The sequence below is a fragment of the Phasianus colchicus genome, chromosome Z (assembly GCF_987193195.1).
Source record: "Phasianus colchicus chromosome Z, bPhaCol1.hap1.1, whole genome shotgun sequence".
Taxonomy (NCBI): Eukaryota; Metazoa; Chordata; class Aves; order Galliformes; family Phasianidae; genus Phasianus; species Phasianus colchicus.
In genome coordinates this window covers 14,307,258-14,376,097 of record NC_143476.1, presented here as the reverse complement: position 1 = coordinate 14,376,097, position 68,840 = coordinate 14,307,258, and the positions used below count along the sequence as shown (strand labels likewise).

Genomic DNA, 68,840 nt, shown 5'->3' with positions numbered 1-68,840 from the left:
TCAGTTAGTGCTGATGTCAGGAGGACTGTAAGGATGGAAAGGCTGGTGTTTGCCATGGGCAGGGAAACACATCTGGTTTCCATTTTCTCTTTCTCTTTGAGTGCCAGATAAAGAGCAGAGTGTGCCCTCACCTTGGACCCATCCTGCCCTCTTCTGCTGAGATGGAGAAATGTCCCAGCTTCTGGAAAGACATCAGGACAAAGATATTTAATGAAGATAAGTCCAGGCTGGCTCTCCTTGTGGTCATCAACTGCTGGCATCTGCATTGCTGCTGCCATGAGCATGGCAAAGCAGGTAAAAGATTGCTTTTCCTTGTGTGACACAGGAGCTCTTGACTTGAAAGCTAGAGGGATGCAATAGAAAGAGCTGCAACCTCTGCCAGACATGGCAAAGGTGAGTGGGATGTTGTTTCAATTATTGCTGAAGTCAGGAAGACTGTAAGGATGGAAAGGCTGGTGTTTGCCATGGGCAGGGAAACACATCTGGTTTTCATTTTCTCTTTCTCTTTGAGTGCCAGATAAACATGGGATAGTTTGCCATCAACTTGGAACTCTCTTGCCCTCTGCTGCTGAGAGGGAGAAATGTCCAAGCTTGTAGAAGGACATCAGGACAAAGATATGTAATGAAAATAAGTCCAGGCTGGCTGTCCTTGTGGGCATCTGCTGCTGGCATCTGCATTGCTGCTGCCATGAGCATGGCAAAGCAGGTAAAAGATTGCTTTTCCTTGTGTGACACAGGAGCTCTTGACTTGAAAGCTAGAGGGATGCAATAGAAAGAGCTGCAACCTCTGCCAGACATGGCAAAGGTGAGTGGGATGTTGTTTCAATTATTGCTGAAGTCAGGAAGACTGTAAGGATGGAAAGGCTGGTGTTCGCCATGGGCAGGGAAACACATCTGGTTTTCATTTTCTCTTTCTCTTTGAGTGCCAGATAAAGAGCAGAGTGTGCCCTCACCTTGGACCCCTCCTTCCCTCTTCTGTTGAGATGGAGAAATGTTCCAGCTTGTAGAAGGACATCAGGACAAATATATGTAATGAAAATAAGTCCAGGCTGGCTGTCCTTGTGGGCATCAGCTGCTGGCATCTGCATTGCTGCTGCCATGAGCATGGCAAAGCATGTAAAAGATTGCTTTTCCTTGTGTGACACAGGAGCTCTTGACTTGAAAGCTAGAGGGATGCAATAGAAAGAGCTGCAACCTCTGCCAGACATGGCAAAGGTGAGTGGGATGTTGTTTCAGTTAGTGCTGATGTCAGGAAGACTGTAAGGATGGAAAGGCTGGTGTTTGCCATGGGCAGGGAAACACATCTGGTTTCCATTTTCTCTTTCTCTTCGAGTGCCAGATAAAGAGCAGAGTGTGCCCTCACCTTGGACCCCTCCTGCCCACTTCTGCTGAGATGGAGAAATGTCCAAGCTTCTAGAAGGACATCAGGACAAAAATATGTAATGAAAATAAGTCCAGGCTGGCTGTCCTGGTGGGCATCAGCTGCTGGCATCTGCATTGCTGCTGCCATGAGCATGGCAAAGCAGGTAAAAGATTGCTTTTCCTTGTGTGACACAGGAGCTCTTGACTTGAAAGCTAGAGGGATGCAATAGAAAGAGCTGCAACCTCTACCAGACATGGCAAAGGTGAGTGGGATGTTGTTTCCATTGCTGCTGATGTCACGAAGGACTGTAAGGATGGAAAGGCTGGTGTTTGCCATGGGCAGGGAAACACATCTGGTTTTCATTTTCTCTTTCTCTTTGAGTGCCAGATAAACAGGGGATAGTTTGCCCTCAACTTGGAACTCTCTTGCCCTCTGCTGCTGAGAGGGAGAAATGTTCCAGCTTCTAGAAGGACATCAGGACAAAGATGTGTAATGAAAATAAGTCCAGGCTGGCTGTCCTTGTGGGCATCAGCTGCTGGCATCTGCATTGCTGCTGCCATGAGCATGGCAAAGCAGGTAAAAGATTGCTTTTCCTTGTGTGACACAGGAGCTCTTGACTTGAAAGCTAGAGGGATGCAATAGAAAGAGCTGCAACCTCTGCCAGACATGGCAAAGGTGAGTGGGATGTTGTTTCAATTAGTGCTGATGTCAGGAAGGACAGTAAGGATGGAAAGGCTGGTGTTTGCCATGGGCAGGGAAACACATCTGGTTTTCATTTTCTCTTTCTCTTTGAGTGCCAGATGAACAGGGGAGAGTGTGCCCTCACCTTGGACCCATCCTGCCCTCTGCTGCTGAGATGGAGAAATGTTCCATCTTCTGGAAGGACATCAGGACAAAGATATGTAATGAAAATAAGTCCAGGCTGGCAGTCCTTGTGGGCATCAGCTGCTGGCATCTGCATTGCTGCTGCCATGAGCATGGCAAAGCAGGTAAAAGATTGCTTTTCCTTGTGTGACACAGGAGCTCTTGACTTGAAAGCTAGAGGGATGCAATAGAAAGAGCTGCAACCTCTGCCAGACATGGCAAAGCTGAGTGGGATGTTGTTTCAATTACTGCTGAAGTCAGGAAGACTGTAAGGATGGAAAGGCTGGTGTTTGCCATGGGCAGGGAAACACATCTGGTTTTCATTTTCTCTTTCTCTTTGAGTGCCAGATAAAGAGCAGAGTGTGCCCTCACCTTGGACCCCTCCTTCCCTCTTCTGTTGAGATGGAGAAATGTTCCAGCTTGTAGAAGGACATCAGGACAAATATATGTAATGAAAATAAGTCCAGGCTGGCTGTCCTTGTGGGCATCAGCTGCTGGCATCTGCATTGCTGCTGCCATGAGCATGGCACAGCAGGTAAAAGATTGCTTTTCCTTGTGTGACACAGGAGCTCTTGACTTGAAAGCTAGAGGGATGCAATAGAAAGAGCTGCAACCTCTGGCAGACATGGCAAGGGTGAGTGGGATGTTGTTTCAATTAGTGCTGATGTCAGGAGGACTGTAAGGATGGAAAGGCTGGTGTTTGCCATGGGCAGGGAAACACATCTGGTTTTCATTTTCTCTTTCTCTTTGAGTGCCAGATAAACATGGGATAGTTTGCCCTCAACTTGGAACTCTCTTGCCCTCTGCTGCTGAGATGGAGAAATGTCCAAGCTTCTAGAAGGACATCAAGACAAAGATATGTAATGAAAATAAGTCCAGGCTGGCTGTCCTTGTGGGCATCAGCTGCTGGCATCTGCATTGCTGCTGCCATGAGCATGGCACAGCAGGTAAAAGATTGCTTTTCCTTGTGTGACACAGGAGCTCTTGACTTGAAAGCTAGAGGGATGCAATAGAAAGAGCTGCAACCTCTGCCAGACATGGCAAAGGTGAGTGGGATGTTGTTTCAGTTAGTGCTGATGTCAGGAGGACTGTAAGGATGGAAAGGCTGGTGTTTGCCATGGGCAGGGAAACACATCTGGTTTCCATTTTCTCTTTCTCTTCGAGTGCCAGATAAAGAGCAGAGTGTGCCCTAACCTTGGACCCCTCCTGCCCTCTCTTGCTGAGATGGAGAAATGTCCCAGCTTCTGGAAAGACTTCAGGACAAAGATATTTAATGAAGATAAGTCCAGGCTGGCTGTCCTTGTGGGCATCTGCTGCTGGCATCTGCATTGCTGCTGCCTTGAGCATGGCAAAGCAGGTAAAAGATTGCTTTTCCTTGTGTGACACAGGAGCTCTTGACTTGAAAGCTAGAGGGATGCAATAGAAAGAGCTGCAACCTCTGTCAGACATGGCAAAGGTGAGTGGGATGTTGTTTCAGTTAGTGCTGATGTCAGGAAGGATTGTAAGGATGGAAAGGCTGGTGTTTGCCATGGGCAGGGAAACACATCTGGTTTTCATTTTCTCTTTCTCTTTGTGTGCCAGATAAAGAGCAGAGTGTGCCCTCGCCTTGGACCCATCCTGCCCTCTGCTGCTCAGAGGGAGAAATATTCCAGCTTGTAGAAGGACATCAGGATAAGGATATGTAATGAAAATAAGTCCAGGCTGGCTGTCCTTGTGGGCATCAGCTGCTGGCATCTGCATTGCTGCTGCCATGAGCATGGCACAGCAGGTAAAAGATTGCTTTTCCTTGTGTGACATAGGAGCTCTTGACTTGACAGCTAGAGGGATGCAATAGAAAGAGCTGCAACCTCTGCCAGACATGGCAAAGGTGAGTGGGATGTTGTTTCAATTAGTGCTGATGTCAGGAAGGACTGTAAAGATGGAAAGTCTGGTGTTTGGCATGGGGAGGGAAACACATCTGGTTTTCATTTTCTCTTTCTCTTTGAGTGCCAGATAAAGAGCAGAGTGTGCCCTCACCTTGGACCCATCCTGCCCACTGCTGCTCAGAGTGAGAAATGTCCCAGCTTGTAGAAGGACATCAGGACAAGGATATGTAATGAAAACAAGTCCAGGCTGGCTGTCCTTGTGAGCATCAGCTGCTGGCATCTGCATTGCTGCTGCCATGAGCATGGCAAAGCAGGTAAAAGATTGCTTTTCCTTGTGTGACACAGGAGCTCTTGACTTGAAAGCTAGAGGGATGCAATAGAAAGAGCTGCAACCTCTGCCAGACATGGCAAAGGTGAGTGGGATGTTGTTTCAATTAGTGCTGATGTCAGGAAGGACTGTAAGGATGGAAAGGCTGGTGTTTGCCATGGGCAGGGAAAGACATCTGGTTTTCATTTACTCTTTGTGTGCCAGAAAAAGAGGAGAGTGTGCCCTCACCTTGGAACTCTCCTGCCCTCTTCTGCTGAGATGGAGAAATGTTCCAGCTTCTAGAAGGACATCAGGACAAAGATATGTAATAAAAATAAGTCCAGGCTGGCTGTTCTTGTGGGCATCAGCTGCTGGCATCTGGACGTCTGCAGCCATGAGCATGGCACAGCAGGTAAAAGATTGCGTTTCCTTGTGTGACACAGGAGCTCTTGACTTGAAAGCTAGAGGGATGCAATAGAAAGAGCTGCAACCTCTGCCAGACATGGCAAAGGTGAGTGGGATATTGTTTCAATTAGTGCTGATGTCAGGAAGGACTGGAAGGATGGAAAGGCTGGTGTTTGCCATGGGCAGGGAAACACAGCTGGTTTTCATTTTCTCTTTAACTTCGAGTGCCAGATAAAGAGCAGAGTGTGCCCTCACCTTGGACCCCTCCTGCCCTCTTCTGCTAAGATGGAGAAATGTTCCAGCTTCTAGAAGGACATCAGTACAAAGATGAGTAATGAAAATAAGTCCAGGCTGGCTGTCCTTGTGGGCATCAGCTGCTGGCATCTGCATTGCTGCTGCCATGAGCATGGCACAGCAGGTAAGGGATTTCTTTTCCTTGTGTGACACAGGAGCTCTTGACTTGACAGCTAGAGGGATGCAATAGAAAGAGCTGCAACCTCTGCCAGACATGGCAAAGCTGAGTGGGATGTTGTTTCAATTAGTGCTGATGTCAGGAAGGACTGTAAGGATGGAAAGGCTGGTGTTTGCCATGGGCAGGGAAACACATCAGGTTTTCATTTTCTCTTTCTCTTTGAGTGCCAGTTAAAGAGCAGAGTGTGCCCTCACCTTGGACCCATCCTGCCCTCTGCTGCTCAGAGTGAGAAATGTCCCAGCTTCTAGAAGGACATCAGGACAAAGATATGTAATGAAAATAAGTCCAGGCTGGCTGTCCTTGTGGGCATCAGCTGCTGGCATCTGCATTGCTGCTGCCATGAGCATGGCAAAGCTAGTAAAAGATTGCTTTTCCTTGTGTGACACAGGAGCTCTTGACTTGAAAGCTAGAGGGATGCAATAGAAAGAGCTGCAACCTCTGCCAGACATGGCAAAGGTGAGTGGGATGTTGTTTCAGTTGCTGCTGAAGTCAGGAAGGACTGTAAGGATGGAAAGGCTGGTGTTTGCCATGGGCTGGGAAACACATCTTGTTTTCATCTTCTCTTTGTCTTTGTGTGCCAGAAAAAGAGGAGAGTGTGCCCTCACCTTGGAACTCTCCTGCCCTCTTCTGCTGAGATGGAGAAATGTTCCAGCTTGTAGAAGGACATCAGGACAAGGATATGTAATGAAAATAAGTCCAGGCTGGCTGTCCTTGTGGGCATCAGCTGCTGGCATCTGCATTGCTGCTGCCATGAGCATGGCACAGCAGGTAAAAGATTGCTTTTCCTTGTGTGACACAGGAGCTCTTGACTTGAAAGCTAGAGGGATGCAATAGAAAGAGCTGCAACCTCTGCCAGACATGGCAAAGGTGAGTGGGATGTTGTTTCAATTAGTGCTGATGTCAGGAAGGACTGGATAGATGGAATGTCTGGTGTTTGCCATGGGCAGGGAAACACATCTGGTTTTCATTTTCTCTTTCTCTTTGAGTGCCAGATAAAGAGCAGAGTGTGCCCTAACCTTGGACCCCTCCTGCCCTCTTCTGCTGAGATGGAGAAATGTTCCAGCTTGTAGAAGGACATCAGGACAAGGATATGTAATGAAAATAAGTCCAGGCTGGCTGTCCTTGTGGGCATCAGCTGCTGGCATCTGCATTGCTGCTGCCATGAGCATGGCACAGCAGGTAAAAGATTGCTTTTCCTTGTGTGACACAGGAGCTCTTGACTTGAAAGCTAGAGGGATGCAATAGAAAGAGCTGCAACCTCTGCCAGAGATGGCAAAGGTGAGTGGGATGTTGTTTCAATTAGTGATGATGTCAGGAAGGACTGGAAGGATGGAAAGTCTGGTGTTTGCCATGGGCAGGGAAACACAGCTGGTTTTCATTTTCTTTCTCTTTGTGTGCCAGAAAAAGAGCAGAGTGTGCCCTCACCTTGGACCCATCCTGCCCTCTGCTGCTCAGAGGGTGAAATGTCCAATCTTCGAAAAGGACATCAGGACAAAGATATGTAATGAAAATAAGTCCAGGCTGGCTGTCCTTGTGGGCATCAGCTGCTGGCATCTGCATTGCTGCTGCCATGAGCATGGCACAGCAGGTAAAAGATTGCTTTTCCTTGTGTGACACAGGAGCTCTTGACTTGAAAGCTAGACGGATGCAATAGAAAGAGCTGCAACCTCTGCCAGACATGGCAAAGGTGAGTGGGATCTTTTTTCAATTAGTGCTGATGTCAGGAAGGACTGTAAGGATGGAAAGGCTGGTGTTTGCCATGGGCTGGGAAACACATATTGTTTTCATTGTCTATTTCTCTTTGAGTACCAGATAAAGAGCAGAGTGTGCCCTCATCTTGGACCCCTCCTGCCCTCCTCTGCTGCTGCTGAGAAATGTTAGAGCTTCTAGAAGGACATCAGGACAAAGATATGTAATGAAAATAAGTCCAGGCTGGCTGTCCTTGTGGGCATCAGCTGCTGGCATCTGCATTGCTGCTGCCATGAGCATGGCACAGCAGGTAAAAGATTGCTTTTCCTTGTGTGACACAGGAGCTCTTCACTTGAAAGCTAGAGGGATGCAATAGAAAGAGCTGCAACCTCTGCCAGACATGGCAAAGGTGAGTGGGATGTTGTTTCAATTAGTGCTGATGACAGGAAGGACTGTAAGGATGGAAAGGCTGGTATTTGCCATGGGCAGGGAAAAATATCTGGTTTTCATTTTCTCTTTCTCTTTGAGTGCCAGATAAAGAGCAGAGTGTGCCCTCACCTTGGACCCATCCTGCCCTCTGCTGCTCAGAGGGAGAAATGTCCAAGCTTCTAGAAGGAAATCAGGACAAAGTTATGTAATGAAAATAAGTCCAGGCTGGCTGTCCTTGTGGGCATCAGCTGCTGGCATCTGCATTGCTGCTGCCATGAGCATGGCACAGCAGGTAAAAGATTGCTTTTCCTTGTGTGACACAGGAGCTCTTGACTTGAAAGCTAGAGGGATGCAATAGAAAGAGCTGCAACCTCTGCCAGACATGGCAAAGGTGAGTGGGATGTTGTTTCAATTAGTGCTGATGACATGAAGGACTATAAGGATGGAAAGGCTGGTGTTTGCCATGGGCAGGGAAACACAGCTGATTTTCATTTTCTCTTTCTCTTTGAGTGCCAGAAAAATAGAGGAGAGTGTGCATGCTTTCTACCCCTCTTGCCCTCTTCTGCTGAGATGGAGAAATGTCCCAGGTTCTACAAGGACATCAGGGCAAAGATATGTAGTGAAAATAAGTCCAGGCTGGCTGTCCTTGTGGGCATCAGCTGCTAGCTTCTGCATTGGTGTTGCCATGAGCATGTCACAGCAGGTAAGGGATTGCTTTTCCTTGTGTGACAGCTGTTAAGCCATTCTGATTCACCCTTTGCATCCACAGCATACAGTTTTTTCCCACACTGCTGTTTCTATCCAGCAGTGTGCATATATGCAGTGCTACAGATGTTGGTGGTCCTGCCTGTGGCAGGGAGTTGGAGATTCCTGATCCTTGAGGTCCCTTCCAACCCGGGCCATTCTGTGTGTGTGTGTGTGTGTCTGGCTAAACACCAATTGTTGCTAGCTCAGCAGGTATACTGCTAATTATTGAACGTCTGACAGCTGCTTATCAACACTTGGCCACTATTTCTGGACACCTGCTCATCCCTGAAGAGAGAGAAGTTTGGAAGGAGGACAGAGGGGAGTCTCTTGATGCCTGCCTGTTGCATCCCAACCTGCCCACAGAGTGAGTCAGTTCGGCCTTGTGTGGAGGCACTGGCTTCTTTGGAGTCTGTTTTTCTTTTGCTGAGCTTCTCCTATCCAAACAGAATGGCCTTACAACATGCTTTCTGGTCCTTAATACTAAACCCATGCAATTTGTAACTATTACAGTTCTGTAAGTGAGAATTGATCACATGATTGAACAACTGTATTTCTAAAATATGTTATGAAATAACTTCTTTTTACTAATACTAATACTAATAAAGTCTTTCTACTTTTTCAAACTGTTTCTAAGGGCAAATTACAAAACACATCGTGCTGTACTGCTTCAGAGCAATCCCACATTTGATAGCCAGTGCAGAAACAACATTCCATCCTACAGCATTAGCTAGTTCAGAGGTACCAGGCGTGTATCTGGATGTGGCTGTTGTGCATAACTGGGGCTGAGGGATCAGAAGTGACAGCTCCACTCTTGGAGACCACAGAACTAAAATGGAAAGATAAAATAGTTGCAGGGCAATTGTTCTCTGTGCCTGAAGCAGGGACCGATTTATGGGGGAGAGATTTAACAGTTAAATGAGTATTACTGCTGTAAGTCTGTGAAACAGATATCAGGGGTCAATGAATGTGTTAACAGCTGTGATGAAGAAGAAATGAATCCAAAGGTGTGGGCAGGGGAAGGAAATCGGGGTGGACTCACAATTTTCCCTTACAAAGAACTGCCCAAGGAGGGAGTGGAGCTGTGAAACAGCAACAATATCCCATAGCCTTAGAAGGGAGAGTGGGTCTAAAAGCTGTAACACAGACAGTGCTTAAGGATGGTCTTCTGGAACCTTGTCTGTGGCCTTATAACACCCCAATCCTGTCGGCACGGAAGGCAGACGGCACGTATCGGCTGGTGCAAGATGTAAGGAAATGACTGAACCCGTTCTCAAAAGACAGCCTGTGGTTCCTAACCCCTATACCCTAATGAGTCAGATCCCACACGGACAGCAGTGGTTTGGTGTGAGAGACCTCACAGATGCTTTCCGGACAGCCTTTGGACTCAGAGAGAAATGGCTGCGTTTGTATGAGGACACATTGTAATCCTATCGTGATTCGTGATGATACTGTAGATACTGGAACTCGTGCTAATCCTTGTCTTTGCAGCATTTGAAGCAAGCAGATGGTGCTGCTGTCATGCAGAAAGCTCCCTTCCAACCACTCAGCAAGCATTTGGATGAGACAGCTTCCTGCTGGGGAGCCCTCCGACATCACTGCTGCCTCCTCCAGAACCATACCTGCAGATGCTTCAGAGCTCTTCAGCATGGACTTCCTTCCTCCCATCAGCAGCTGCTCCTGCACTGACCTTCATTCACACTGGGATACCATCTGCTTCCAGCAGGAGCTGACCTGCTTGAACCTCATGAGGTTCAGCACAGCCAAGTGCAAGGTTTGGCATTTGGGCCGGAGGAATCCCAGGCATTCTTTTGTCATCATGGTGGTTTCCAATAGACCCCAACAATGAGACATCAGGTCGCCGTGTGGGCTCCTGGGTGACACTGCCATTTCCCAGCCATTGCAGCCTAGGGGCAAATAAAGTAAAATACTTCAGAAAGATCTCACACTGATTGCATATTTTACTGTTCTTTTACACAAAACAGAAGGGGAGGGCAGCAGATGCATGCAGCTGCATCAACACCCAGGCTGCTAAAGGAATGGAAAGACAGAAACATCAAATATCAATGCCTTATTCTAATGCAAGGAGGGAAGCTTCTATCAATGTTACTTTTTATCATTTAAAATAAGCAGTTGGCACTCTTAAAGGAAAATCCTAGGCCCCAGGTTCTGGCAGTGTGGCAATCTGGACTCAGCTGTGACTGATCCAAACAGTCTGTTCCAGATTTTAACATCCCTTCTATGCATTCACAAGTTTTCTCTCTTGACTTCCCCTTACAGCCGTTAGATGCCAGCAAAACATCCCACAAACACTCCTTACCTCTGTGCACACAGGCACCCATCCAACCAGAGCCATCAGTCATTCCCAGCCATGCGCTCTTCCTCCAATCATGGTCAGCATCACACGGCCGTCACGCAGCTCACTTGACTCAGTTTTTCTCTTCTTTCTGGAGGTGTCCTTGCTTCTCAGCCTTACCTTCTCGTGATGTTTATCTCGCTCTGCAGCTCCTGCTCTGAATAGGCTTTCTTGTATTCCCGCATGACAGGCACAAAATGCAGCCACAGCCCCTGCCACCAAGGTCAGCTCTTCAGCACACGTTACCTGAGGAGCACTTGGCAACTCCTGCAACCTGAGCAGTGCCAGGAAGACTGTTTCACTTCTGCTTCTCCTGGCTCAGAAATTCATTTTCCTACCTAGAAAATGGAAAAAGAAAAGAAAGAAAAAAAAATCCTGACATAAAGCAGACACAGTTGATACTATGGAATTCTGGAAGGCAAGGGATTTGCCCTCTATGATGAGAAGTTGAGTGCAAAGAACTAAGAAGAGCCATGAGCAGGTTGTGAACTTGTGGGTAAAATTAGGAAGTGCAGCAGTGCAGGGCTTCTGGAGGTGAGGGTCTGCTACAGCCGCCTGGAAAGAGAGCCTGTTGGTGGGAGCTGCTTACTGCAGCCAGCAGAAGCATCGCACTCACTGACTCTCATCCTGATGGGGGATTCCAGTCAGTCTGGGAAATCAGCATGGCTGGCTGCAAGCAATCTGACAGACTCCTGGAGTGCAGTGAGAATCACTCTGTGGTGCAGGCATTGGGCACAACAAGCAGAAGGGAAGCATTGCTGGACATGGTGCACACCAGGGGTTACAACAGGAGGCGGTCAGGGCTGCAGTGACCATGCCCTCCTTGAGTTGGTGATCTCAAGGAATGCGGGCCTGGCAGGAAGCAAAGGCAGGAGCCTGAACTTCAGGAGAGCCAGCTGCAGGCTGTTCCAGGAATTCTTGGACGAGATCCTCTGGACAACTGTTTGCAGGGGCAAAGGGATGGCAAAGAGCTGGTCACTTTCTCAGAAAAAAACTTGCTCAGGTTGCAGGCTGAGCTGCAGGAGAGGAAGGGGAGGAGGTGCCAGCACGGCTCTGCACGATGCTATGCCACACTGGGCAGCTTGATCATGGCTCAGCAGTGGGATCAGACGAGGAGAAGGGGAGAAGGAAATCAAGGATGGGAGGGAGCCATCAGACACAGCCGGTGAGTGTCTGTGAAGTCTTGCAGACCCAGAGATTCCCAGGTTGTTTCTGCTTTTGCAGCATCTTTGTGCTGCAGGGTGAGCAAAAGGTTCTGCTGCTTGATTCTTCTGCAGGAGCCGCCTAAAAGGGAAATGGCCACTGAGCTGCAGACCAAGCAGTACTGCCTGACGTTGGCCAGGGGGAGCTTCTCCTGCCGCAGTGTGCTGATGACAGGTCTGGAGATGATCTGCAGGGCCAGTTCGTAGATGGGAGCCAGGAAAGGACATGATGGGAGGAGGGAGGTGTTAAGGAGCGGGCAAGGCATGAAAATGCATCAGAAAGCCCTGAAAATCATCACAAAGCCACAGCCAGGAAGCTTGGGAGTATCATGAGCAGCATCCAGGATGCGAGAGATTATTTGCTACCATGCCAAATGGTAGCAGAGCTCCCCCTGCAGACATCCCAAAGCCAGACAAAACAGGAACAAACCCGGAGCTGTGCTGCACGCACCCCACAGCCACAGCATTGCAAGCTGGGGTGCCTTGCTGTGTGCTGCATTCATCCCAGTCCGTGTGAATGAAGACTCTGGAGGCAGTCAAGGCGTTGATTGAGCACGAGTGTGCTTTTATTATTGTATAAAAGACAGGAGGGTGGGAGAGGTCCACGGTGACTTAGGGACTCATCCTGTCTTGTCATGGAGAGAGTGGCTCAGAGCTCTCAGTGCTGCTGTCTGGTGCCTGGGACTGGAGGCCTGATTGACAGTCCCCCTGCAAGAGGCTCTGCTCCTCCTCACTGACACTGACCTGCTCCTGCATGGAGGTGCTGCTGTCGGGGCACTCACACTGCTCTTGGGATGGGCTGCACTGCAGAGACACTGGGTGACAGACCACACTTGTGACTGTGGTGTCTGGCAGGCCCAGGTTAGCATTTTCAGCAGAGCCAGGTGTAATGATAGCATGAACTTCGATGAGCTCCTTCTCTCCATCACTGTTGTCGTGTGTAAGGCTGCTTTTGGAACTGCAGCGATTCGTGCTTCCTATGAGCTCTCCACTGATGGAAGCAGAGAGAGCATCATTGCTACTTGCCCTGGATCTTATGGCTTGGCAAGGGCTCGATTCACCTAGAAAGGATACACAGGGGTTAGTGTCAAACTTTCACAAGCTGAATTACGACAGTGGTTCTTGATCAGGGGTGAACTGAAGATGCTAGGCAGGGGCTGGAATGCCAGAAGGAGATAGAAGTGCAGAGCAAGCTTGAATTCTATGTTCCTGAATAGCAGGGATTTGGAAGCTGCATTTGCACCCTTACCTGCCAGGACTACCACTGCTGTTTCAGAGGGCTGCCTGGCATTGCGCTGCAGTTGGCGTTTGCTGCCAGAGGATGGCTTCCTGAGGCTGAAGCAGCAACACCAACTGCTAGCTGGTGATTCCTCATTCTTGCTGGGTGGATTTTGCCTGGAGAGAGAAAACAGCCAATGCTGTGAGTCGTGCGTGGTTCAGGGTGAGGGAAGAGCTGCACTGAGCTCTTGGCAGCAGTTGCTTGTTCCTAGCACTGCCTGGTTTCTGCAGGAAAACACAAAAACCCACCCAAACAATGATGCTAGGTGCTGGAAAAGAAAGTCCTCTTTACCTTTCAGATGGAAAGTCGATGACTGTGTGGAATTTGCCCTGCCCAGCTGCAGGGCTTTCTTCCACTTCAATGTCCTGGCAGCTCTCTGTCACAGGGGGAGAGCTGCTGTGGCCTCGCCTCTGTGCCTGTGCCTCCTCCAGGCTGAGCAGCTTTGTGGCAGCAGAAGAGACCCCCACAGACTTGGGCCCTGGGAGAGAATTGTGCCCTGTCAGGGAAAACCACAGGTAAGAGCGAGGATCAGAAAGCAGTAGCACAGCCACCACAGTTCTGGGGGAGGTGCTGTATTTTTCTCAGGCTTGCTTATCCGTGCCACTGGAAGAAGAGGAGCCCAACATAACCATGTGGGCAGAGGTGTGTTTATGGCAAAGGACACGGTCATCATTAAGAGCAGCTTACTGTATCAAAACAGGCAAGGAAAAACCCAAGGAAATGGGGGCAGGGAACTGAGAAAGCTTCGCTGCCACATTTGCATCAAGCTTTTCCTGCCTGCAAACATAATAATTACGGTTTCCTCCTTGTGAAGTTTGGGCTTGGACATTCTCAGCATCCAGCAACAGGATGCCATACCCTAATGGAAGCCCAGAGGTCTGCTGTCCCCTTGATGGTAAAAGAGTATCTCAAAGGTCCTGGAGAAGGCCTGCATTTGATCAAGGTGTCAGGTCAAGATCAAGCTAATGGAGGAAGACACTCACCTGCTGCATCTGCAATGTCTGCTCCGGATTTGGAGCAGAAGAGGACGTCTGTGTGGTTGATGAGAAATTCCACCACATCCGACTGCGTCTGCAGCTCCATGCAGGCAGCTCTTCCGCTGGCGCAGGCAGACTCGTTCTGCTGTGATCTGTAGAAAAGGCAGATTTTAGAAGTCATTTCTCCAAGACCGTTTCCCCGAGTCTGAATTGTTGCAGCCAAAAGCTGTCAGCTGAGGCTCTGGAGACTTCCGCAGTGGGCAATCAGTGATGCCACTGCAGAAATTCCCCTGGATGATCAAGGACACGTCAGTCCCATCTAAAGAACAGAGCACAACTGTCACCTAGACATTGTGCCTGTGGGGATGGAGAACAGCCCAGGCTCCTGCTCTTCTGTCAGCCACAGATTTTACAGGAGAAGAGCACATTTGATGGAGAAAAAGAGAGGACTGCTTTTCTTAACTGGAGAACAGAGGAAGTGTTGAAACAGAACCAGAAGTTTACCTTAAGAGGTTTGGAGCCCACACAATGGCTAGGTTCTTGGCATGCATGTTTGTTATACTGGAGCTCCCAGCCAGACACGCCAAGTGTCTCATCAGGAACTCCAGTGTCCTGGAAAACAAGAGAGGCAAACGTTCAGCACCAACGAGCATGCCGTGCTGCAATTCAGAAAGCAAACCTCCATTCATGCTACTTCTTGTGATTGCTACTGTCACCGAAGATGAAGTAGATCCAACCTGACTGAGTGCCACGCTGCAGCACCAAGCCCCAGCACAGCACAGCCGCAGCCATCAGCTGCACCAAGCGTGCCCCCGTGCCCAAGAACTGACCCCATAAAGTAAGCCCATGGAGCCTTCAACCCTTCAGCATACACAGGCATCGTGTTGCCGGCGTGAGACACAGCCTGGAACCGCATCGTTGCCCTCTGCAATGCAGCAGGGCTGAGCTCAGCAGGCTGAGGGCAGCACTGACCTGTAGTGAGGAGCGGGCAGCTGCTGGATGACGTCCTGCATTCTGAGCAGCCGCTCCTCCTCTGTAGCAGCACCAACAGCATCCTGGAGTAGTGCAGAAAGGGAGCGAGACACCAATCAGGCTAGTACACCACTGCGAGTAAACCTCGTGGGGCTGACAGCAAAAGGGCCTCCGAGCTGGGGCACTGCTGCAGCCATCTGCCAAGAGGCCCAGGAAGAGGGAAATGAAAGACGTGGCCTTGTGCTTACCGAGAACTTGCCGTACAGCTGGTGGGTGAGCAGAGGGTTCGGGAGCTCCCTGAAGTACATCTTGCAGAGGGAGCTCACGCTGTGAATGTCACGGACGGTGAGCTCAGGAATCTGCTCCGACTCAAATTCCTGCCTGGAGAGAGGGACGCAAACCCGGTTGAGCGAGAGGAAGGCAAGCCCAAAGCCACACCAGATGCACTCAGGCTGTGTCAGTCGCAGCACTCTTACCGCAGTCTCTGGATGTTGGACGCGACGCCGGACAGGCGGTATATCCCCTGCACCACGCCGTGCTGCTCAATGAACTCAGCGCAGCTCTGGAGGACCTGGGGGACTGAAGAACACGTGCCAGCCGTCAGTGGAGCTCCTGATTCAAGTCCTGCTGCAGGCTGTGCTTCACATCCGATCCACTAAGCCCAGCCAGGCTTGGCTGAAGCAAATACAGATGTGCTTGTCTCTTAGGAGCATCCGCCTCACTTTATCCTTCAGCCATCAACTCCCATTACACGCGCCTCCACTGCTATCAGTCTGCCCCCTGCTAGATATGAGCTCCCTTTCATCTTCTTTAGACGCCCAGCAGAGGAAGATCTCAGGAATGGGCAGCTCCTTACCATCACGACCGGAGTGGAGAAGATGCTCTCCCAGGTCACCGCCAAACACCCTTTCCTTCTCCACCTCCCGCTCGGTCGGTTTCTTTGGGCGGGCCTTCACCAAGGAACGAAGGAAGGTGAGGATCTTGCTGCGTTTCTTGGGCACTGCACAACAAAAGGAAGAAACCAGGTCATTTCAGGTCTGGCTCCGTTGGACGAGGCCGAGCACAGCACATTCTACAGAGCACGTCAGAACGGGAAGAACATTACCAACCAGTACATACAAAAAGGGATTTTCCCCATCTCTGGAGGAGCACAAGGCCAGGCTGGATGGGGCCCTGGGCAGCCTGATCTAGTCTCACATTAAATGTGGGGGCTGGGAGACCACCCTGAGGCGGGAGGGTTGGAGCATGATGATCCCTGAGGTCCCTTCCATCCCAAGCCATTCCATGAGTATTCTATAGTTTTGCCAAGTCCAATCATAAACACAGGAGGATTGGGCCAAATCTCTGCCCCATGGTGTGCATGAAGGATCATCAACCCAGAGGACAATGTGGCATGGATAAAGGAGGTACTAAACATGGAACACACCCCAAAAAAGACTTCATTTTGCTTCCCCACACCATCAAATGTAACATCCATACCTGGCTTTGGCACTGAGTTGATGAGTGCCTCAGGAATGTTCTTATTAATGAGTTCCACACACTCCCCTGGGAAAAATCCAACCTGTAACAAGAAGAAAAGAGAGGCCAACTATTGCATGCAGCACTTCTCAGATCTGAACTGTTAAACCAAAAGCCACATAACATTTCCCTCGGAACGTGCTTGCCTGACGTTCCATAAGACTATCCAGCAGAAAATGGCCATAGTTCACAGCATAAAGGTAATAATTTTTCAACATTTGCAGCCAAAGGCAAGGTCCTCTGATACCGACACAGGGAAACTGTTTATGTCCATTAGGCATCCTGAGCAGGCAGAGCAGCTCTAAGCTGATATTCCTGCCTTTACTGAAGTTGCACTCTCCAGTCTGAAGCTTGTGCCTACCTGGAAGCCGAGCTTGCCTCTCCACCAGGGGGTCAGCTCCTTTGGTGGCATGTCGATGACACACACGATGTCTCCCACCTGCAAGAGATTGCAGCGTCAATCCCAGCTTCAGCACAGCTGGGAGGAAAGCACAGCTCAAATGACTGCATTCTTCTGCACTGCCAAACATCGCCGAGCATGAGAGCACTTGCACCAGTGCAGCTCTGAAGGCATTTGCCACTGTAAAATTGAACAACAAGGAACGCCTTGAACTGCTTACCTCAAAGGAGAGTTCATCCGCTGCCTGGGCAACGTATCTCTTAATAGCATGGGCAGCAGCAATAGCTGGAACATTCACGGGTGCCACCTCATGGTCCAGCAGGGGCTTCCCCTTGTTCTCAGTCTGAAACAGAGAGCACAGGCCACGGTGAGGAGCTGGGAACCAACAAGGAGGACTTCAAGGTGAGGAGCACATGTGCAGAGAAAGCTGCAGGAAATGCACTCGGTCCTTATCGTGGGCACTTCAGAAGGAACTGCAAGTCTAATAACGGCTGTTTCTCTCCCTGGTGTGCAGCAGGCACACGCCAGGCAATGCAAAGATGCATCTCTCCCCACCCAGACTAATCAGCAATGGCACTGACGCAGACAGGTGGCCTTGTCCATTTTGCCCCCTCCTTTCCTGCGCTCTTTGTGCAGGAAGGCTGGCTGTTTAAGATGCTAGGAGACCGTGAAGAGGGAAACCAAAGCTACGGCTGCAGTTACAAGGTGCAAACAGTGCCATTGCCAGCACCAAGCAGCTCTCTTGAGCAGTCCAACCAACAGCGAGGCCAAACAGAGCAGAGAATGATTGTTGTTTCTGCAGCCATTTCAAGGGAAAAGTCAGTAGAGGACAAACACAACAGCCGAGATGGCTCTGGTAGTTTTATAAACTTGCCACACTTGCACTGCTGTCTTGCCACAGAGGAGCTCTCTTGGAAAGCAGGAGAGCACATCTACGGCTCACTCTGCTGGCTGCAGTCAGGGAACAAAGACCAATCAGAGCTTCATACTCTACCTCTGTCCATGCCAGGTCAGGCCCACAGCTGATCTCGCTGCACGCCACAGCCATCAGCGTAGGTGTGACAAGCTGGAACTGAAAAGAAACACACTTTTATGTTCTCTGTTCACACCTCTGCTGTGCTCCCTACAGCTGTCGGGCACACTCACACAGCCCAAGCACGCCTGCTGGTGTCCCTGGTGATGCTGTGCAGCTCTGCACAAGCTGGGGCTGGGACTCTTTGCCTAAGGGATTGCTTTCCATAAAACCAGCTGGTCACAGCACCACAGACAGCATCCTTCTGAGGGCTGAGCTGCAGAGCACGTGGAGAAAACCCACACGTGACCAGCGTCCCATCAAAGCTGGATGAGGCTGTGTTACTAAACACGGGGCGTCACGGGCTGCTAAAGCATGTGGGGGGACAAAGCATGGCAGGTACCTGGCAAGAGATCAGAACGAGGGAGAGAAATCTCTCGAATCCGCAGCCGTTCCTTGTCACTTTGCTCTGATCTTCCACGAGCAAAAGCTGCAGCAGGGAAGCAGGCAGAGGGTGGAGAGAGGAGAGAGAAAGAGCAGGTCAGTTTGCTTCCACGGTTTAGCAAAGACTACAAGGGAAAAACCAAAATCTGCCGTCCCTCAACTTAAAAACTTAAGTTTTCAACTTAAAACCATTTCCCCTTGTCCTGCAGTTATCTACCCTTTCAAAGAGTTGATTCCCCTTCTCTTTTTAGGCTCCCTTTAGGTACTGCAGGCTGCCATGAGGTCACCCCACAGCCTCCATTTCTCCAGGCTGAACAAGCCCAGCTCCCTCAGCCTGTCTTTGCAGGGGAGGTGCTCCTGTCCCCTGATCATCTCTGTGGCTCGCCTCTGGACCCTCTCCAGCAGCTCCCTGTCTTTCTGGACACTGTAGTGCAGCTGGGGCCTCACAAGAGCAGAGCAGGGGGGGACGATCACCTCCCTGTCCCTCATGGCCACCCCTCTGCTGATGGAGATAATGTGATCCTATGAGCTCCGCCAGCCAGCAGTTCTCAGCACTCACTGTCCCCCCGTCTCTCCCACACTGTCTCAGCTTACCTACAAGGTGCTGCACAGGACGGTGTGAAGACAAAGGGACGCAGTCGGTGCACAAGTGCAACAAGCGAGCTGCTCAGTCAGAGCTCCAGCGCTCCAATGAAGGGGCGCAGCACGCACTGCTCCTCCCCTCATTCTAGCCCTTATGACATCACTGAGGGCCACCAGGCTGCTCCACCACGACAGACAGGGTGGGGAGGCAAGACCAGTCACAAGGGCAGAAGATTCCAACAGCCCAGCCCAACGTTCTGGAATCAGGGGCTGCTTGGAATTCTACCCCAGCCAAATCCTGGAGAAGCTGGCACGGGGTCGTCATGACCAAAGCGCAGGACCTGGCGCTTGCTCTTGTTGAGCCTCGCACAACTGGCCTCAGTGCATCCCTCTGGAGGGCCTTCCTGCCCTCAGCCAGATGGACGCTTCCTCCCAGCAGCGTACCTTGCAGTGCTGGGCCCATGTCAAATCCACACTAGAGTGGGTTTTGTTACATTCAAGGGCATGTTGCAGCACCCATCTATTTCACCTGGAAGGAAATAAAGCAGGAGATGGGAGAAACATAGAACTGCTGCCAGACTGCTTTATCACCTTCTTACACCACTTTGCCTTGCCTCATCCCCTACCCCAACTCCTGGATGATGCCCACGGGCTGATAGTTGGATCTCAAGTCCATAGGACTCCTTTCACAGGGCTCCATCAAAAAGGCTGTCACACTTGTTCCGTACACTCACACTGACCCAGCAGTGGTATCACAGTCACTTAACACACACACAACAACCAAACCCCGAGCATACACATCCCTTCCTGCGTGACTGCAGCCCACAGCTCCCCTTCACACCTCCGTGGATCTCTGGTGTTTTACACTGATGCAGCCTCGCTGCAGCTCCGTGGCTGTCACACAAGGCCTGCAGGACCTCTTTCTCTGCAAACCCCGTCTGCAGGCATTGGTTCACGAGGTTCACCTCCTGCCCTCCTGAGCAAAAACAAGCACTAAGAACAGGAGCAAAGCACACTGGACTCGACCTGGCTGGATCCCCAACCCTCAGTCCTGTCAGTCGTACCCTGGTGTGGAGACTCATCCCCAAAGCCTGGCTGGACATCAGCACAGGCATCCTTCTTCAAACGCCCCATCCAAGCAGCAAGGGATCAAAGCGTTGGCACAGCTGAAACAGAAATGCTGTGTGAGTTTCCTGTTAGCACTGAGCAGGAACAAATCTACCGCTGAGCAGGAGCATGTGAGACAAGCAGCAGAAGACACCCAACCTGCAGAACCAGCTCGTTTGGGGTCGGTCCAGATGTTTGTCTGCTCCCTTCCCTGGCCCAGGCCAAGCTTGTGAGCTGCTCCTCCTTTGTGCAGGGGGAAATGGTGCAGATGCCATGTGGTGGCTATGCACAGCATGCCTTTCACTTGCTTTTCCTCCCTCCATCTGCCATTAGTAAACAGCATCTCCAGCCTCCAGAGATCACTGAGTCCAACCCCTGCACAACAGTGAAAAAAAAGATGATAAGGGGTACTTAAAGCACAGCATCTGTAATCAGATCAGACTCCTGCACTGTGAAGACTTCCATGAGTATTCCTGCAGAGTGCATCACTTAGTCTCTCTTTAGCCTTGTGTTCCTGGTTTTCCTGTAAGAGCTTGTCTAAACACTGCCTGTAATCGTGGTTATGCTAGAAGCATTTGGATTTCTTGATCCTTAGATGATTTCAATAACAAATGCAGATGTTTTTTTGTTAGGGACAGCTTTCAATTTCTCAACTGAAATTTCAATATTGCATTAGGTGTTGACAACCACGGGGCTGCAGTACAGAGAATTACAGGAAGATTCATTTCTCCACCTCCATGCTCCTAGACATTTATGATTACAGTGATGTAGTTATATACAAAGTTGCAAGATACCAAAGCTAGAATAACCTCTTGGTGCAGCAGGATGTCTGGAGCCCAAGTGCAGAGTCTCAGTGTTGCAAAGCCTTGAAGAGGTGCACCGTATGTGCTGGGGCTGATGACACAGACACTGGAGCAAGGCCAGTGTGATGTTAGAAACTTGACCAGCAGCTGATCTGGTGTAAGCCATTTCTGGACACAAACGGGATCTGGTCGACTTAGGACATGACCTTTGGGCTGGAGAGCAACTCCCCGAGGAATCACACAGCCACTGCAGACCGTTGGCAAGAACCCCATACCAAAACAGCTCATCTGCAATCAGTTTTTAATCTGTGCAGCAGTGATTGGAACAGGCGCACGCTCTCTGCAATTGCAGGAATGTTCACAAGTGGAATGTACATCACCTGTGTGCTCCAGCTCTTCTGTGTGCATGCTAGGAGCAGTGATCCCCCTGCACCCAGGGCTGCAATAAAGTCCTGTTGGGTTTCTAACCTGCCAACCAGCAGCCCAGGCTGCCCAGAGCCACATCCAGCCTGGCCTTGGATGCCTGCAGGGATGGGGCATCCACAGCCTCCCTGGGCAACCTGTTCCAGTGCCTCACCACCCTCTGGCTGAAAAACTTCCTCCTCACATCCAACCTAAACCTCAACACCCCCGGTCTCAGTTTAAAGCCATTCCCCATGTGTCCCATCACTATCCACCCTCCAAAACAAAACACCTCGGCTGTTCAACACTGAAAGAGCAAAATAACCCACAGCTCTTACTTCCACTGTATGCATTTAATTCCAAACTTACGGTCACAGGTTAATTACTCATGTGATCCTTCCTGACAGAAGAACTACTCGTAGTGATGTGTAGGAGTAAGGAACAGTTTGGAAAGGTCATGGACATATTAGAACTTGCAGCATTTATCTTAATAGATGCCTACATTGCACAGCATTTTGTAAAACACACGTTACAAGTACTGTGCATTGGATTACACTATATCAAACTCTAAGTAACAATACAGGTTGATTTTAAATCTACACTTACATGTTTTCTTCCAACTCCTTGATAAAGTTCTTTACTACCTTCAGTTTTATAGCCAAAGCAGTGTTTGAGCTGGTAATGTACTCTTGAACAGCACTGTTGCCTTTAACATTTGTATGTTTAGATCTGAAAAGAGAATTTGGTCATTATTTCATGATGAGAGAATCTTATATGACAAAACAGAATTACAAAAATCTGACAATACTGTAAAATGCCAGCGTAAGAATGTGGCTTTGATTTTTTTTCTTTTTTTTTCCTCTTTTTTCTTTTCTTTTTTCTTTTTCTTTTTTTTTTTTTTTTTTTTTTTTTTTTAAATGGTGAGTGTACCATTAATTCAAGACAAGAATTTTGTTTGTAAGTCGATCTCTATAACTGTTCTTGGCATCATTCTGTAGGATGAACTAGATACATGGAATTTGGCACTGGCTCCCCAGGGCAGTGGTTTGGCACTGAGCTGACAAAGGCCAAAGAGCATTTGCACAATGCTCTCAGACACAGGGCTTGACCCATAGGAGGTCCGGTGTGGAACCAGGAGGTGGAATACATGATCCTCGAGGTCCCTTCCAAATAAAGATATTCCATGATCCTCTAATACTTATATTCCCAAGTCCTGTACGCAGTGCTCAGATGCTTAATTGAAAGGTTCCATGAAACAGTGAGGTATCTATGTCCCTTTACCACTCAGTTATTCAATTTGCCACATGGATCTTTCATCCAGTCACATTAAAAAAACACTCAAAGTATTTCCTTCAGTCTTCCATTCTGATAGAGCTTTCTGGAGCAAATAAAGAGTTGCAACTCAGAATGTCCACACCTCCCTTCCTGCACCCTGCATACTTTTTTCATTGCACTGTGATTACGTACCATTCTATTGTCACCCTCATTCTGTCATTACATTCATTCTTTCAGTACATAAAGGGAGCCTACAAAGAGGAGGGGAATCAACTCTTTGAAAGGGTGAGTGACAGCAGGACAAGGGGAAATGGTTTTAAGCTGAGGGAAGGGAGATATAGGTTGGATGTCAGGGGGAAATTCTTTACGGAGAGAGTGGTGAGGTACTGGAACAGGCTGCCCAGGGAGGTTGTGGATGCCCCGTCCCTGGAGGTGTTCAAAGCCAGATTGGATGGGGCCCTGGGCAGTCTGGTCTAGCATTAGGTGGAATGGTGGTGGCCCTGCATGTGGCAGGGGGGTTGGAGATTCATGATCCTTGAGGTCCCTTCCAACCCTGGCAATTCTGTGATTCTGTGATTCTGTGATTATCTAGGCAGTTTACTGCCATTAAATTTTCCAGCAACAGATGCCCACATGTACAATTCCAGTCTGAAGTGTGTTCCACGTGATGACAACTGGGAATGTCTTTCTCTCACCATTAGAACCATTGCACCTCTGACTAAACACATAGCTAATCACCACTGAAAACCTAGGTGCAATTTCTGCAGTGCACAGACCAACTGCGTGTTGATTAACATTCAGAGAGATTGTGCAGGTGTCCTTTTAGGAACTGGCCTACAGTATGCTAAGAGGGATGGATGTGGGGACATTAGGATAACGTGCCCTCTGCCTGTTAAGACAGCCCCAGCAGAGCAGGTCAGCAGGCTGAAGAGCTGCGTGGGTCACCAGGGCTCAGAGACTTCACTCGGCCATCGGAAAGTTGAGGGCCTTCAGCCCAAGCTGCCCTTTTCCATGCAGGCAAGGAGGCCAAGAGAAGGTGGATCGGCACGGTTCTGGTGCAGACAGGGGCTGCAGTGTGAGCAGGCCTACACAGACAAGGCTGTGCCCACACAGAGTGACAGCAGCTTTCGCTGTGAGCAGATTCCCAGGGGGCCTGAGCCATGGCAGTTCTTGATGGCAGCATGTTCCAATCAGCCCTGGAAGTCTTCTCTGGACGTCTGTCGCATTCTGGAATCCACACTGAGGACGCAGTCGCTGTGTCAGAGCAGCTGGCAGAGTCACGGGGAACCGTGACGTAGTTGGCCCAGGGAGCAACAACAAGGCCTGCACTGCTCAGCCAGCCCAGGCCAAAGGGGAGCACGAGAGAGAGCAGAGGAGAGAGGGGGGGAAAGAGGGCCAGGAAGGAAAGGCCTGTGCCTGAATGGACGTGTAGCAGCAGCTGCTGACAGCAAACTCGGTGATGGCAGGGGCACAGCAGAGCAGTGCAATGCTGGCAGCTTCCTGTGTCTTTCACACAGGCACTGCAGACATGGCCAGCACTGGGAGATCAGCAGAACTGCTGCACACCTCTGCCAGCCCAGGCCAGAGGAGTGCAGAACAGTGAGCTGCTGCTGAGGGGAGAGAGGATGGCCTGAGAGCTGACCTGAGAGGCAGGGCTGGCTGTGTTACAGCAGCCTCTGTGTCCTCCTCCTGTGTCTGTGAGGGCCAGAGGGCCAGAAGAGAACATGCCCAGACAACGAAGCCCTGCTGTCCTCTGCTGCTCAGCTGGAGAGATGTTCCGCCTTCCTGAAGGACGCTGATCCAAAGGGAAGGAATCAAAGGAAGTCCAGGCTGGCTGTCCTTGTGGGCATCAGCTGCTGGCAGCTGCCTCTGTGCTGCCATGGGCAGGGCACAGCACACACAGTGTTTGCAGTTCCCTGTGTGACACTGGCCCTGGTGACCTGACAGCCATAGGGAGACAATAGAAAGAGCTGCCTCCCTCTGCCAGATGAGGCAAAGGTGAGAATCCCAGAATCACAGCATGGCCCGGGTTGGAAAGGAGCTCAAGGTTCATGAATCTCCAACCCTTGGCTCTCCAAGGGTGCACAGGGGGCTTTGTTCTCCCTGTGGTGCAGCTTCAGTGCCAACTCACAGCTGAGCTGGTTGGCCTTGTCCCAATGGACTTTCAGAGCAGATGAGAACAAGTCTTGGTTGACGGCTTTCTTCTGCTTCTGGAACTGCACAGGCAGGTTGTGTGTTGTCATACTTTATGCCAGAGTGCCAAACTGAAGCAGTTTCTGCAACCTCTTTTTTTCATACTTGTCACTCTTTGCTGAGACCTTAACTTAGTCATTTTTAATGCGCTCTCATCTAAACTACTGTGTCCTCCAGTGTCAGTGTTGTATGAATCAGGACTGTGGGATTTCATCAGTGAAAGGATTCTGCTCTAATGACTGTCATTCTAAAGCTGATATTGTTTCTACCGCATCAGGCTTGCATGAAGCATCTTTGATCAACAGAGAAATCAGAAAAATGGCTTTTCCTATTGCAGTTTCCTTTTAACTAGTGATGAAAGCTGTCAGTTTATTTTTTGCTCCAGAAATCCTGGGATGCAACCAGGTTAGATAAGAAGTGACACTGAGTGCACAGTAAAGGAACATAGATGAGATAGCATCACACAGCTCTGGAAAAGATGTTCCAGCTCTGTGTCTACCTACACCTTCAGGAGATGAAAAGTACTGGCTTACTGAGGTGCCCTGGGTTGCAGGTTCTGTTAATCTCCATTTTTGGAAGAGCTGCTTGCAATAAATACCTTGTAAGGTGAATGAGCTTGATAGAAGTAGGGTGTGAAAGAGATGGATTTGCTGTTTCCCCGAAGGTGCAGGAGTATTGCTGTGCCTACAGTCAGTAAACAAGGCAGAAATCACTGTGTTCCTCAGAATGAAAAAGAATAAAAATCTTTTTGGGAGTGACAGCACGCCTGAATGAAGCACAAATCTAAACATTTAAAATAAGGGCTAGTGTCAAAGGGACTTGCAGTATTTCTCGTGAAGAAATATTTGATGCTTCTTTATGAAAGTCATCATAACAAAAGTGTACTGATGTCTTTGCTGAGGATTTCCTTGGTTCCAGCCTGAAGGTGTGCACAGGCATGAGCAGGCAGTGCTGAGCTGCAGGTGAGTGACTGTGTCCCACAGCAGGAAACCCGTGGGTGTCTTCAGGGGTTTGAAATGGGCAGAGCTGTAAAACCTGCAGGCTTTCACTGAAATTGTCCTCTGCTTTATTTTGTAATCTTAGTTTCACCAATGCTTTCCAATATAATTTTCGTATGAATGCAGATACATGGGATAGGATTTAAAGTTTTTATGGTGCTGCTGTATAATTTTCTGTAGTCATCATAAGCCAATAAAAAAAAAATAAATGGTAATCAGGCAATCTATTAACAACCTGTGGCACGTGTCAAAACAATGAAGTTCCTTGCAGGAAGACAATATTGCTATACAATAATGTGGCTATCCAAAACTGTTAGTTATACTTGATGAGCTGGAGATAAACCTGAAATGCGGGACTTTGATCTTAGCCAAGAATAATAAACCTTATTATCATTCTTAAATTGGCAGCTGCTATCAAAAGCCTGTGTCTTATTTCCCTTTTAGTAACACTGGCTAAATCAGAGAAAGTGATAAAAGAATTTCATGATTGCAGCTTAGGGATTCTTTCCCACTTGAACAGAAGTAATCTATGTCCAAAAATGTCTGTAAATACTTTTTCTATATTATTTTGCCAGAAGTATTGATATTTGAGATGAATGGCAAAACCATTTTGCGTACATAGATAAGCAATGCAAATTTCCTGGATTGTTTTAGAGAAAAAAGCTCTGGTTATCAGATGGTTTCCATGCAGAAATAAGATTTACAGAAAAATTCTCATTATTATTATTCATGCATGAATAAGTTCAAAAAAGAGATGTGGGGGATGTTGTTTCAATTCCAGGTAATTGTAGGAAGGACTGTCAGGATGGAAAGGCTGGTGTCTGCCATGGGCAAAGAAACACTTCTGGTTTTCATGTTCCCTTTCTCTTTGAGTGCAAGAGGCCACGAGGAGAGTGTGCCCTAAACTTGGACCCTTTTTGACCATTGCAGCTGAGATGGAGAAATGACCCACCTTCTAGAAGGACATCAGGACAAAGAGATATAATGAAAATAAGTCCAGGCTGGCTGTCCTTGTGGGCATCAGCTGCTGGCATCTGCATTGCTGCTGCCATTAGCATGGCACAGCAGGTAAAAGATTGCTTTTCCTTGTGTGACACAGGAGCTCTTGACTTGAAAGCTAGAGGGATGCAATAGAAAGAGCTGCAAACTCTGCCAGACATGGCAAAGGTGAGTGGGATGTTGTTTCAATTTAGTGCTGATGTCAGGAGGGACTGTAAGGATGGAAAGTCTGGTGTTTGCCATGGGCAGGGAAACACATCTGGTTTTCATCTTCTCTTTGTGTGCCAGAAAAAGAAGAGAGTGTGCCCTAACATTGGACCCCTCCTGCCCTCTTCTGCTGAGATGGTGAAATGTTCCAGCTTCTAGAAGGACATCAGGACAAAGATATGTAATGAAAATAAGTCCAGGCTGGCTGTCCTTGTGGACATCAGCTGCTGGCATCTGCATTGCTGCTGCCATGAGCATGGCAAAGCAGGTAAAAGATTGCTTTTCCTTGTGTGACACAGGAGCTCTTGACTTGACAGCTAGAGGGATGTAATAGAAAGAGCTGCAACCTCTGCCAGACATGGCAAAGGTGAGTGGGATGTTTTTTAAATTAGTGCTGATGTCAGGAAGGACTGTAAGGATGGAAAGGCTGGTGTTTGCCATGGGCAGGGAAACACATCTGGTTTTCATCTTCTCTTTGTGTGCCAGAAAAAGAAGAGAGTGTGCCCTAACATTGGACCCCTCCTGCCCTCTTCTGCTGAGATGGTGAAATGTTCCAGCTTCTAGAAGGACATCAGGACAAAGATATGTAATGAAAATAAGTCCAGGCTGGCTGTCCTTGTGGACATCAGCTGCTGGCATCTGCATTGCTGCTGCCATGAGCATGGCAAAGCAGGTAAAAGATTGCTTTTCCTTGTGTGACACAGGAGCTCTTGACTTGACAGCTAGAGGGATGTAATAGAAAGAGCTGCAACCTCTGCCAGACATGGCAAAGGTGAGTGGGATGTTTTTTAAATTAGTGCTGATGTCAGGAAGGACTGTAAGGATGGAAAGGCTGGTGTTTGCCATGGGCAGGGAAACACATCTGGTTTTCATCTTCTCTTTGTGTGCCAGAAAAAGAAGAGAGTGTGCCCTAACATTGGACCCCTCCTGCCCTCTTCTGCTGAGATGGTGAAATGTTCCAGCTTGTAGAAGGACATCAGGACAAAGATATGTAATGAAAATAAGTCCAGGCTGGCTGTCCTTGTGGACATCAGCTGCTGGCATCTGCATTGCTGCTGCCATGAGCATGGCAAAGCAGGTAAAAGATTGCTTTTCCTTGTGTGACACAGGAGCTCTTGTCTTGAAAGCTAGAGAAATGCAACAGAAAGTGCTGCAACCTCTTCCAGACATGGCAAACTTGAGTGGGATGTTGTTTCAGTTGCTGCTGATGGCAGGAAGGACTGTAAGGATGGAAAGGCTGGTGTTTGCCATGGGCAGGGAAACACATCTGGTTTTCATCTTCTCTTTGTTTTCCAGAAAAAGAGCAGAGTGTGCCTGCAACTTGGACCCCTCCTGCCCTCTGCTGCTCATAGGGAGAAATGTCCAAGCTTCTAGAAGGACATCAGGACAAAGATATGTAATGAAAATAAGACCAGGCTGGCTGTCCTTGTGGGCATCAGCTGCTGGCATCTGCATTGCTGCTGCCATTAGCATGGCACAGCAGGTAAAAGATTGCTTTTCCTTGTGTGACACAGGAGCTCTTGACTTGAAAGCTAGAGGGATGCAATAGAAAGAGCTGCAACCTCTGCCAGACATGGCAAAGGTGAGTGGGATGTTTTTTAAATTAGTGCTGATGTCAGGAAGGACTGTAAGGATGGAAAGGGTGGTGTTTGCCATGGGCAGGGAAACACATCTGGTTTTCATCTTCTCTTTGTGTGCCAGAAAAAGAGGAGTGTGTGCCCTCACCTTGGACCCCTCCTGCCCTCTTCTGCTGAGATGGAGAAATGTTCCAGCTTGTAGAAGGACATCAGGACAAAGATATGTAATGAAAATAAGTCCAGGCTGGCTGTCCTTGTGGGCATCTGCTGCTGGCATCTGCATTGCTGCTGCCATGAGCATGGCAAAGCAGGTAAAAGATTGCTTTTCCTTGTGTGACAGAAGAGCTCTTGACTTGAAAGCTAGAGAAATGCAACAGAAAGAGCTGCAACCTCTGCCAGACATGGCTAACTTGAGTGGGATGTTGTTTCAGTTGCTGCTGATGGCAGGAAGGACTGTAAGGATGGAAATGCTGGTGTTTGCCATGGGCAGGGAAACACATTTGGTTTTCATCTTCTCTTTGTTTTCCAGAAAAAGAGGAGAGTGTGCCCTCACCTTGGACCCCTCCTGCCCTCTTCTGCTCATAGGGAGAAATGTCCAAGCTTCTAGAAGGACATCAGGACAAAGATATGTAATGAAAATAAGTCCAGGCTGGCTGTCCTTGTGGGCATCAGCTGCTGACATCTGCATTGGTGTTGCCTTGAGCATGGCACAGCAGGTAAAAGATTGCTTTACCTTGTGTGACCCAGGTTCTGTTGACTTGAAAGTAAGAGGGATGCAATAGAAAGAGGTGCAACCTCTGCCAGACATGGCAAAGGTGAGTGGGATGTTGTTTCAATTAGTGCTGATGTCAGGAAGGACTGTAAGGATGGAAAGGCTTGTGTTTGCCATGGGCAGGGAAACACATCTGGTTTTCATCTTCTCTTTGTCTTTGTGTGCCAGAAAATGAGGAGAGTGTGCCTTTACCTTGGACCCCTCCTGCTCTCTTCTGCTGAGATGGAGTAATGTTCCAGCTTGTAGAAGGACATCAGGACAACGATATGTAATGAAAATAAGTCCAGGCTGGCTGTCCTTGTGGGCATCAGCTGCTGGCATCTGCATTGGTGTTGCCTTGAGCATGGCACAGCAGGTAAAAGATTGCTTTTCCTTGTGTGACACAGGTTCTGTTGACTTGAAAGCAAGAGGGATGCAATAGAAAGAGATGCAACCCATGCCAGACATGGCAAAGGTGAGTTGGATGTTGTTTCTGTTACTGCTGATGGCAGGAAGGACTGTAAGGAGGGAAAGTCTAGTGTTTTCCCTGGGCAGGGAAACATATCTGGTTTTCATCTTCTCTTTGTGTGCCAGAAAAAGGGGAGTGTGTGACTGCAACTTGGAACCCTCCTGCCCTCTTCTGCTGAGATGGAGAAATGTTCCAGCTTTTAGAAGGACATCAGGACAAAGATATGTAATGAAAATATGTCCAGGCTGGCTGTCCTTGTGGGCATCAGCTGCTGGCGTCTGCATTGCTGCTGCCATGAGCATGGCACAGCAGGTAAAAGATTGCTTTTCCTTGAGTGACACAGGCTCTGTTGACTTGAAAGCTAGAGGGATGTAATAGAAAGAGCTGAAACCCCTGCCAGACATGGCAAACTAGAGTGGGATGTTTTTCAGTTGCTGCTGATGTCAGGAAGGACTGTAAGGATGGAAAGGCTGGTGTTTGCCATGGGCAGGGAAACACATCTGGTTTTCATTTTCTCTTTCTCTTTGAGTGCCAGATAAGCAGGGGAGAGTGTGCCCTCACCTTCGAGCTCTCCTGCCCTCTGCTGCTCAGAGGGAGATATGTCCCAGTTTCTAGAAGGACTTCAGGACAAAGCTATGTAATGAAAATAAGTCCAGCCTGGCTGTCCCTGTGGGCAGCAGCTGCTGGCATCTGCATTGCTCTTTCCATGAGCATGGCACAGCAGGTATAAGATTGTTTTTCCTTGTTTGAAACAGGCTCTGTTGACTTGAAAGCAAGACGGGTGCAATAGAAAGAGCTGAAAGCTCTGCCAGACATGGCAAAAGTGTGTGGGATATTCTTTGAATCAGTGCTAATGGCATGAAGGACTGTAAGGATGGAAAGGCTGGTGTTTGCCATGGGCAGGGAAACACATCTGGTTTTCATGTTCTCTTTTTTTTTGACTTCCACAGGCCAGGAGGAATCCTGGTTCCATGGACCATCAGCAAATTGTCTGTCACTTGGGAATTCACACGTTCTTATGGACCTTGAAAAACCACCTGACAGTTGGCCAATGTTTCAAACTAGAGAATCACAGACTGAAGAAACACTCAGGTTTCAGAAGGTGCTACTCAGGTTTCACTTTGTTCCTCTCTTCCAGGCTGCATGACATCTCTGGAATATTACCAGAGAGGGAAATAAAATGTTGTGGATTAACTCAAAATTTAAGTGTTCCTGATATCTCCTCATAAGATGCCCATAATCAGTCAGCAAGTCCTGCAGTACTCCAGAAGAAACACTGCAGTTCATTTAATTCAGCCAATTATTCCGTGCACTCTGTTGCTACCAGGCTACTTGGTCCTCTACAGCTGCTGGTCTTCTGAAAAACATCAGTGTTTGGTTATTCATTTGGAAGCTCAGTGTTACATCCTGTAATCTCTCTAGATTTCTCCATGAGAATATGTAGAAATCTGTAAAGCTCTGAAGTCTGGTCTGGACGATCAAGTAGTGAGCTGGACTGTGAACCAGGTAAAGGAAAGAAGCCAGAGAGTTCTGGTCAGTGGAACAGAGTGAGTCTAGTTGCTGATGACACAAAACTGTGAGTGGCTGACATGCCTGAAGGCTGTGCTGCCACCCAGCGAGACCTAGACAGGCTGGTGAGTTTGGCAGGGAGAAACGTAATGAAATATAACAAGGGCAAGTGCAGAGACTTGCGTCTGGGTAAGAACAGCTCCCCAGGTACCAGAATAGGTTGGGGACTGACCTGTTGGAGAGCAGTGTAGGAGAAAGAGACTTGGGGGTCCCAGTGAACAGTGGGCTGACCGTGAGCCAGCATTGTGCCCTTGTGGCCAAGAAGACCAATGGCATCCTGGGGCAGACTAGAAGGGCTGTGATTAGCAGGTCGAAAGAGGTTCTCCTTCCCTTCTACTCTGCCCAGGTGACCAGAACTGGAGTATTGTGTCCAGTTCTGGGCCTCTCCGTTCACAAGAAGGACAGGGAACTGCTTGAGAGAGTCCAGTGCAGAACTTCTTTACGGTGGGGGCGACAGAACACTGGAACAGGCTGCCCAGAGAGGCTGGGGGGACTCCTTCTCTGGAGACATTCAAAACCTGTGTGGATGCGTTCCTGTATGACCTGATCTAGGTGTTCCTGCTAGGGCAGGGGGATTGGACTAGATGATCATACAGGGTTCCTTCCAATCCCCAACATTCGGTGATTCTGTGATTCCGTAACTGGTGTGGAGAAGAGATAGCAGCTATTAAAATGAAGACTTGGTAAAAAAAACCCTTTTCACATCTTAGCCAGGATTCTGGTATTTAATTTATTTAAATAAATAATACATTTTTAAGCTCATCTTTTCTCTTCTCTTCCTCTTCTATCCTCTTCTCTCCACTTCTCTCCTCTTCCTCTTCTCTCCACTTCCCCTTCCTTTTCTCTTCTCTCCTCTTCTCTCCTCTTCCTCTCCTTTTCTCTTCCTCTCTTCTTCCTCTTCTCTTCCTCTTCTCTCCTCTCCTCTTCCTCTTCCTCTTCTCTCCTCTTCCTCTTCTCCTCCTCTTCTCTCCTTTTCCTCTTCTCTCCTCTTCCTCCTCTCCTCCTCCTTTTCTCTTCCTTCTCTCCTCTTCCTCTTCCTTTTCTCCACTCCTCTTCCTCTTCTCTCCTCTCCTCTTCCTCTCCTCTTCTCTTCTCTCCTCCTCCTCTTCTCTCATCTTCTTCCCTCCTCTTCCCCTTCTCTCCTCTTTCTTTTCCTCTTCTCCTCTCCTCTCTTTCCTCTTCCCTTCTCCTCTTCCCTTCCCTTCTCTTCCATTCCCTTCTTCCCTTCTCTTCCCTTCCCTTCCCCTCCTTTTCCTTCCCTTCTCCCTTTCCTTCTTCCCTCCCCTCTCCTTCTGCCCCCTCCCCTCTCCCCAATCTCCCCTTCCTTCTCCTCTTCTCCTCTCCTTTTAAATTTCCCTTTTTCATTCCCTTTCCCTCTCCTCTTCCCTCCTCTCCTCTCCTCTCTTTCCTCTTCCCCTTCCCTTCCTCACTTTTTTCCTCCCTTCTCCCTTCCCTTCTTACCTTCCTCTCCCCACCCACTCCCCTCACCCATTCCCCCTGCTTGTCCCCTCCCCTCCTCTCCTCTCAAATTTCCCTTTTGATTCCCTATTTCATTTCCCTTCCTCCTTGCCTTGCCTTCCCTTCCCTTCCCTTCCCCTCCGTTTCCTTCCCTTCCCCTCCGTTTCCTTTCATTTTTCCTTTCCTTTCCTTTTTTGTTTCTTTCCCTTTCCTTTCTTTTCCTTTCCTTTTTCATTTCTTTCCCTATCTTTCTCTTTCTTTCCCTTTCTTTCCCTTTCCTCTTCCCATCTTTTCTTTCCTTTTCTTTTCTCTTTTTCTTTTTGCCTTTCTCTTCTTTGGTCTACTGGCTCCACCGTCGAAGACAGAACTCTCTCATTCTTCTCCACGTCTCACTAGAAAATAGAGAGTCTCAAGTTGTGAGTGAGTTCTTTTCACCTCAAACAGACTTTGAGAGGGAAAAAGAAAAGCCGCTTTGTCCCGGGATCCCCAGCTACAAGTTTGACCGCAGCAACAGCAAAGGCAGGAGAGCAGATACCTGTCTGTGGGCCCAAGCAGCCGACGGAAGTTGTCGATCACGACTTCTGCGTGACAGCGGGTGAGGATGATCACCGCCTGGCACAGGAAGGGCACGACTGCGCTCTGCTGCGTGGATGATGTGCAGCTGCGCAGGATGTACAGGATTAGTGGAACCTGAAAGAGGAAGGGGAGAAGGAACAACTTGCTGCATCCTTGACTCTGCAGGGAGTGACCGTGGACATTCAGCGCAGGAGCAGTGCCCGCTCCCTTGACATGCTGTCATGGCCTAAGCCTAAATGTCACGCCAGCCCCCCTGTCTAAGCCCTGGCTCTGCACTCAGGCTGTGCTTCTTTCGCACAAGAAGCAAATGGCACAAGGCATCATGCAACAGCCAGAAAAAGTCCAAGACACATGGAAGAAAGTCTCTTACGTCCCGACAGATGTCCTTTCTGTACATCTGCAGAAAGGTGATCATCCACTTCCCAGCAGCACGCACGCGCATTCCTTTGGCCTTCTTGAATGCCTCCTTCGTGGCCATCATGAAGTCAACGGCGCGTTCCACGGGGAAGTTTCTGCAGACCATCTGCAGAGAAACGAGAAGCAGGAGAGATCCCATCACTGCTCTGCGGCAGCTCTTCAGAACATAAAGCAGTCTGGAGGGCACTCAGGCAGCCATCACAACATTCCTGCTGTCCGTACCCTGCTATTTTTACGGAAGGCAGTTGAGCCTTCTCTCAGCTTCTCCACCCATGGCGTCTGCTTACATGCAAAGCCTACCTCCCAGCAGCCACAGTCACACATGCAAACACACACAGTCAACATACACACAAATGCACATCAGACAGTCAGCTCCTTGCACTGGGCACCTGAAGGCCAGACATAGCTGGGGGCAGCTTAGGGTCATGCAGAAGCCTACGCACTGAGATCCCACCGCCCCTTTTTGGGTCCACTTACCCTTGCGATTTTGGATGAGGTCTGGAACTGCAAGGTGGTGCTGCAGGCATGCAGCCCCTCGCACAGGCTCCTGATGTCTCCCATCTCGATGACTGTGTCGGTCTCCTTGGCTAGAAAGAGCACGGAGAGAAAAGGAAAGTCATGCTTCTGGAAACAGAACTGCTTTCCTTGGGGCAGAGACAGAGGACGGGGTGGGGACGAGAAGAGAGCTGCGCACAGTGCCTCTCCCTCCTGTAAACAGGGCCTAGGGGAGGAGAGAAGAGGGCTGGTGCACACCCATTCTACTTGCCTTGGATTCGGAGAAGGGAGCTCAGACAGGAGACAGCCAACTGGCGGGATGCGGGCATGGGGTCGCACGTCAGAGGAGCCAGCAATCCCACCAGGGAGCCAAAGTGCTTGCAGGCATCTCCTCTCTGCAGGGGCAAGAGGCAGGAAAAAAGGCTGTAGGCAGCCCCAGCTCTCACTAGCTACTTCCAGCTGTGCCTTCCCCACACACGGTGGCACAGCATGCACAGCTGGGCGGAGCTCGCCTTCCAGCTCAGGGGCAGCGGAGAGGGAGCAGGGGGCATGCGGTGGGGCTCTTTACTCACTCGAAGCTCTTCAGAAGCAGCCAGCAGCTGGGAGCAGGTCTGCAGGGCCCTCTTGCGCTCCCACACATCGTCTGAGGTGATTGATTTCTGCAGGACCTGGGGCAAGGCATCTGTCTCACTGCGGACATCTTTTCTTTCCTGCCACCCCTCTCCCTGTCCCTCCTTTTCCAGCACTTATCCTCAGGACCTGCTGCCCTGTGGCTCCATGCAGCCCCTCCCCTTCCCCCCCCCGCACAGCTGTCCCTGCTCTCTGCAGATGTTCCTGCCTCCTAAACCGGGAGCTGTGGCCTGCCAGGGCTGGCTCCTGCCTTTCCCACTGCAGGGCCCATTTCTCTGCCCGTTTCTGAGCTCACAGCGAGCTGGCATATCAGCAGGAGATTCATCCCCCGCTGACCATCCTCTCATTCGCCAGATCTCTGTCCCTGCTATCCACAGGCATCACACTTTCTCCCTTGCCCCACATGTACTCACTTGGACTATGTTCTGGAAGAAGTCACAGCTGGGCTCTGTCTCGAGCAGGACCACCATGAGCCGGCCCAGAGCGTTCAACGATGTTTGCTGAAGCTGAAAGCAGAAGAGGAGATTGAGGTGTGGCATCACGGCTTCTGCCAGAGCATAGGCTGTGTGTGCTGAGGTAGGGCTCCTGCTGAGAGGTGGCCAGGAAAGTTACGGCAGGTTACCTGCAGGTACTGCGCTGCGTGCTGTGACTTCCTGATCTTCAGCATCATCTCTGCTGAAGGGTGCGTCACGATGTTCTTGCAGCACAGAGTCAACATCTCCCGCATGTCCTTGTTTCCAAAAGTGGGCTTCAGCTTGCTGACAGGAGGAAAAAAGGAAGAGAAAGCAGAAAGGGCCTTTAGCAGCGCTCTCCAGACTGGTTCAGACAACATCCAAGGTTCTCCTAATCGACAGCTACAAAGTAAACACCCCCAGCGCATGCTGCTGAGCACCATCTTCAGTTCCAGCAGTGCCCGCCTCCTCCCTGGCAGCAGTGAACCACCTCCCTCTCTGTAGGGAAGGAGACCCCTTCTCTTCCCCGCCACAGGACGGGAGCACCAGGGCCGTTCTCTCCTCACCCCCTGCCCCCTCCAGGCCTTCGGAGCTACCCAGAAGGTGGAGCACCATCCTGTTTTGCGATCCCAGAGGCTCGCGCCCTTACCTCAACTGCTCCAGGGCCAGAACCACCTTGAGGGGCACTGGGGAGACAGGGGCGCCCAAGTAATACTTCTTCAGCAAGTCCTGCAAGTCCCAGAGAGACACTGTCAAAGCGGGCAAGAAGCACGCGAGAGCTGTTCCACCCAGCCCAGAGACAGACACAACTGCCACGCGCCAGCCCCATCACTCCCACATTTCCCACTGCAGGATGCAGCAGCTCCACAGCTGGTGGACCTAGCCCGCTGCACAGCTGCTGCCTGCCAGCACCTGAGGCTCCCACCAGCTGGAGACGTGTGTGCCTCCAGGGAATCGAGCCTCGTGGCACAGCCCAAAACTCCACTGCAGGCAGCTCTGGCTCTAGGCACTCACCATCAGGATCTCCAGCAGCTTGCCCTTCAAGGAGGGGTTAAGGCTGGCGGAATCACCCACGGTTTGGAAGGCAGAGCTGGAGTCGGTGATGCTCTGCACCAGTGCAAGGTTGTTCCGCAAGTCCTGAGGCCCAAGAGAGAAGAACATACTGTGAACTGCGGGAAGGGCCGAGGGCTGCAAGGGGGACACGTGGGGGCGATGCTAAGGGAAGGCTTGGGTCTTCATCTGGGCACAAACCGTTCCCCAGGGGACCTTCAGAAAGAGAAGGCCCATCTCAGCATCTCCCTAGAGGAGGGGCTGTGGCTGGGCACAGACACCCTGGCACGTTTCAAGCTCTCACCCGGCAGCTGCAGCTGTACAGCAGCAGGATGTTGCCCACAATGTCTACCTCCAGGCGGGCGAGCAGCTGCTCCTTGCTGGCACGCAATGCCAAGCGGCCATAGGCGAGCATGAGAGCGCTGCGTGTGGCATGAGCTCTCGTGCTGTCCAGCTCCATCTGTGTGGGAAGAAGTGCTTTGAGAACTTGCTCAGCGGCCCCCAGTGCCCAACAGTGCAGCTGGGCTCCCAAGGCAGGAGCTGCTGTGAAAATAAGGCAGAAGAAAGCCAAGGTGGAAACCCGTAACGCTTTACCTTCTTGCTCCTGGCAATCCTTCCATTCCGGCCCTTGCACAGCCTGGACGAAAACATGATGAGTGTGTCCAGGACTGGGTGGAAGTTGCCCTCAGCAGCATGGCTGACAAGAGAGATCATTCCCTGCACAAAAGAACAAGGGGCAGTTGGCGCAGGCATGACCTTACTGGTGCAGCCAAGCACAGTGGCTGGGCCAGTCCTCGCCTGAGGGAAACGGCAGCAGTGAGGAGATCAGAAAGGTCCGGAGCAGGGCTAGAAGACAGACTGGGGACGCTCACAGAAGCTGCAGGAGGGGAGAGCTCACCTGGGCCTCAGAGGGCTCCTCCGCGTTTGCTTCCGTCAGATGTTGCAGCAGCTTCTCTTGGACGTGAATGTGGAGGACTGCCTTACAGGCTCCCAGCACTGTCCCCAGCGCCTTGTACAGGAAAGGCTGCATGGGAAGGGAAGGGAAGGGACGGAAAAGAAAGTCAGAATCTGAGATGTAGCAGCAGCCTGACCTGTTGGCAGAGGACCAGGTGGGAAGGGAGCACCCACGCTCCCTGGGAGTCACTGAGAGCAGCCGCAGGCCGAGCTTTAGCCGGTCCCCGGGCAGCTTGCAGGGAAAGGCCCTCTGGGGGACATGGGCTGGGGAAGCAGCATGAGCGGGACGAGTGGGCAGAGCACCAGCCGCAGCCCCAGCCCCAGTTGGACACCTGCAGCTGCACCGCTGGGTAGAGCCCAGGGGAAAACCCACCTTTTCTGCAGAGCTGCTGGCAGAGCTGCCCAGCCAGCGGCTCAGCTCACAGCTCAGGCCCTTTGTCCAGGCGTCATCCTCCATCGTCTCCAGAGAAGCCCTCAGAAACTGTTGGAGAACAGAAGAAGCCAATGTTTCCTTGCCCTTTGCCTCTTCCCCCATTTCCAAGTTGCTGCAGCCTTCTGGGGAGAGGTGTCTGGAAGAACAGGCCCTCTCTCAGCTGCCCCAGCATCCCCTCCATTAAAGCCACCTGCAGCTCTTCTCCTAAGAGCCGCCTTGGGCTTGGGACGAATGGGAAGAGGCAGTGCTGCAAAGGCATGCGGCCGCTCTGCAGCAGCATTTTAGAGGTTGTTCCTGTCCTGCGGGGGCTCATATGAGAGCAGGTCACCTTTAGGCAGGCAAGCACTGCTCTGCACCACGCCTCCTGGCAATGCTGTACCTTTAGTAGATTGTGCTCCCACTCTGCAGTGTCCAGGAAGCTCTCCGATTTCCCTGCACAGCAATAGGAAGCAAAAGACCTTTGCTTGGGATCAAGCCACAAAAGAGCTGCTGCAAACCTGGTTTGGCCTGGGCACTGGGCAAAGCTGGGACCTGCGCCCCCTCCACAATGACCTGTCCCTCCCCACAAACACTTTCCCAGTAGGAACACAGAACTGCTCCAGGACTGCTGCCTGAGGGGAGGTGAAGGGCCCATCCATCTCCTGGAATGGGTAGACCCCAGGGGTAAAGGTCCCTGGGCCTCAGTGCCGTATCCCTGGAATGGGAACTGCAGTAGAGCAAGCAGTGGGCCACAGGTTGTATTTTCATCCGTCCCCTCCCCTCCCCTCCCCTCCCCTCCCCTTCCCTCCCCTCCCCTCCCCTCCCCTCCCCTCCCCTCCCCTCCCCTCCCCTCCCCTCCCCTCCCCTCCCCTCCCCTCCCCTCCCCTCCCCTCCCCTCCCCTCCCCTCCCCTCCCCTCCCCTCCCCTTCCCTTCTTCCCTGCCTCCCTCCCCACCAGCACTTTACCTTCAAGGCACTGCAGCAGCAGGGGGATCTCAGCGGCCCACATGGCCCCCACAGCTCTGTGGATCCTGCTGTGGAGGTTTCGCATGAGCAGCAAGGCAGCAGCTTGGAGTTCGCTGCCTGCAAAAGGGCTCCCTGCCACCACCTGAGCGAGAGCAAGGAGAAGCAGGGTCACTTCTGCAGCAAGAGCAGCGGCTTCTCCCAGGAGGGAAGCAGCTTGGCTCTGCCCTGGCGGGCAAGGAGCAGCCAACAACTTTTCCCATGGTGCTGCGAGCCTGGGAAGAGAATGGCAGCCCCGGGGCTCAGGTGGACACTGGCACTCTCGGCCGTGCTGCTTCCTCCTCGGGGCTTGTGACACCGGCCCCTGGAGCATCTACTCACCAACAGGCGCACCAGCAGCGTCTGGGGAGTCAGCAGGGGGCCTGCGGGGAGAAAGGTGTGCTGAGTGCCCTGCCACATGTCCCTCCGCTGTCCCTTCTGGGTGCTAATACGGGTCAGCAGAGCTCCCTGGGGGAGTTTCTGCTCCTACCTTGAAACACGGAGCTGAGGAAGTGTGGATCCAGCTCTCCTACCTCCCGCGCTGCCAGGTCCTCTCTCTCAGCCAGGCTTTGGATGCAGCGGGAGATCGGGATCAGCATGCCCGTGTACTGAGCTGGAACCACATAGAGCAGCAGCCGCGGCCACAGGAGCTGTAGGGAACAAAGCAGTTGAGCGTGTCAGCATTCCTGCCTCCGCTCAGAGATGAAGAGGACTCTGTGAATTTCCCTGAGTTTTGTGTGCTTCAGAGCACGCTGGAGGAGAGACCTGGGGTGTTGCAATGGGACAAGGAACACGTGGTGCGAAGGCGAGGAGCGGCAGCAGGGCAGAGTGTGACTTACTTTGGTCATCCCTCTCACTGAGAAATCCAGCGATCCCAGGATGCTCATGCACTGCTCTTGCAGAGCTCCTTCTTCCTGGGCCTCCTGGGCAGAAAGGACTCCAGCTGCCTGCACAACATTGTTGTTGAAACACCAGTTACTCTCAGCTGGCTCAGGTGTGGTCCCACTGGTGCTTCTGTGCCAGCCTTTGAGCAGCAAAGGCCTTCCAAAAGAAGATGCAGCCCCCTGTCCTTACCCTTCTTCCCGTGCTGCGGCTGAACTCATTGAAGATATGCCCCACTACGTCCCAGGATGAGCAGCTCTGGGCATCGGTGCTGAGCAGGTCCCCGATGAAACGCAGAATGGCCTTCCTCACCTGCCAGGGGTCAGTTATGGGTTTGATTTTCCAGGTCAGAAGGCAAAGGGAAGCTACGTGCTCATTGGGACAGCCCTTTGGGCACGAGCAGAGACAGCGAGAGCAGAGGACAAGCCTTGGCTCTTGAGGTGAGGGCCAGGCTGTAGCACCAGGCGGTGCGCCTTCCAAGTGCAGCACAGGGACCTGCCTGCTCCACTCTGCCTGCTCTCCCCACAGGAGCCATCGCAACCCTGTGGTCAATGCCCCAGCACCTGTCTAGTCACCCCAGCCCTGCCCGTCACCACTCCGACAGAGCTTTCTTTTCCCAAAGCAGCTCACCTGGATCCTGGGGTCGCTGCACACGCACTGCAAAGCCTCTGCGACCTGGGGCAGCTTCTCCGTCATCACAGGCTCTGCAAGAGATGTGCAGAAGCATGCATGGAGACACAACCCTGATGGCAGAGGGGATCCCTGGAAATAGCGACCCATGGTACTGACCATCAGAGCAAGCTAGAGCACTGAGCAGACCCAGGGCTGCCACGCGTCCAGCCTCCCTCTCATCGCCCAGCTGCAACCGCAGAAACAGGACTGCTTCCTCTGGGCAGATCCGGGCTGCAGAGAGAAAATCCCATGCTGTGTTAGCAAGAAACACATGCCCATTCCTGAGGTTGGCGAGAAAGGTTTTGGCCAGGGCACTGCCAAGCATTGCCAAAGCTCCTCTCCTTACCCTGCAGCAGGATGCAGCGGGTCAGCTCTGTGCTATCAGCCTCGCTGTGCTGCCTGGTGTCATCAGAGAGCTGTGGGAACAAGGTCCGTTTTAGAAAATCGCATCAGCACTGAGGACAGGAAAGAAACTGTGCTGCCAGCTCTCGTCTCCCTGGGCACTCTCAGGGAGAGGACATGCAGACAAAACCCGGCCTGCCCCACAGCATCCCTGGGGGCATACGCATGGCTCTGGAGGAGCCTCAGGCATGCAGGAGCTACAGCTGAGCACCTGTCAGAGGCTCAGAGCTCTGCAGTCCTCCTGAGACTTGGACAAGAGGGAAACTGCTGTGGGTGCAAGGATAGGCTCCCCTTACCTGGTAGAACATGGCACTGGTAATGGCCAGAAACTTGTCCTTGGGGATGATGGTCTGAACTCCCTCTAAGGCCTCCAGGAAGATAGTGAGGCTCTGTAAGAGACCAGGAGAGGAAAAAAGCACTGAAGCCACATCTAGCCACTTGGGAGCGGAGAAACTGTTTTCCAATGGTTTCTCCACTGGGGGAAGCTCCTGCACACTGTTTGGCATTCTTGTTTGTCCCCCAACTCTCAGCAGCACCCAAAGTCTCTCTGCTTTCAACTGAGCCCTGTTGGCATCGTTTGCAAGCATTTCCCACCCAGCATCCCTCTTCTCCCTCATCAGATGCAACTAAACGTGGTCTGCCTGGTTGTTAGCACAGAGCTCCTCAGGCACTCAGAGCCCCACGGTGGTGGTTGTGAAGCCTCCCATCCCCAGAAGATGGGCCCCACTGACTCCTGGCTCCCTCCTGGTTCCTGTCCCCATTGTTCTTCCCTTGACGGAAGAGCTCAGGAAGCCCCAGACCTCCCTTGATCACCTGTTCCTTCTTTCTCCAAGGGTTCCCCACCTCCTCCCCGCATCCCCCTGACCCCTCGTGGCATTTGCATGGGCCCCACATCCACGCTGAGCCCTGCACAACATCTCACCTTGGTCACTCTGCAGATGTCTTGGACCTCCTGATAGGGGCGCACGAGCCAGAGGAGCTGCTCCCAGACGTGCTCTCGGTGCAGCTCCTCTTGCAGGAGGACAGCCATCATGGCAGTCACAGCCCCGAGGACGGCCTGCTTGTCCTGGAGAGGAACGGCAGAGGCCCGGCATCAAAGACTGAAGGTCTGCCCTTCCGACAGAGAGGGCTTTCTCTTTTCCTTCCCCTTCCCCATACCCCCTTGCCCAGCAGCAGATGAGCTCGCTCTGGACAGCAGGGAGATTTTCCCCACACCCTCGTCCCCAGCACTCCCTGCCACAGTGCTGTGACATGCAGCTGCTTCCTGGCACGGAGATGCAGCCCCGAGCGCAGTTTGGGGCCCTTTGAAGAGCCAGCCCACTCCCTCTCATCACCCCTCTGCTCTCAGCCCACTGGGCACAGACAGAGCTGCTGACACGGAGGTCCCTGCTGCCATCCTGGGCTGGGAATGCAGCAGTGCTCACCTCTTCCTCCTTGCAGTCCTGCCAGTTTGTCAGCACGGAGAAGAAGAGCAGGTGCAGATTCTCGTAGATTTGTTCTTTCTGCACGGCAGGCCGGGGGCATTGCTTTCCAGAGCAGAAGTGAACCCGGACTCCTTCTGACCATTGTTTCACAACTGAGAAAACAAAATGAAACAACAAAATAAAGGAAGAATTAATTTTAAAAGAAAAAACAAACAAAACCAAACCAACAAGAGAAAAGGGAGCCTGTGAGAGTCTGCAGGGCAGGATGCAAGGGCTGTCCTGAGACCCCCTGCTCTGGAGCCAGCACTCACCAGCACAAGCGAGGCGCAGGGTCCGGCCGCTCCTCACCTGGCCCACCACACTGCGCAGGCCAGCCAGCATCAGCCACGTGAAGGGGATGCACTGTGGAGCTGCAGAGGAAGGAGAGGTCCACAGTCAGAGCCCTGGCAGCAACAGAGGCGGGGGGGAAGCCCTGCATCCCCCAGGATGTAGATCATGCGCAGAGAGGAAAGACCCCTTTCCCCAGTTGTCATAGGTGTAGGGTGGCTGAGAGCACTCTACCGTAGATGCCGAACAGTTTGCTGAGGGTGATGAGCACAAAATCCTTGGGTCTCTCCCCGATGGCCTTCAGCTGGCCCTGGAGCTCAGCCATCACCAAGCTGAAATGCATCCGGGCCAGAGCCACCAGGACGTTGCTGGCAGCCATCCTCACGTTGTCCCTGACACCCTGAAAAGGAGTCACTGGTGACACACCGTCCAGGAGACTGCCTGAGACCCTGGGAAGGGCTGAGCCACCGCCGCCCACCAGCACAACACCAGCACGGGCAGCGGCTCCCTTTGCCTTTGGCTGTAACCCCTCACCTGGGCTGCCGTCAGGTCCCGGGACACCTCTGCCAGCAGCCGGTTCACCACTCCGCACGGCGGGCGGCTGTCGTCTTCCCACAGGGCGCCCTCCAGCTCGCGGTACACCTGTGCTCGATCACCCTGGGGACAGGGACCAGTCATGCTTTGCTTTGCCCTTGCTCTCGGGGAGCCGCCCACTGCCACCCATCACCGTGCCGGTGTGGTGCCGCGGCCCGGCACCCACAGGACCACGGCACTGCGCCACGGCAAGGATTCACGGCCGGACGTCCCCAGCTCACCTCCCGGTCTTGCAGGCGCTGTTGCAGCACAGTCACAGCGGAGACAGGGACAGGGCTCGGCACCCTGCTTCTCTCCCTGCGACGCGTACGTCTGGGCACGCAGCCCACACAGGCAAAGAGACCTGGAAGCAAAGAGCGGAGCAGCTGCCGCCGGTGTCGCTCGGAGCCAGGGCCGAGCATCCGGCCGGCTCTGGGAGGAACGCTCCTCCAGCCCCACGGTTGGCGGGGACGGGGGAGGGAGCTTTCCCCTTGCTGGGGTGCCGGGGAAACCACGGCGGGCAGCTGCGCTCAGCAGAGCGAGGACGGTGCTGCCGGCGCGGCCTGAACTGACTCTGGAGGCACACGTGCGCTCGGGCGGCGTCACGGCGTGCGGAGAGGTGGAGGGACTCACCTCGAAGGGCTCTCAGCCGCTCCATGACAGCAGGAAATCTCCAGGTAGACGCAACGCTCTCTCTGGTTCCGCTTCCTGCGGGTCCCACAAGCGGACTGAGCCACCGCTCCCACCGCTGCCACGAGGGCGCACGAGGTACCACTGTGACATCACAGCGCAGTGTCACCTCACAGGGAATGGCTGGGGACCAGGCAGCACGCAGGGCAGCCCTGCAGGCCCCCAAACGCAGCATGTTCTGTGATGCACTCGGCTCTGGGGTTCCGGTTCCATGCGGAATTCCAAGCAGGGAATGACCTCAGCTGAGGGAGAGCCCCTGCCAGGGAGCAGCTGCTGGGCACCGCTGCCCGGCACTGTCTCAGTGACTGGGGACTCCATGCCGGGAGGTCCCTCTGGATCGCATCCCTCCCTTCTACTCTGCCAGCTGTACCACCTCACTGGGTATCATCAGCAAATTTGCTGAGGGTACACTTGTGTCATGGAATCATAGAATCATGGAATGGCCTGGGTTGAAAAGGACACCATGATCACGTAGTTTTAACCCCCCTCCTGTGTGCAGTCACAACCAGCAGCCCAGGCTGCCCAGAGCCACATCCAGCCTGGCCTTGCGTGCCTGCTGGGATGGGGCATCCACAGCCTCCTTGGGCAACCTGTTCCAGTGCCTCACCACCCTCTGTGTGTTGTTTCCACTGCCTGTGACATTGATGAAAATGCTGAAGAGCACCAGCCCCAGGATGGACCCTTAGGGGACACCACTCACGACTGGCCTCCACCCGGACTCAGAACCGGTGATAACAACCTCTGGCTGTGACCATCAGACCAATTATTTACCCACAGAATGATTCAGCCTTCAAATCCATCCCTCTCCACCTCAGAGAGAAGGACGCAATGTGGGAACATGTCAAAAGCCTTCCACAAGTACAGGGAGATGACAGCAGTTGCCCAATGCCCACTGATGTCGTCACTCCAGGAAGGCTTCAAAATATATCAGTAGAATTTCAAACTGTGCATTCAGCTGGTTTCATTGAAATGAAAATAAAGTGATAAATACATAGGAAAATAAAGAAAACACACCTCTTGAAAGTATTGCAAATCTTATTGTACCAATTTCAATAGGCTAGTTAGGAGTAGAGAGAATAACTTTAAAATAATGGAATTTGAATTGCTTAAGCATTTCTTCACTAACTGCTGGCTTAAATATTAAATCTCTGTCACTTACAGGTATTTGTATTGAGCTCAGCCGTTTGGCTTTTTAAAGGAAAAAATCTGAGACATTCCCATCTCAGTTTTTGTACTAATACGATTTGACAGCAGCAGTAAAACGGAGCCATTGCTAATTGCTTCTACATAGAGATTATTAAGGAATTTCTATCTGAACAGCAGAATACTTGCATTTCTAATAAAACCTCTAGAAGAGAAATCACGCTTTGGTTCTGCTGATGCGTTCTTATCAGTTATTGCAGCTTTCAGGTAACTCTTAGTTTGCCCTTATCAAACTTTCCTGTTTAGGGGAGCAACTCATGTGAGAAAGGAGGAAAGATGATACGTGGAAAGTATTATACACACTAATCTCTATTGTAGAAAATGCTGGCATACAAAATAATCTCCTTTATTAAAAAGCGTACAGTTAAGAGTCCAGCCCACATGAAGATAGAAGCTTCACTTCTTTTGGTGTCTGTCTGGAGCTCTGCTGCTACATTTCTAATAACATTAGAAACATGACAAACCTAGCTAGCAACACTAACCTTAGAGTCTAAACCATGAAAAAGAAAAGGGAAGGCAGCAATTTCACATTTCCACTGCTGTCACCGTCCCAGGAGGTGACTAGGCTGCATTATTTTCAACAGCTGAAGTCATCAGGGCCCAAACTGTTTAACTGTAACTCTGAAAGTCACAATTAATACAGTACAAATACAAGTACTCTGCTATGCAGTGTGTCCTGACTCAGACTGAAATTAAAACATGATTGCTTATCTCTGTGGCTGAAAGGAAAAACTGAAATCTTCCATTGAGTGCAGCAGTCAGCTCCTCCAGCTGACACAAGGCCAAATGTTCTATTGCACTCACTCATAAATAAAGCATGGGGCAGATCTGCTAGGTTTACAAATTGCTGGAGGAGATGGTGTGTGCAGATTGCCTTTCCTTTGCCCTCTTCTACTACATGTGAGAGGAATCCAAAGTGAGTTCTTCCTCTGCCTGGGGCATTTGGAACCCACACAGTCAGATCCGATACTAGGAGAAAAATTCTAAGAGTGGTGAGGTGCTGAACACCTCAATAGAAAGCAGAAAACTCTCCAAATCCTGTCCTTATTGCTTGTGTCCCACACTGAAGTTAGCTTTTCCCTTCCCACCAAGGGCTGCAGTCTTTGATTCTCTCCATCTTCCCCCATCTTGCTCCCTTCTCCGTCACAGGAAAGCTTTACTTTCTAAAGTGCACACGATGCCTTGTTTACCTGCTGCCATGCTGCTCAGTACCGTCTCTTCTCCTGCTCTGTGCTGGAATACATTCAGACACAGCCTGATTTTCCAAGAAATCAAGCTCACAGTTCTGTTCCGACCATTACTGGATTGTGGAAGGATGCTCCCAGCAATATGCCATTCAGCAGGTAGAGCTTGTTGCTGGGAGGATGGTAAGATTTGACTCAGAAAGAAGGCTGTCACTGCAGCCAAAACCTTGTCAGAAGAGAGACGTGAGCTTGTCATTTGTCCATTGCATTCCTTGCAGGTTTGATATAGCACATGAAGATTTCGGTACATCAGCAGTGAGCTTTCACCATTCTCATCTTCACTTGTGATTGCTTGGGTGATTTACATACCAGCAGCACAAGGAGCCTTTATACTTCTTCTTCCTTTGTTTTCTTATTGGAAAATCACTGTGAGACAGGTAAAATGGTTTACAAGTGTCAGTGCAATATATTTGCTTCTAGTAATGCAGATGTATTGATGCCTTGTTTTTCATCTGGCGAATGTACTTTGTAAGTTATGTACTTCTTTGTAAGCAGTAAGCAAGTACTTTTAATTACTGATACAAATTATTTTACCTGGACTTGAGCAAGGCCTTTGACATGGTCCCCCACCACATCCTTCTCTCCAAGCTGGAGGGATGTGGATTTGATGGGTGGACCACTCGATGGATAAGAAACTGGTTGAAAGGCCGCAGACAGAGGGTGGTCATCAATGGCTCCATGTCCAGGTGGAGGCTGGTAACGAGCGGCGTCCCCCAGGGGTCTGTCTTGGGACCGGTGCTCTTTAACATCTTTATCAATGACATCGATGACGGAATCGAGTGCACCCTCAGCAATTTGCTGACGACACCAAGCTGAGTGGTGTGGTTGACACGGTTGAAGGGAGGGATGCCATTCAGAGGGACCTCGAGAGGCTGGAAAGGTGGGCCCGGGTGAACCTGATGAGGTTCAACACGGCAAAGTGCAGAGTTTTGCACTTGGGCCGGAGGAATCCCAGGCATCCCTACAGACTGGAAGGAGCGGTCCTTGAGAGCAGCCCTGTGGAGAAGGACCTGGGGGTCTTGGTAGACGAAAAACTTAACATGAGCCAGCAGTGTGCCCTTGCGGCTCGGAAGGCAAATGGGATCCTGGGCTCCATCAGAAGAGGGGTGGCCAGCAGGGACAGGGAGGTGATTGTTCCCCTCTACTCTGCTCTTGTGAGGCCCCATCTGGAGTACTGCATCCAGGTCTGGAGCCCCCAGTACAAGAAAGACAGGGAGCTGTAGGAGAGGGTCCAGAGGAGGGCCACAAAGATGATCAGGGGACTGGAGCACCTCCCCTATGAGGACAGGCTGAGGGAGCTGGGCTTGTTCAGCCTGGAGAAAAGAAGGCTGCGGGGTGACCTCATTGCAGCCTTTCAGTACCTAAAGGGAGCCTACAAACAGGAGGGGAATCAACTCTTTGAAAGGGTGAGTGACAGCAGGACAAAAGGAAATGGTTTTAAGCTGAGGGAAGGGAGATTTAGGTTGGACGTCAGGGGGAAATTCTTTACGGAGAGAGTGGTGAGGTACTGGAACAGCTGCCCAGGGAGGTTGTGGATGCCCTGTCCCTGGAGGTGTTCAAAGCCAGATTGGATGGGGCCCTGGGCAGCCTGGTCTAGCATTAGGTGGGATGGTTGGTGGCCCTGCGTGTGGCAGGGGGGTTGGACCCTTGAGGTCCCTTCCAACCCTGGCAATTCTGTGATTCCTTGATAAAATTCCTTACTACCTTCAGTTTTATAGTCAAAGCAGTGTTTGAGCTGGTAATGTATTCTTGAACAGCACTGCTGCCTTTAGCATTTATATGTTTAGATATGAAAAGAGAACATGGTCATTATTTCACGATGAGAGAACCTTGATTTCACACAACAGAATTACAATACTGTGAAATGCCACTGTAAGAATGTGGCTTTTCTTCTTTCTTTTTTTTTTCTTTCTTTCTTTTTTTTTTTTTTAATTGCAATGGTGAGTGTATGATTGATTCAAGATAAACATTTTTTTGTAAGTCAATCTCTATACCTGTTTTGAAAAATATGTGTTTTTATTTCTCATTATTTAAAAATTGTCAGGCGTGAAGAATCAGGAGGTCACTCATGATACAAGATCAGTAAATATCTCACGTCAAGGTTAGAGAACATTCTCTCTGTGCATTTTAACAGAGGAGCTGCATCTGTACGTAACTGTAGCTACACACGATGAGCTTTTCTTGAAGGTAGGCAGGAAATTTGGTCTGCGCTGGAACAAAAATCCAGTCCTGTTTTGACTGCTATACTTTTCACTGAGATAAAAAAATGGCATCATTCTGCAGGATGAACTAGATATACGGAATTTGGCACTGCCCTTAAATTTTGTGTAGTGAACTGAGGGACATCAGAGCTTTACAGATTTCTACATATTCTCATGGAGAAATCTAGAGAGATCACAGGACGTAACACTGAGCTTTCAAATGGATAACAAAACACTGATGTTTTTCAGAAGACCAGAAGCTGTAGAGGACCAAGTAGACTGGCTAGAAAAAGAGTGCACTGAATAATTGGCTGGATTAAATGAACTGCAGTGTATTTGCAGTGTTTATTCTGGAGTACTGCAGGACTTGACTAATTTTTGGCATCCTATGAGGAGATACTACAGCAGTTACATTCTGATTAAATCATAGAATCACAGAATGGCCTGGGTTGAAAAGGACCACAATGATCATCTAGTTTCAACCCCCAGCTCTGTGCAGGGCAGCCAACCACTAGACCAGGCTGCCCAGAGCCAAATCCAGCCTGGCCTTGAATGCATACAGGAGTGGGGCATCCACAACTTACTTGGGTTTTCACTTTCTGGTAATATTCCAGAGATGTCATGCAGCCTGGAGGAGAGGACCAAAGTTCCACCTGATGAGGACCTGCTGAAAACTGAGAGATTCTTCAGTCTGTGTTTGTCTAGTCTGAACTATGGGCAAATTGTCAGGTGGATCCTCAGGGTCCAGAAGAATGTGTGATTGCCAAAGTGAAAGACAATTTGCTGATAGTCCATGGAAACAGGAATCCTCCTGGCATCTGGCACTCAAAGACAAAGAGAACAGGAAAACCAGATGTGTTTCCCTGCCCATGGCAAACACCTGCCTTTCCATCCTTCCTGATGCCCACAGACGCCAACAGCTGATGCCCTCAAGTACAGGCAGCCTGGACTTATTTTCATTACATATCTTTGTCCTGATGTCCTTCTAGAAGATTGGATATTTCTCCATCTCAGGAGCAGAGGGCAGGAGGGGTCCAAGGTGAGGGCACACTCTCCTCTATTTTTCTGGCACTCAAAGACAAAGAGAACATGAAAACCAGATGTGTTTCCCTGCCCATGGCAAACACCAGCCTTTCCATCCTTACGGTCCTTACTGCCTTCAATAGTGATATTTGGCTGTCTTTTACCACTTCATCTGTTTAGCCGCTGACATTCTAACGAAAAAGTACTTACAAGCATTTTTAATGTTTTTATATTAAATGTCAGAATTAAGGAACCATTATTATTACCAAATATTTAAAACATTCAACCCAGTGAGAAGTGAACTGATGTTGCATTTAGCATTCAGATAAGAACTTGACATTTCTCCGGGAAATTCTGTAATCATCATAGTGTTTCACAGCTTTCAGTTTATGAATACTAGTTAAGTCTTCACTAATACATTATCTTCTTCCCCCTTTATGCTTTCTATATTGCTTCTGAAGCAGACTTACCTCATGATTGAATAAATGTATAGTAACGTCCAAGGTGCTTGGATTGAACAAAAATAATCCCAGTATGGGGTTCAGTCAGACTTCTATAGAATAGGTGAATCTTATGCATTGGTGCCTTTAAGGACTAGAGATTTCCAATAGACGACAGGAAGTTCAACAGATGAAAAGTGCACCTAAGTAAAGAGTGCTGCTTTCATAAACTATAGTCTCATTGTCAAGCCTTGCACTGTCTCAGCAGATTATTACAGAATGTTCATTCAAGCAGGAATTCAGAGATGCGTCTGAATTGATAACAACAACGAATAATTAAGAAAGCTTGACTGCAGTCTGCTTGAGGATTCCAGTCTGAAGTGTGTTCCACCTGGTGACAACTGGGAATGTCTTTCTCTCACCATTAGAACCATTGCACCTCTGACTAAACACATAGCTAATCACCACTGAAAACCTAGGTGCAATTTCTGCAGTGCACAGACCAACTACGTGCTGATTAACATTCAGAGAGATTGTGCAGGTGTCCTTTTAGGAACTGGGCTACAGTATGCTAAGAGGGATGGATGTGGGGACATTAGGATAACGTGCCCTCTGCCTTTTAAGACAGCCCCAGCAGAGCAGGTCAGCAGGCTGAAGAGCTGCGTGGGTCACCAGGGCTCAGAGACTTCACTCGGCCATCTGAAAGTTGAGGGACTTCAGCCCAAGCTGCCCTTTTCCATGCAGGCAAGGAGGCCAAGAGAAGGTGGATCGGCACGGTTCTGGTGCAGACAGGGGCTGCAGTGTGAGCAGGCCTACACAGACAAGGCTGTGCCCACACAGAGTGACAGCAGCTTTCGCTGTGAGCAGATTCCCAGGGGGCCTGAGCCATGGCAGTTCTTGATGGCAGCATGTTCCAATCAGCCCTGGAAGTCTTCTCTGGACGTCTGTCGCATTCTGGAATCCACACTGAGGACGCAGTCGCTGTGTCAGAGCAGCTGGCAGAGTCACGGGGAACCGTGACGTAGTTGGCCCAGGGAGCAACAACAAGGCCTGCACTGCTCAGCCAGCCCAGGCCAAAGGGGAGCACGAGAGAGAGCAGAGGAGAGAGGGGGGGAAAGAGGGCCAGGAAGGAAAGGCCTGTGCCTGAATGGACGTGTAGCAGCAGCTGCTGACAGCAAACTCGGTGATGGCAGGGGCACAGCAGAGCAGTGCAATGCTGGCAGCTTCCTGTGTCTTTCACACAGGCACTGCAGACATGGCCAGCACTGGGAGATCAGCAGAACTGCTGCACACCTCTGCCAGCCCAGGCCAGAGGAGTGCAGAACAGTGAGCTGCTGCTGAGGGGAGAGAGGATGGCCTGAGAGCTGACCTGAGAGGCAGGGCTGGCTGTGTTACAGCAGCCTCTGTGTCCTCCTCCTGTGTCTGTGAGGGCCAGAGGGCCAGAAGAGAACATGCCCAGACAACGAAGCCCTGCTGTCCTCTGCTGCTCAGCTGGAGAGATGTTCCGCCTTCCTGAAGGACGCTGATCCAAAGGGAAGGAATCAAAGGAAGTCCAGGCTGGCTGTCCTTGTGGGCATCAGCTGCTGGCAGCTGCCTCTGTGCTGCCATGGGCAGGGCACAGCACACACAGTGTTTGCAGTTCCCTGTGTGACACTGGCCCTGGTGACCTGACAGCCATAGGGAGACAAGAGAAAGAGCTGCCTCCCTCTGCCAGATGAGGCAAAGGTGAGAATCCCAGAATCACAGCATGGCCCGGGTTGGAAAGGAGCTCAAGGTTCATGAATCTCCAACCCTTGGCTCTCCAAGGGTGCACAGGGGGCTTTGTTCTCCCTGTGGTGCAGCTTCAGTGCCAACTCACAGCTGAGCTGGTTGGCACACTGTGACAGCCTGCCGCTCTGAAGCTCTTGGGGCAGTGCTCAGTTCTTTCTGAAGTACTCTGGAAATGCTGCTTCTCCTTCACCAAGTCAATGTCTGTTTCCAGACAGACGTCTTTTTCTCCTTTGTACACTAATCTAAACTACTGAGTCCTCCAGTGTCAGTGTTGTATGAATCAGGACTGTGGGATTTCATCAGTGAAAGGATTCTGCTCTAATGACTGTCATTCTAAAGCTGATATTGTTTCTACCGCATCAGGCTTGCATGAAGCATCTTTGATCAACAGAGAAATCAGAAAAATTGCTTTTCCTATTGCAGTTTCCTTTTAACTAGTGATGAAAGCTGTCAGTTTATTTTTGGCACCAGAAATCCTGGGATGCAACCAGGTTAGATAAGAAGTGACACTGAGTCAACAGTAAAGGAACATAGATGACACAGCATCACACAGCTCTGGAAAAGATGTTCCAGCTCTGTGTCTACCTACACCTTCAGGAGATGAAAAGTACTGGCTTACTGAGGTGTCCTGGGTTGCAGGCTCTGTTAATCTCCATTTTTGGAAGAGCTGCTTGCAATAAATACCTTGTAAGGTGAATGAGCTTGATAGAAGTAGGGTGTGAAAGAGATGGATTTGCTGTTTCCCTGAAGGTGCAGGAGTATTGCTGTGCCTACAGTCAGTAAACAAGGCAGAAATCACTGTGTTCCTCAGAATGAAAAGGAATAAAAATCTTTTTGGGAGTGACAGCACGCCTGAATGAAGCACAAATCTAAACATTTAAAATAAGGGCTAGTGTCAAAGGGACTTGCAGTATTTCTCGTGAAGAAATATTTGATGCTTCTTTAGGAAAGTCATCATAACAAAAGTGTACTGATGTCTTTGCTGAGGATTTCCTTGGTTCCAGCCTGAAGGTGTGCGCAGGCATGAGCAGGCAGTGCTGAGCTGCAGGTGAGTGCCTGTGTCCCACAGCAGGAAACCCGTGGATGTCTTCAGGGGTTTGAAATGGGCAGAGCTGTGAAACCTGCAGGCTTTCACTGAAATTGTCCCCTGCTTTATTTTGTAATCTTAGTTTCACCAATGCTTTCCAATATTATTTTCGTATGAGTGCAGATACATGGGATAGGATTTAAAGTTTTTATGGTGCTGCTGTATAATTTTCTGTGGTCATCATAAGCCAATAAAAAAAATAAATGGTAATCAGGCAATCTATTAACAACCTGTGGCACGTGTCAAAACAAGGAAATTCCTTGCAGGAAGACAATATTGCTATATAATATTGTGGCTATCCAAAACTGTTAATTATACTTGATGAGCTGGAGATAATCCTGAAATGCAGGACTTTGATCTTAGGCAAGAATAATAAAACTTATTATCATTCTTAAATTGGCAGCTGATATCAAAAGCCTGTGTCTTATTTCCCTTTTAGTAACACTGGCTAAATCAGAGAAAGTGATAAAAGAATTTCATGATTGCAGCTTAGGGATTCTTTCCCACTTGACCAGAAGTAATCTATGTCCAAAAATGTCTGTAAATACTTTTTCTATCTTATTTTGCAATATGTATTGATATATGAGAAGAATGGCAAAAACATTTTGCGTACATAGATAAGCAATGCAAATTTCCTGGATTGTTTTAGAGAAAAAAGCTCCGGTTATCTGATCGTTTCCATGCAGAAATAAGATTTACAGAAAAATTGTCATTATTATTATTCATGCATGAATAAGTTCAAAAAAGAGATGTGGGGGATGTTGTTTCAATTCAAGCTGATTGTAGGAAGGACTGTCAGGATGGAAAGGCTAGTGTCTGCCATGGGCAAAGAAACACTTCTGGTTTTCATGTTCCCTTTGTCTTTGAGTGCAAGAGGCCATGAGGAGAGTGTGCCCTAAACTTGGACCTTTTTTGACCATTGCAGCAGAGATGAGGAAGTGTTCAACATTCTAGAAGGACTTCAGGACGAAGATATGTAATGAAAATAAGTCCAGGTTGACTGTCCTTGTGGGCATCAGCTGCTGACATCTGCATAGTTGTTGATATAGGAATGGCAGAACAGGTGGAATCTTGCATATCCTTGTGTGACACAAGCACTGGTGAATTCAAAGCCAGACGGGTATAATAGAAAGAGCATCACATCCCTGCCAGATTAGGCAAAGGTGAGTGGGATGTTGATTCAATTAGTTCTGATGTCAGGAAGGACTGTAAGGATGGAAAGGCTGGTGTTTGCCATGGGCAGGGAAACACATCTGGTTTTCATTTTGTCTTAATCTTTCAGTGCTAGATAAATAGAGGAGTGTGTGCCCTCTCCTTGGACCCCTCCTGCCCTCTTCTGCTGAGATGGAGAAATGTTCCAGCTTGTAGAAGGACATCAGGACAAAGATATGTAATGAAAATAAGTCCAGGCTGGCTGTCCTTGTGGGCATCAGCTGCTGGCATCTGCATTGCTGCTGCCATGAGCATGGCACAGGAGGTAAAAGATTGCTTTTCCTTGTGTGACAAAGGAGCTCTTGACTTGAAAGCTAGAGGGATGCAATAGAAAGAGCTGCAACCTCTGCCAGACATGGCAAAGGTGAGTGGGATGTTGTTTCAGTTAGTGCTGATGTCAGGAAGGACTGTAAGGATGGAAAGGCTGGTGTTTCCCATGGGCCGGGAAACACATCTGGTTTTCTTGTTCCCTTTGTCTTTGAGTGCCAGAAAAATAGAGGAGAGCGTGCCCTCACCTTGGACCCCTCCTGCCCTCTGCTGCTGAGATGGAGAAATGTCCCAGCTCCTACAAGGACATCAGGACAAAGATAAGTATTGGAAATAAGTCCAGGCTGGCTGTACTTGTGGGCATCTGTTGCTGGAAAATTTAATGGCAGTAAACTGCCTAGATAATGACAGAATGAGGGTGACAATAGAATGGTACGTAATCACAGTGCAATGAAAAAAGTATGCAGGGTGCAGGAAGGGAGGTGTGGACATTCTGAGGTGCAACTCTTTATTTGCTCCAGAAAGCTCTATCAGAATGGAAGACTGAAGGAAATACTTTGAGGGGTTTTTTAATGTGACTGGATAAAAGATCCACGTGGCAAATTGAATAACTGGGTGGTAAAGGGACATAGATACCTCACTGTTTCATGGAACCTTTCAATTAAGCACCTGAGCACTGTGTACAGGACTTGGGAATATAAGTATTAGAGGATCATGGAATATCTTTATTTGGAAGGGACCTCGAGGATCATGTATTCCACCTCCTGGTTCCACACCGGACCTCCTATGGGTCAAGCCCTGTGTCTGAGAGCATTGTGCAAATGCTCTTTGGCCTTTGTCAGCTCAGTGCCAAACCACTGCCCTGGGGAGCCAGTGCCAAATTCCATGTATCTAGTTCATCCTACAGAATGATGCCAAGAACAGTTATAGAGATCGACTTACAAACAAAATTCTTGTCTTGAATTAATGGTACACTCACCATTTAAAAAAAAAAAAGAAAAAAAAAAATCAAAGCCACATTCTTACGCTGGCATTTTACAGTATTGTCAGATTTTTGTAATTCTGTTTTGTCATATAAGATTCTCTCATCATGAAATAATGACCAAATTCTCTTTTCAGATCTAAACATACAAATGTTAAAGGCAGCAGTGCTGTTCAAGAGTACATTACCAGCTCAAACACTGCTTTGGCTATAAAACTGAAGGCAGTCAGGAATTTTATCAAGGAGTTAGCATGTAAGTGTAGATTTAAAAGCAACCTGTATTGTTACTTAGAGTTTGATATAGTGTAATCCAATGCACAGTACTTGTAACGTGTGTTTTACAAAATGCTTTGCAATGTAGGCATCTATTAAGATAAATGCTGCAAGTTCTAATATGTCCATGACCTTTTCAAACAGTTCCTTACTCCTACACATCACTACGAGTAGTTCTTCTGTCAGGAAGGATCACATGAGTAATTAACCTGTGACCTTAAGTTTGGAATTAAATGCATACAGTGGAAGTAAGAGCTGTGGGTTATTTTGCTCTTTCAGTGTTGAACAGCCGAGGTGTTTTGTTTTGGAGGGTGGACAGTGATGGGACAAGTGGGGAATGGCTTTAAACTGAGACGAGGGGTGTTGAGGTTTAGGTTGGATGTGAGGAGGAAGTTTTTCAGCCAGAGGGTGGTGAGGCACTGGAACAGGTTGCCCAGGGAGGCTGTGGATGCCCCATCCCTGCAGGCATCCAAGGCCAGGCTGGATGTGGCTCTGGGCAGCCTGGGCTGCTGGTGGGCAGGTTAGAAAGCCCACAGGACTTTATTGCAGCCCTGGGTGCAGGGGGATCACTGCTCCTAGCATGCACACAGAAGAGCTGGAGCACACAGGTGATGTACATTCCACTTGTGAACATTCCTGCAATTCCAGAGAGCGTGCGCCTGTTCCAATCACTGCTGCACAGATTAAAAACTGATTGCAGATGAGCTGTTTTGGTATGGGGTTCTTGCCAACGGTCTGCAGTGGCTGTGTGATTCCTCGGGGAGTTGCTCTCCAGCCCAAAGGTCATGTCCTAAGTCGACCAGATCCCATTTGTGTCCAGAAATGGCTGACAACAGATCAGCTGCTGGTCAAGTTTCTAACATCACACTGGCCTTGCTCCAGTGTCTGTGTCATCAGCCCCAGCACATACGGTGCACCTCTTCAAGGCTTTGGAACACTGAGACTCTGCACTTGGGCTCCAGACATCCTGCTGCACCAAGAGGTTATTCTAGCTTTGGTATCTTGCAACTTTGTATATAACTACATCACTGTAATCATAAATGTCTAGGAGCATGGAGATGGAGAAATTAATCTCCCTGTAATTCTCTGTACTGCAGCCCCGTGGTTGTCAACACCTAACGCAATATTGAAATTTCAGTTGAGAAATTGAAAGCTGTCCCTAACAAAAAAGCATCTGGATTTGTTACTGAAATCACACTGAGGATCAATAAATCCAAATGCTTCTAGCATAACCACGATTATAGGCAGTGTTTAGACAAGCTCTTACAGGAAAACCATGAACACAAGGCTAAAGAGAGACTAAGTGATGCACTCTGCAGGAATACTCATGGAAGTCTTCACAGTGCAGGAGTCTGATCTGATTACAGATGCTGTGCTTTAAGTACCCCTTATCATATCTTTTTTTTCACTGTTGTGCAGGGGTTGGACTCAGTGATCTCTGGAGGCTGGAGATGCTGTTTGCTAATGGCAGATGGAAGATGGAGAGAGGAAAAGCAAGTCCAAGGCATGCTGTGCATAGCCACCACATGGCATCTGCACCATTTCCCCCTGCACAAAGGAGGAGCAGCTCACAAGCTTGGCCTGGGCCAGGGAAGGGAGCAGACAAACATCTGGACCGACCCCAAACGAGCTGGTTCTGCAGGTTGAGTGTCTTCTGCTGCTTGTCTCACATCCTGCTGCTCAGCGGTAGATTTGTTCCTGCTCAGTGCTAACAGGAAACTCACACAGCATTTCTGTTTCAGCTGTGCCAACGCTTTGATGCCTTGCTGCTTGGATGGGGCGTTTGAAGAACGATGCCTGTGCTGATGTCCAGCCAGGCTTTGGGGATGAGTCTCCACACCAGGGTACGACTGACAGGACTGAGGGTTGGGGATCCAGCCAGGTCGAGTCCAGTGTGCTTTGCTCTTGTTCTTAGTGCTTGTTTTTGCTCAGGAGGGCAGGAGGTGAACCTCGTGAACCAATGCCTGCAGACGGGGTTTGCAGAGAAAGAGGTCCTGCAGGCCTTGTGTGACAGCCACGGAGCTGCAGCGAGGCTGCATCCGTGTAAAACACCAGAGATCCACGGAGGTGTGAAGGGGAGCTGTGGGCTGCAGTCACGCAGGAAGGGATGTGCATGCTCGGGGTTTGGTTGTTGTGTGTGTGTTAAGTGACTGTGATACCACTGCTGGGTCAGTGTGAGTGTACGGAACAAGTGTGACAGCCTTTTTGATGGAGCCCTGTGAAAGGAGTCCTATGGACTTGAGATCCAACTATCAGCCCGTGGGCATCATCCAGGAGTTGGGGTAGGGGATGAGGCAAGGGAAGTTGGGCTGAGAAAGGGATAAAGCAGTCTGGCAGTAGTTCTGTGTTTCTCCCATCTCCTGCTTTATTTCCTTCCAGGTGAAATAGATGGGTGCTGCAACATGCCCTTGAATGTAACAAAACCCACTCTAGTGTGGATTTGACATGGGCCCAGCACTGCAAGGTACGCTGCTGGGAGGAAGCGTCCATCTGGCTGAGGGCAGGAAGGCCCTCCAGAGGGATGCACTGAGGCCAGTTGTGCGAGGCTCAACAAGAGCAAGCGCCAGGTCCTGCGCTTTGGTCATGACGACCCCGTGCCAGCTTCTCCAGGATTTGGCTGGGGTAGAATTCCAAGCAGCCCCTGATTCCAGAACGTTGGGCTGGGCTGTTGGAATCTTCTGCCCTTGTGACTGGTCTTGCCTCCCCACCCTGTCCGTCGTGGTGGAGCAGCCTGGTGGCCCTCAGTGATGTCATAAGGGCTAGAATGAGGGGAGGAGCAGTGCGTGCTGCGTCCCTTCATTGGAGCGCTGGAGCTCTGACTGAGCAGCTCACTTGTTGCACTTGTGCACCGACTGCGTACCTTTGTCTTCACACCGTGCTGTGCAGCACCTTGTAGGTAAGCTGAGACAGTGTGGGAGAGACGGGGGGACAGTGAGTGCTGAGAACTGCTGGCTGGCGGAGCTCATAGGATCACATTATCTCCATCAGCAGAGGGGTGGCCATGAGGGACAGGGAGGTGATCGTCCCCCCCTGCTCTGCTCTTGTGAGGCCCCAGCTGCAGTACAGTGTCCAGAAAGACAGGGAGCTGTTGGAGAGGGTCCAGAGGCGAGCCACAGAGATGATCAGGGGACTGGAGCACCTCCCCTGCAAAGACAGGCTGAGGGAGCTGGGCTTGTTCAGCCTGGAGAAAAGAAGGCAGTGGGGTGACCTCATTGCAGCCTTCAGTACCTAAAGGGAGCCTAAAAAGAGGAGGGGAATCACCTCTTTGAAAGTGTAGATAACAGCAGAAGAAGGGGAAATGGTTTTAAGTTGAAAACTTAAGTTTTTAAGTTGAGGGACGGCAGATTTTGGTTTTTCCCTTGTAGTCTTTGCTAAACCGTGGAAGCAAACTGACCTGCTCTTTCTCTCTCCTCTCTCCACCCTCTGCCTGCTTCCCTGCTGCAGCTTTTGCTCGTGGAAGATCAGAGCAAAGTGACAAGGAACGGCTGCGGATTCGAGAGATTTCTCTCCCTCGTTCTGATCTCTTGCCAGGTACCTGCCATGCTTTGTCCCCCCACATGCTTTAGCAGCCCGTGACGCCCCGTGTTTAGTAACACAGCCTCATCCAGCTTTGATGGGACGCTGGTCACGTGTGGGTTTTCTCCACGTGCTCTGCAGCTCAGCCCTCAGAAGGATGCTGTCTGTGGTGCTGTGACCAGCTGGTTTTATGGAAAGCAATCCCTTAGGCAAAGAGTCCCAGCCCCAGCTTGTGCAGAGCTGCACAGCATCACCAGGGACACCAGCAGGCGTGCTTGGGCTGTGTGAGTGTGCCCGACAGCTGTAGGGAGCACAGCAGAGATGTGAACAGAGAAAATAAAAGTGTGTTTCTTTTCAGTTCCAGCTTGTCACACCTACGCTGATGGCTGTGGCGTGCAGCGAGATCAGCTGTGGGCCTGACCTGGCATGGACAGAGGTAGAGTATGAAGCTCTGATTGGTCTTTGTTCCCTGACTGCAGCCAGCAGAGTGAGCCGCAGATGTGCTCTCCTGCTTTCCAAGAGAGCTCCTCTGTGGCAAGACAGTAGTGCAAGCGTGGCAAGTTTATAAAAGTACCAGAGCCATCTCGGCTGTTGTGTTTGTCCTCTACTGACTTTTCCCTTGAAATGGCTGCAGAAACAACAATCATTCTCTGCTCTGTTTGGCCTCGCTGTTGGTTGGACTGCTCAAGAGAGCTGCTTGGTGCTGGCAATGGCACTGTTTGCACCTTGTAACTGCAGCCGTAGCTTTGGTTTCCCTCTTCACGGTCTCCTAGCATCTTAAACAGTCAGCCTTCCTGCACAAACAGCGCAGGAAAGGAGGGGGCAAAATGGACAAGGCCACCTGTCTGCGTCAGTGCCATTGCTGATTAGTCTGGATGGGGAGAGATGCATCTTTGCTGGCGTGTGCCTGCTGCACACCAGGGAGAGAAACAGCCGTTATTAGACTTGCAGTTCCTTCTGAAGTGCCCATGATAAGGACCGAGTGCATTTCCTGCAGCTTTCTCTGCAGATGTGCTCCTCACCTTGAAATCCTCCTTGTTGGTTCCCAGCTCCTCACCGTGGCCTGTGCTCTCTGTTTCAGGCTGAGAACAAGGGGAAGCCCCTGCTGGACCATGAGGTGGCACCTGTGAATGTTCCAGCTATTGCTGCTGCCCATGCTATTAAGAGATACGTTGCCCAGGCAGCGGATGAACTCTCCTTTGAGGTAAGCAGTTCAAGGCGTTCCTTGTTGCTCAATTTTACAATGGCAAATGCCTTCAGAGCTGCACTGGTGCAAGTGCTCTCATGCTCGGCGATGTTTGGCAGTGCAGAAGAATGCAGTCATTTGAGCTGTGCTTTCCTCCCAGCCGTGCTGAAGCTGGGATTGACGTTGCAATCTCTTGCAGGTCGGAGACATCGTGTGTGTCATCAACATGCCACCAAAGGAGCTGACCCCCTGGTGGAGAGGCAAGCTCGGCTTCCAGGTAGGCACAAGCTTCAGACTGGAGAGTGCAACTGCAGTAAAGGCAGGAATCTTAGCTTAGAGCTGCTCTGCATGCACAGGATGCCTAATGGACGTAAACAGTTTCCCTGTGTCGGTGTCAGGGGACCTTGCTGTTGGCTGCAAATGTTGAAAAATTATTACCTTTATGCTTTGAACTATGGCCATTTTCTGCTGGATAGTCTTATGGAACGTCAGGCAAGCACGTTCCGAGGGAAATGTTATGTGGCTTTTGGTTTAACAGTTCAGACCTGAGAAGTGCTGCATGCAATAGTTGGCTTCTCTTCTTGTTACAGGTTGGATTTTTTCCAGGGGAGTGTGTGGAACTGATTAATAAGAACATTCCTGAGGCACTCATCAACTCAGTGCCAAAGCCAGGTAGGGATGTTACATTTGATGGTGTGGGGAAGCAAAATGAAGTCTTTTTGGGGGTGCGTTCCATGTTTAGTACCTCCTTTATCCATCCCACATTGTCCTCTGGGTTGATGATTCTTCATGCACACCATGGGGCAGAGATTTGGCCCAATCCTCCTGATTTTATGACTGGACTTGGGGAAACTATAGAATACTCATGGAATGGCTTGGGATGGAAAGGAACCTCAGTGATCATCATGCTCCAACCCTCCTGCCTCAGGATGGTCTCCCAGCCCCCACATTTAATGTGAGACTAGATCAGGCTGCCCAGGGCCCCATCCCACCTGGCCTTGGGCTCCTCCAGAGATGGGGAAAATCCCTTTTTGTATGTACTGGTTGGTAATGTTCTTCCCGTTCTGACGTGCTCTGTAGAATGTGCTGTGCTCGGCCTCGTCCAACGGAGCCAGACCTGAAATGACCTGGTTTCTTCCTTTTGTTGTGCAGTGCCCAAGAAACGCAGCAAGATCCTCACCTTCCTTCGTTCCTTGGTGAAGGCCCGCCCAAAGAAACCGACCGAGCGGGAGGTGGAGAAGGAAAGGGTGTTTGGCGGTGACCTGGGAGAGCATCTTCTCCACTCCGGTCGTGATGGTAAGGAGCAGCCCATTCCTGAGATCTTCCTCTGCTGGGCATCTAAAGAGGATGAAAGGGAGCTCATATCTAGCAGGGGGCAGGCTGATAGCAGTGGAGACACGTGTAATGGGAGTTGATGGCTGAAGGATAAAGTGAGGCGGATGCTCCTAAGAGACAAGCACATCTGTATTTGCTTCAGCCAAGCCTGGCTGGGCTTAGTGGATGGGATGTGAAGCACAGTCTGCAGCAGGACTTGAATCAGGAGCTCCACTGACGGCTGGCACGTGTTCTTCAGTCCCACAGGTCCTCCAGAGCTGCGCTGAGTTCATTGAGCAGCACGGCGTGGTGCAGGGGATATACCGCCTGTCCGGCGTCGCGTCCAACATCCAGAGACTGCGGTAAGAGTGCTGCGACTGACACAGCCTGAGTGCATCTGGTGTGGCTTTGGGCTTGCCTTCCTCTCGCTCAACCGGGTTTGCGTCCCTCTCTCCAGGCAGGAATTTGAGTCGGAGCAGATTCCTGAGCTCACCGTCCGTGACATTCACAGCGTGAGCTCCCTCTGCAAGATGTACTTCAGGGAGCTCCCGAACCCTCTGCTCACCCACCAGCTGTACGGCAAGTTCTCGGTAAGCACAAGGCCACAAGGTCTTTCATTTCCCTCTTCCTGGGCCTCTTGGCAGATGGCTGCAGCAGTGCCCCAGCTCGGAGGCCCTTTTGCTGTCAGCCCCACGAGGTTTACTCGCAGTGCTGTACTAGCCTGATTGGTGTCTCGCTCCCTTTCTGCACTACTCCAGGATGCTGTTGGTGCCGCTACAGAGGAGGAGCGGCTGCTCAGAATGCAGGACGTCATCCAGCAGCTGCCCGCTCCTCACTACAGGTCAGTGCTGCCCTCAGCCTGCTGAGCTCAGCCCTGCTGCATTGCAGAGGGCAACGATGCGGTTCCAGGCTCTGTCTTTCTGAATTGCAGCACGGCATGCTCGTTGGTGCTGAACGTTTGCCTCTCTTGTTTTCCAGGACTCTGGAGTATCTGATGAGACACTTGGCGTGTCTGGCTGGGAGCTCCACGATAACAAACATGCATGCCAAGAACCTAGCCATCGTGTGGGCTCCAAACCTCTTAAGGTAAACTTCTGGTTCTGTTTCAACACAACGCTTACATCTGTTCTCCATTAAAAAAAAAAACAGTGCTCCCTTTTTCTCCATCAAATGGGCTCTTCTCCTGTAAAATCTGTGGCTGACAGAAGAGCAGAAGCCTGAGCTGTTCTCCATCCCCACGGGCACAATGTCTAGGTGACAATTTCTGCAGTCTTGTTGAGATGGGACTGACGTGTCCTTGATCATCCAGGGGAATTTCTGCAGTGGCATCACTGATTGCCCACTGCGGAAGTCTCCAGAGCCTCAGCTGACAGCTTTTGGCTGCAACAATTCAGACTCGGGGAAACGGTCTTGGAGAAATGACTTCTAAAATCTGCCTTTTCTACAGATCACAGCAGAACGAGTCTGCCTGCGCCAGCGGAAGAGCTGCCTGCATGGAGCTGCAGACGCAGTCGGATGTGGTGGAATTCATCATCAACCACACCGACGTCCTCTTCGGCTCCAAATCCGGAGCAGACATTGCAGATGCAGCAGGTGAGTGTCTTCCTCCATTAGCTTGATCTTGACCTGACACCTTGACCAAATGCAGGCCTTCTCCAGGATGTTTGAGATACTCTTTTACCATCAAGGGGACAGCAGACCTCTGGACTTCCATTAGGGTATGGCATCCTGTTGCTGGATGCTGAGAATGTCCAAGCCCAAACTTCACAAGGAGGAAACCATCATTATTATGGTTTGCACGCAGGAAAAGCTTGATGCAAGTGTGGCAGCGAAGCTTTCTCAGTTCCCTGCCCCTTTTATCTAGGGGTGAGCTCTCTTAATGATGACCGTGTCCTTTGCCATAAACAGACCTCTGCCCACATGGTTATTTTGAGCTCCTCTTCTTCCAGTGGCTCAGATAAGCAAGCCTGAGAAAAATACAGCACCTCCCCCAGAACTGTGGTGGCTGTGCTGCTGCTTTCTGATCCTCGCTCTTACCTGTGGTTTTCCCTGACAGGGCACAATTCTCTCCCAGGGCCCAAGTCTGTGGGAGTCTCTTCTGCTTCCACAAAGCTGCTCAGCCTGGAGGAGGCACAGGCACAGAGGCGAGGCCACAGCAGCTCTCCCCCTGTGACAGAGAGCAGCAGGGACATTGAAGTGGAAGAAAGCCCTGCAGCTGGGCGGGGCAAATTCCACACCGTCGTTGACTTTCCATCTGACAGGTAAAGAGGACTTTCTTTTCCAGCACCTAGCATCATTGTTTGGGTGGGTTTTTGTGTTTTCCTGCAGAAACCAGGCAGTGCTAGGAACAAGCAACTGCTGCCAAGAGCTCAGTGCTGCTCTTCCCTCACCCTGCACCACGCACGACTCACAGCATTGGCTGTTTTCTCTCTCCAGACAAAATCCACCGAGCAAGAGTGAGGAATCACCAGCTAGCAGTTGGTGTTGCTGCTTCAGGCTCAGGAAGCCATCCTCTGGCAGCAAACGCCAACTGCAGCGCAATGCCAGGCAGCCCTCAGAAACAGCAGTGGTAGTCCTGGCAGGTAAGGGTGCAAATGCAGCTTCCAAATCCCTGCTTTTCAGGAGCATACAATTCAAGCTTGCTCTGCACATGTATCTCTTTCTAGCGTTCAATCCCGTGCCTAAATCTTCACCCCTGATCAAGTACCACTGTCGTAATTCAGCTTGTGAAAGTTTGACACTAACCCCTGTGTATCCTTTCTAGGTGAATCGAGCCCTTGCCAAGCCATAAGATCCAGGGCAAGTAGCGAGGATGCTCTGTGTGCTTCCATCAGTGGAGAGCTCATAGGAAGCACAAATTGCTGCAGTTCTAATAGCAGCCTTCCATCTAACAACATTAATGGAGAGAAGGAGCTCATCGAAGTCCATGCTCTCATTACACCTGGCTCTGCTGAAGTTGCTGACCTGAGCCTCCCAGACACCACAGTCACAAGTGTGGATTTTAACCCAGAGTCTCTGCAGTGCAGCCCATCTGAAGCACAGTGTGAGTGCCCCGACAGCAGCACCTCCATGCAGGAGCAGGTCAGCATCAGTGAAGAGGAGCAGAGCCTCTTGCAGGGGGACTTTCAATCAGGCCTCCAGTCCCAGGCACCGGACAGCAGCACTGAGAGCTCTGAGCCACTCTCTCCATGACAAGACAGGATGAGACCCATTGTCACCATCGACCTCTCACACCCTCCTGTCCTTTATATAATAATAAAAGGAATCTTGTGCTCAACCAACGCCTTGACTGCCTCCAGAGTCTTCATTCACACGGACTGGGATGAATGCAGCACACAGCAAGGCACCCCAGCTTGCAATGCTGTGGCTGTGGGGTGCGTGCAGCACAGCTCCGGGTTTGTTCCTGTTTTGTCTGGCTTTGGGATGTCTGCAGGGGGAGCTCTGCTACCATTTGGCATGGTAGCAAATAATCTCTCGCATCCTGGATGCTGCTCATGATACTCCCAAGCTTCCTGGCTGTGGCTTTGTGATGATTTTCAGGGCTTTCTGATGCATTTTCATGCCTTGCCCGCTCCTTAACACCTCCCTCCTCCCATCATGTCCTTTCCTGGCTCCCAGCTACGAGCTGGCCGCGCAGATCATCTCCAGACCTGTCATCAGCACACTGCGGCAGGAGAAGCTCCCCCTGGCCAACGTCAGGCAGTACTGCTTGGTCTGCAGCTCAGTGGCCATTTCCCTTTTAGGCGGCTCCTGCAGAAGAATCAAGCAGCAGAACCTTTTGCTCACCCTGCACCACACAAATGCTGCAAAAGCAGAAACAACCTGGGAATCTCTGGTTTGCAAGACTTCACAGACACTTATTGACTGTGTCTGATGGTTCCCTCCCATCCTTGATTTCCTTCTCCCCTTCTCCTCGTCTGATCCCACTGCTGAGCCATGATCAAGCTGCCCAGTGTGGCAGAGCATCGTGCAGAGCCGTGCTGGCACCTCCTCCCCTTCCTCTCCTGCAGCTCAGCGTGCAACCTGAGCAAGTTTTTTTCTGAGAAAGTGACCAGCTCTTTGCCATCCCTTTGCCCCTACAAACAGTTGTCCAGAGGATCTCGTCCAAGGATTCCTGGAACAGCCTGCAGCTGGCTCTCCTGAAGTTCAGGCTCCTGCCTTTGCTTCCTGCCAGGCCCGCATTCCTTGAGATCACCAACTCAAGGAGGGCATGGTCACTGCAGCCCTGACCGCCTCCTGTCGTAACCCCTGGTGTGCACCATGTCCAGCAATGCTTCCCTTCTGCTTGCTGTGCCCAATGCCTGCACCACAGAGTGATTCTCACTGCACTCCAGGAGTCTGTCAGATTGCTTGCAGCCAGCCATGCTGATTTCCCAGACTGACTGGAATCCCCCATCAGGATGAGAGTCAGTGAGTGCGATGCTTCTGCTGGCTGCAGTAAGCAGCTCCCACCAACAGGCTCTCTTTCCAGGCGGCTGTAGCAGACCCTCACCTCCAGAAGCCCTGCACTGCTGCACTTCCTAATTTTACCCACAAGTTCACAACCTGCTCATGGCTCTTCTTAGTTCTTTGCACTCAACTTCTCATCATAGAGGGCAAATCCCTTGCCTTCCAGAATTCCGTAGTATCAATTGTGTCTGCTAATGTCAGGATTTTTTTTCTTTCCTTTCTTTTCCCATTTTCTAGGTAGGAAAATGAATTTCTGAGCCAGGAGAAGCAGAAGTGAAACAGTCTTCCTGGCACTGCTCAGGTTGCAGGAGTTGCCAAGTGCTCCTCAGGTAATGTGTGCTGAAGAGCTGACCTTGGTGGCAGGGGCTGTGGCTGCATTTTGTGCCTGTCATGCGGGAATCCAAGAAAGCCTATTCAGAGCAGGAGCTGCAGAGCGAGATAAACATCACGAGAAGGTAAGGCTGAGAAGCAAGGACACCTCCAGAAAGAAGAGAAAAACTGAGTCAAGTGAGCTGCGTGACGGCCGTGTGATGCTGACCATGATTGGAGGAAGAGCGCATGGCTGGGAATGACTGATGGCTCTGGTTGGATGGGTGCCTGTGTGCACAGTGGTAAGGAGTGTTTGTGGGATGTTTTGCTGGCATCTAACGGCTGTAAGGGGAAGTCAAGAGAGAAAACTTGTGAATGCGTATAAGGGATGTTAAAATCTGGAACAGACTGTTTGGATCAGTCACAGCTGAGTCCAGATTGCCACACTGTCAGAACCTGGGGCCTAGGATTTTCCTTTAAGAGTGCCAACTGCTCATTTTAAATGATAAAAAGTAACATTGATAGAAGCTTCCCTCCTTGCATTAGAATAAGGCATTGATATCTGATGTTTCTGTCTTTCCATTCCTTTAGCAGCCTGGGTGTTGATGCACCTGCATGCATCTGCTGCCCTCCCCTTCTGTTTTGTGTAAAAGAACAGTAAAATATGCAATCAGTGTGAGATCTTTCTGAAGTATTTTACTTTATTTGCCCCGAGGCTGCAATGGCTGGGAAATGGCAGTGTCACCCAGGAGCCCACACGGCGACCTGATGTCTCATTGTTGGGGTCTATTGGAAACCACCACGATGACAAAAGAATGCCTGGGATTCCTCCGGCCCAAATGCCAAACCTTGCACTTGGCTGTGCTGAACCTCATGAGGTTCACCCAGGCCCACCTCTCAAGTCTGCTGAGCTCAAACAGATGTCATTTTTCTCGTGTCCTTCCGTTCCGAGTCCATCTGTTCCCCAAAGCAAAAGAATTTGGAGGGAACCACCGACAGTTATGTGAGCGATTTCAGCGTCTATTTCTGATCATGGCAACAACTTCAGAGGTCACACTTAATTTACGGTGCCCGTTGTAATTCTGACCAAGGCTGCAGTTGCAGCTGACTTCCCAAGGCTGCAAGACGTGGTGGTGACACAGCCTTGTGCTTCTGCATTGGTGCTCATCCCACGTTTCCTTTCTCTGTCTCGCAGGTCAGCTCCTGCTGGAAGCAGATGGTATCCCAGTGTGAATGAAGGTCAGTGCAGGAGCAGCTGCTGATGGGAGGAAGGAAGTCCATGCTGAAGAGCTCTGAAGCATCTGCAGGTATGGTTCTGGAGGAGGCAGCAGTGATGTCGGAGGGCTCCCCAGCAGGAAGCTGTCTCATCCAAATGCTTGCTGAGTGGTTGGAAGGGAGCTTTCTGCATGACAGCAGCACCAGCTGCTTGCTTCAAATGCTGCAAAGACAAGGATTAGCACGAGTTCCAGTATCTACAGTATCATCACGAATCACGATAGGATTACAATGTGTCCTCATACAAACGCAGCCATTTCTCTCTGAGTCCAAAGGCTGTCCGGAAAGCATCTTTGAGGTCTCTCACACCAAACCACTGCTGTCCGTGTGGGATCTGACTCATTAGGGTATAGGGGTTAGGAACCACAGGCTGTCTTTTGAGAACGGGTTCAGTCATTTCCTTACATCTTGCACCAGCCGATACGTGCCGTCTGCCTTCCGTGCCGACAGGATTGGGGTGTTATAAGGCCACAGACAAGGTTCCAGAAGACCATCCTTAACCACTGTCTGTGTTACAGCTTTTAGACCCACTCTCCCTTCTAAGGCTATGGGATATTGTTTCACTGCTTCACAGCTCCACTCCCTCCTTGGGCAGTTCTTTGTAAGGGAAAATTGTGAGTCCACCCCGATTTCCTTCCCCTGCCCACACCTTTGGATTCATTTCTTCTTCATCACAGCTGTTAACACATTCATTGACCCCTGATATCTGTTTCACAGACTTGCAGCTGTAATCCTCATTTAACTGTTAAATCTCTCCCCCATAAATCGGTCCCTGCTTCAGGCACAGAGAACAATTGCCCTGCAACTATTTTATCTTTCCATTTTAACTCTGTGGTCTCCAAGAGTGGAGCTGTCATTTCTGATCCCTCAGCCCCAGTTATGCACAACAGCCACATCCAGATACACGTCTGGTACCTCTGAACTAGCTAATGCTGTAGGATGGAATGTTGTTTCTGCTCTGGGTATCAAATGTGGGATTGGACAGAAGCAGTACAGCACCATGTGTTTAGTAATTTGCCCTTAGAAACAGTTTGAAAAAGTAGAAAGACTTCATTAGTATTAGTAAAAATAAGTTATTTCATAACATATTTTAGAAATACAGTTGTTCAATCATGTGATCAATTCTCACTTACAGAACTGTAATAGTTACAAATAGTATGGGTATAGTATTAAGGAACAGAAAGCATGTTGTAAGGCCATTCTGTTTGGATAGGAGAAGCTCAGCAAAAGAAAAACAGACTCCAAAGAAGCCAGGGCCTCCACACAACGCCGAACTGACTGACTCTGTGGGCAGGTTGGGATGCAACAGGCAGGCATCAAGAGACTCCCCTCTGTCCTCCTTCCAAACTTCTCTCTCTTCAGGGATGAGCAGGTGTCCAGAAATAGTGGCCAAGTGTTGATAAGCAGCTGTCAGGCGTTCAATAATTAGCAGTATACCTGCTGA

General features: G+C 50.3%; 3 protein-coding genes across 3 annotated transcripts; 1 reads left to right on the top strand and 2 right to left on the bottom strand.

The window, feature by feature from the left end:
* Positions 1-9,063: 9,063 nt before the first annotated feature.
* LOC149912628 (rho GTPase-activating protein 32-like) lies at positions 9,064-19,161 on the bottom strand. Its single transcript, XM_090130885.1, has 16 exons — positions 18,893-19,161; positions 18,258-18,344; positions 17,837-17,914; positions 17,063-17,185; positions 16,804-16,881; positions 16,404-16,485; positions 15,781-15,924; positions 15,401-15,503; positions 15,173-15,305; positions 14,925-15,007; positions 14,457-14,564; positions 13,959-14,104; positions 13,267-13,471; positions 12,946-13,091; positions 12,530-12,757; positions 9,064-9,077 (listed from the first exon to the last, which is right to left on the bottom strand). The coding sequence occupies exons 3-16, from the start codon at positions 17,888-17,890 to the stop codon at positions 9,064-9,066; spliced, it is 1,647 nt and encodes a 548-aa protein (XP_089987011.1). The 5' UTR covers positions 17,891-17,914; positions 18,258-18,344; positions 18,893-19,161.
* Positions 19,162-31,941: 12,780 nt separating this feature from the next.
* Positions 31,942-43,039, bottom strand: LOC116241681 (maestro heat-like repeat-containing protein family member 2B). Its single transcript, XM_090130568.1, has 29 exons — positions 42,917-43,039; positions 42,617-42,782; positions 42,367-42,465; positions 42,056-42,207; positions 41,554-41,697; positions 40,928-41,020; positions 40,576-40,645; positions 40,347-40,460; positions 40,188-40,261; positions 39,750-39,869; positions 39,515-39,622; positions 39,166-39,325; positions 39,018-39,058; positions 38,640-38,781; positions 38,075-38,127; positions 37,636-37,743; positions 37,207-37,332; positions 36,903-37,025; positions 36,613-36,768; positions 36,273-36,395; positions 35,908-35,987; positions 35,429-35,564; positions 35,220-35,312; positions 34,749-34,844; positions 34,448-34,571; positions 34,159-34,268; positions 33,635-33,787; positions 33,224-33,378; positions 31,942-33,080 (listed from the first exon to the last, which is right to left on the bottom strand). Exons 2-29 carry the CDS (start codon positions 42,759-42,761, stop codon positions 33,029-33,031), a joined length of 3,150 nt encoding a protein of 1,049 aa, XP_089986694.1. The 5' UTR covers positions 42,762-42,782; positions 42,917-43,039; the 3' UTR covers positions 31,942-33,028.
* A 17,208-nt stretch (positions 43,040-60,247) lies between these two features.
* Positions 60,248-61,561, top strand: LOC149912627 (rho GTPase-activating protein 32-like). Its single transcript, XM_090130569.1, has 3 exons — positions 60,248-60,326; positions 60,640-60,721; positions 61,202-61,561. Exons 1-3 carry the CDS (start codon positions 60,276-60,278, stop codon positions 61,462-61,464), a joined length of 396 nt encoding a protein of 131 aa, XP_089986695.1. The 5' UTR covers positions 60,248-60,275; the 3' UTR covers positions 61,465-61,561.
* The last annotated feature ends 7,279 nt before the right edge of the window (positions 61,562-68,840 follow it).

Bases quoted from the DNA above. Each gene is read 5' to 3' on its own strand.
- LOC149912627 (XM_090130569.1), top strand. From the start codon at position 60,276: ATGCCACCAAAGGAGCTGACCCCCTGGTGGAGAGGCAAGCTCGGCTTC. The intron at 60,327-60,639 runs GTAGGCACAAGC...TTCTTGTTACAG, and splicing joins GAGGCAAGCTCGGCTTCCAG to GTTGGATTTTTTCCAGGGGA. The intron at 60,722-61,201 runs GTAGGGATGTTA...TTTGTTGTGCAG, and splicing joins CAACTCAGTGCCAAAGCCAG to TGCCCAAGAAACGCAGCAAG.
- LOC116241681 (XM_090130568.1), bottom strand. From the start codon at position 42,761: ATGGCTGCCAGCAACGTCCTGGTGGCTCTGGCCCGGATGCATTTCAGC. The intron at 38,128-38,639 runs GTAAAGTGCTGG...ATTGCTGTGCAG, and splicing joins GCTGCTGCAGTGCCTTGAAG to GGAAATCGGAGAGCTTCCTG. The intron at 35,565-35,907 runs GTAAGGGCGCGA...TCCTCCTGTCAG, and splicing joins CTGGCCCTGGAGCAGTTGAG to CAAGCTGAAGCCCACTTTTG.
- LOC149912628 (XM_090130885.1), bottom strand. From the start codon at position 17,890: ATGGCTGTGGCGTGCAGCGAGATCAGCTGTGGGCCTGACCTGGCATGG. The intron at 15,008-15,172 runs GTAAGCACAAGG...GCACTACTCCAG, and splicing joins AGCTGTACGGCAAGTTCTCG to GATGCTGTTGGTGCTGCTAC. The intron at 14,105-14,456 runs GTAAACTTCTGG...CCTTTTCTACAG, and splicing joins TGGGCTCCAAACCTCTTAAG to ATCACAGCAGAACGAGTCTG.